Below are 72,089 nucleotides of genomic sequence, written 5' to 3' on the forward strand. Positions count from 1 at the left end.
TACTCATTTTTGTGATACGCGGGAGGAGTTGGGGCCTCCCTGCCCGGAGGTCCGCGGACGGCCCAGCCGACCCCGGCAGAATTTCCCCCCGACAAGTTGGAGGCACTGATGAGATCTGTTTAAGGTCTGCTTTTATTTTATTTTTCCGAGTGCTCCCGCTGCGAGGAGGCCCGGCGGCGCGGCCCCCTCTGCCGCTGCCCCCATCTGAGGACTACAGGACCATCGCGGAACTGCGAGAAGACCGGACAGCGCAATCCAGATATTGGCCTTCGGGAGCTGGTTGAGAAGTATCCCACCCGCGGTTGGCGAGTGTCCAGACGTGGTCCAGACGAGGGGAGGTGGCGAGCCGTTTGGAGGGGTGCACGCAGTCGAGCGGCCCCGCATCAAGAGAACTTGGTGAGTATGCCACACCCAACAAGCAATGTGAAATTGTGAGGGAGGGGGGAGGAATTAAATAAGGGAGGTGGGAGGTGTTGCACAGGTGCGCGGCGAAGGTTTGAAAATTTAGTGTTGGCTATGAAATGAATGGTAGCCGAACGAGTGCGAGAGCAGTCGGCTACGCTACGCGAAAGAGGGGGGCGGAGCACGAAAACATCATGTGCGGCCGCTCGTAGACACTGATTGGCCTAGGTCGCGACTACGTGTATGGGTGTGTGCATGTGCGGTTTCCTACGATTTGGTAATTACTGATAAATGAGTAGATGAGGATCCCTATTGATCGAGCAAGAAACTCGATAGGTAGATGACGTTTCCCTGAAGGCGGTAGCTAGTTGGTTGCCCAATACGGAAGATAATTGGCTGGTTAAGCCCTCCTGTCGAGGGGCGTATCACACGCGAGGCGACGCAGTGTGCGCAGTACGATTATATATTGTTGATTACCTTGTTCCAGGCATGACAGGAAGACAGCTGTGGGGTTAACGGGGGTAGAGTGTAAGTGTATTAAGAACTGACTAATAGTTTGAAGAGATCAGTGACGTCACCAGTAGGGCTTTCATAGGATATCCCGAGCACAAGGCATCTCTCTTTCGGAGGGTGGTGGGGAAGAGAGTTGTGGTAAGGGAGTGGAAACGGAGATAAACGGTAATGAGTCGATCGGGGAAAAGGCGAAAGGGGGGGCGTGGCTGCGCACGGAGAACGCCGGCCACGGCAAGTATAGGAGAGGGAGGAGGAGCAAATGAAAATAGGACGACTGTATAAGAACGTCACAAGGGGTACGCAGCCGTAGGGGGCTACGTGCGCCTCGGCCGCAGGGGGCCGTAAGGGTGTTCTGTAAAGGAAGACAAGGAAGAAAAGAATATGCAAATGTAAATACTATATTTTAATAATTTTCCTTAGCAGACTATCGCAAGTCCCCAAACTCACGGGGCCAGGTAAAGGTAAAAGGTTGTGTATTGTAGGTGTTAGTAAAATAACAGCTACCAAACAGGGGAAGGATAGCAAGTGGAGCGCTGCTATGTCACACGGAGCAGGATCGGGAGGGTGGGGGAACACCCTCACTACCCCACTACAGCACATATGCAAAACACTGTCACCCCATCGGGAGAAATTGATCAAGTATAGCATTGAATGGACACAGGGGACGGACAACAAAATGACAACACCATGGCCGCCTAATGGTAGCTTCGATCCATATACCCAACATTCACTATTAAACCATCTGCATAATACATACAAGGGGAAGAAATTGACAAACCATGTGGAGATGTTTAACTTATGGCGGATGTTCCAGGGGTCCCGACCAGGACCAAATGGAATGTTCACTGTGGGGGAAACACCGGAAGAAAAAGAGATTAAGGAGGAAGGAGAGAGTGGGGAGAAAGAGAGTGAAGGCCCAAAGAACACGGGGAACGGACAAGAGGGAGGAGAAAAGAATAACAACCCAAAAGAAAATGAACTAAAAAAGGAACAGAGCGATGATATAACCCTAGCAAAGGTAGTGAAAACAGAGGGGGGAGGGTTGTACCCTTTAAGAGAACTGGGAGAAATTGGAAGAGAGCAATTAAGGGCGGCTGAGGGGTACTCGAACCCAACATACAGCCCGCCACCATATGCAGTGACGGGTGTCCACAAGGGAGGGGAGCGGACTAGTACGACGGGATCAGCCTATAGGAAGATGCCAGAGGGGGAGGGGAGGACTGGAGAAGAGCAAACTGAGGAAATAGGACATGACGAGTGGGTAGCTGCACAGATACTATTAAAATTACGAGGTACATTAACAGGAGAAGAGAGGGAGGTAGTGAGGAAGATGGATGAGGATAATACCAGGGAGAGTGAAATAAGGGGAGAAGAGCTGATAAGACGAAAGGAAGAGGTTTTGGAGGAACGGCTAGCAGAGCTAAGGGATGAGCAGAATTAACTAATCAAACAGCTCGAGAGGGAGGAAAGAGAGAGAGCAAGGGAAAGGAAAGAAGGTAGGAACGAGTTGGAAAGAATAAGGGAACGAAATGAGGAGCAAAGAAGAGATGCCGAAAGGGTAAAAGCAGCAGCAGAAAGGGTATCAAGAGCAGTACTACGAGAGAGGAAAAAGGAAGAAGAAGAGAAAGAAAAAGAAATGACAATGTGGAAGAAGAGATTACTATCAGAAACGACCAGGAAATACGAAGAAGGGAGGGTGATAGAGAGTATATTAGAACGGGAGAGGGTGAGACGGGAAAGGAAGGAAGAGGAGGAAAGGGTATTGGGAAAGATGAGTAGTGAAGTAATGGAGGAATTAAAAAGGAAAAGGGAGGAAATTGGTAGAGAGATGGAGGAGAGAAATGAAGGGGAAAGAGAAGATAGGAGAGGAGAGATTGAAGAAAGGAGGTATGTATATAGAGATACAGAAGTAGCAACAACATCAGCACAAAGGGGAGCGGGTGGTAAAGGAGAAAGAGGAGACACAGACCTAATAGACTTAAAAACAGTAACGATCAAGGGGAGAAAGACAGAGTGGGGGCAGCCACATACAGATGACTTTTGTAGTGAGGAAGAAGAAGGAATGGAGAAGGAAGGAAGAAACAGTGACAGGGAAAGCCTAGATAAACTATACACCACTCGGACCAATACAGACTCACCATGGATATGTATGAGAAAGGATGAACTAGAGAAAAGTGAGGAGGAAGAGGGAGGAATAGCGAAAAGACAGATACATGAAGCCACACCCTCACCATCCTACCCTCAGTCAACCACCCCACGCTCACTACGTACAACTAAACTCGCGCCTTTCACAAACGAAATGACACCTTATGTAGGTAGGCTTAGAGACCTCCCTAGACATAGGCAGGAAGGACGAATACACACGCCCACATTAAATACAGGAGATGATGAAAGAAGGGGAAAAGATGGAGAAGAAAGAGTTACGAGCAGGGGAACTATGGACGGAATAGACGATATAAGAGAGAGGGAAGAAGAGGAGGGGTGTGGGGACTCAATTTTATGGAACCCAAGGGAGATAACGAGACACAACTTAATGCCACTTCTGGAGAGGGGAGGGGTGAGACCACAATACGTCCCTTGGAAGCATGTAGACAAAGAAAATGTAAAGTGCAGGCTCCCATCATTAAGTGGAGGTGCAGGTAAATGGATATATGAAATGGAAAAACACACCGCAGGACAGAAACTGGCAGTGGGGGATGTAAAGGGCCTTCTAATATCCATATTAGAGGATGCAGCGGATGACATTTGGAAAAGAGCGGGATTCACTGGGGTAACAATAACCAACATATCACACGATGGGGCACCATTCGCAAACTGCAGACATGCATTATGGCAGGCACTAAGGGTACAGTACCCAGACACATCAGACATAGGAGCAATTACCTCACGCAAGATGCGTGAGAACGAAGATCCTGTTGATTATATCCAGGAAATTCAAGAGAAGTGGCGCATGGAAACTAGAGAACAATGGGACAAAACACCAGCAATATTCTACCACATACTGGTACAAGGACTCCCAGAAGGAGTTCAGAAACAACTGAAGAAAGTGGTGGGAATGGAAGCAAAAGCAATACAACTGACAATAGTACATCATTGTAGGACATGGCAAGGTAAAATGAAACAAAAGGAAGAGGACAGGAAAACGGAAGAGGCTAAACTTGTACAGAAAAAACTTACTAAATACACAATGGAAGGGGCACTAATAACTACACCTGCAACAATGACCCAAAGCCCCACACAAGTAGTGGCTGCACAAGACCCCTCCCAAATACAACCCTCCCAGACTATAACACAACAGATGCCGCCACTCCAACCATACACGACAAACTTGGGAGGAGGATACTCAACGCCAGGAGCTGGGTATTATAATTACAAAAGGGGAAGAGGAGGAATAATGAGAGGGAGAGGATACGGATATAGCACACAACAACAGGTGGGAGGACTTAGAAATTCCTACCCCACCGGTCAACCAGTATACCAGGACAACACAGGAAGTTTTCCATGGCAGAGTAGGGAACCACCAGTGTGTTGGATTTGTGGATTAGTAGGGCACATGTCACGCACGTGTAGAGTAAGACCAGGAACATCATCATGGAACGAGCAGGGACAACTAAGGCCCACACAGGAACAGCAGGGGATACAGCAACAGCAGACGTTGCAACAGGGAAATGACCAGCAACAACTAGTAACACAACAGCCACAGGCATTTTCACTGCCACAACAACAGGTAACGACAATACAACAACCCCAAGCACAACAAACACAACTGGGTAGGGTGACAGTACTAGGACACAACCCTTACACAGGAAACGGTCAATCGTTGTACCCTCAATAGGACAGCCCACAGACGGCCTTGGTGTGTCCCATCCTGTCAGTAACCCCTAATAGTTCGGAGGAACCACGCATAGAGGTAACGATAGGTGACAAAAAGTTATCATTCCATGTTGATACCGGGGCGACCCGGTCTTGCATAAGGGAAGGTAAGTTTAAGATGTCAGGCGAAGCCATGAACACCCAAGGATTCTCTGGGGCTAGGGGGTTGGTTCCCTTTACTGATAACGTTCCCTTATCAATAGGGGATTATGACATGTCAGTGCCACTTTTATATTCTAGGGCCTCACCAGTAAATATACTGGGGAGAGACATCATGAACAGGTTGAATATGATGATTTCCTTTACGGAAAACGGCATAATTTGCTCTACTCCAGGGATCAACATGCTCACAGCACGACAAATCATGCAAGCATACTGCGGACAGACAGCGATTAGGGCTGAGCCAATTGATGGTGAAATATTCCAGTACGGGACAGACATGGCATTTGCCTGGATGCCAGGGATAGAAGGAAAGATCTGGAGGAGGCCAGCAACCTATTTGTTCATACCAGAAACACCAGCCAATGAACCAGAAGGAAAGGTGATTTCAGTGGACATAGAGAGCATTATAGCAACAGCTGATTACATTGCAGTGCATGCCCAAGACAGCGAAGGAAGAGCATGGAGAGCAGTAATAGCACTAGCAGAGGGATATAGGCTCACCCAGGTGTCAGACGAGGAGCTCTTCTCAGAAGAAAAGGAGGAAGGTGAAATGGTGTTTATGATGAGTGTGGAGATATGGCTAAGAGTGGCGTATAAACAAGTGGCACAAAAAATTGCAATGGCACTTGAGGCACCCGCATCCACCCCAGTTCCCTTCTTTGAGGAGGATATGGCAAAGGTACCCACGTCACTATGGACTACTAGCCCCTATGACGTGGGTTGTATAAAAAGTATAGGAGGTGTAAGGATAAAATTGAAAAAAGGTGCAATACTCCCCAGAGTAAAACAGTACCCACTATCAAAAGAGGCAGATGAGGGCATATATGAAACCATAACGGCCCTCATAAATAATGGCATAATGGTACCATCAGAATCACCATGTAACACAGCTGTATACCCAGTGCGCAAGGCTAAAGGGGGGTCTTGGCGCTTCATACAGGACCTCAGGCCCTTGAACAACATAGTGGAAGCAGAGTACCCCATAGCAGCAAACCCGGCCACAATATTGTGTGGCATTCCAGCAGAAGCATCACGATTTACAGTGATCGACCTTAAAATGCTTTTTTCTCAATACCATTGCACCCAGACTCACAAGATTTGACAAGCTTCACATACAGAAACACAAAGTGGAAACACACTAGATTGCCACAAGGATACTGCGAGTCACCCTCAATATTCAACAGAGTAATACAGATGGATTTGGGTAACATTGAAGTAGAAAGCACAGTGTTGCAGTATGTAGACGACATAATAATTTGCAGCACAAACGAAAAAAGATGCAGAGAGGACTCATTAAAGATGCTGACAATATTGGCTGAAAAAGGTTACAAGGTAGACATGGAAAAGTTACAGTACTGTCAGGAACAGGTACTTTACATTGGTCAGCTCATATCCCAACATGGAAGAAAGATTGCACCACAAAGAGCACAGGCCATTTCAAAAACGCCATTGCCACAAACAGTGAGGGAATTGCAGCAGTACCTAGGTCTGTGCAACTACTGTAGAGCATGGGTATTTGATTACAGCTCATACATAGGACCCCTGCTTGAGGGGTTAAAAGAAGGTAACAAAGGGGAGAAACAGTTGGGGTGGACAACGGAAATGAAAGAGGCTTTTGATGAACTGAAAGATGCGATATCAACTGCTCCAGTACTGGCCACCCCAGATTATGAGTGACGATTTTTCATATGTTCACATTGCGACTCAGCAGTAATGAAAGCAGTGTTGGCTCAAAAAACCAGTTTGGGCTACAAACCAGTAGCGTTTTACAGCGGCCACTTAGATCCTGTAATGTTGGGTCATTTCCCTTGCAAACAAGGTCTCGCCGCAGCTGCTTTTGCGGTAGAAAAAGCGTCAGCAATCACCATGGGGTGCCCAACCACACTATTTGTGGAACATGCACTATTCGCAATATTGAATAAACCCAAGTCCACCCTAACCACGCAGAGGGCATCAGGTTATGAGATCATCTTATCTAGAGCTGAACTATCAATTGTTAGATGTAGCACGGTCAACCCTGCAAGGTTTTTAGCAGAAGTAATGAGGAAGGAGATTATGCACACGATTGTACGCAAACCACTGAAATGTACTCATGTGCTAGAAAAGTTGAAGAAAACGCGCTAGAGGGAGGTGAGCTCCTGATCATTGATGGGTCATCAACAATTGACCAAAAAGATGGGATAAGGAGGACTGGGGCAGCGGTGGTGAAAATGATGGAGGTACCGGTGTGTGTGGCAATGAAATGTGTGCAGCTACCACAGCATTACTCTGCTCAAGCTGCAGAGCTAATTGCTCTGATCTTGGCGTTGAAGGAAAGCTTTAATAAACGAGTGACCATATATTCTGACAGCGCATATGCTACGTCCACTGTTCACTCAGGGCTGTCAAAATGGAGAAGAAGAGGGTTTAGAAGAGCTGACGGCACTCCAGTGCAACATGCTCTTTTATTGGCTGAACTCATTGAAGTAATAAACAACCCCCAGGAATTAGCCTTGGTCAAGTGTACCGCACACACCAATGGAGAAGATCATGTCTCAAGAGGGAATGCAGCGGCAGACGCACATGCGAAGTATGCTGCATACTTTGGTGAGATATGGAACCCCCCAGAGTCAGACAGAGGGAGAGGGAGGGGAATGGCTAAGGAGATGTTGATAAGAGAAGGGTACACCCATCTCCCAGCCACACAGATAATGGAGCTACAAGCGGCTGCTCCAATGGCAGAAAAAGAAATATGGGTAAAAAGAGGATGCACAATGTCACCAACTGACGCACTATTGCGCCAGGGTAACACTGGAAAAATTGTAATACCACTGGCACTATTGAATACCGCCCTGAGCCAGCTACACCACCCAGCCCATACAGGCAAGGAAGTAATTGCAGCACGAATTAGGGAAGACTGGTTTTGCCCCGAGTTAAATTCTCATGTGTCAAATTTTATAAGTAACTGTCTCACATGTCAACAGTTTATGGCCGGTCACACTCTGAATGTGATAAAAGGTACTATACCCCAGCCAGAGGGACCCTTCCGACATCTCCATATTGACCATGTCAATATGATCAACGTATGTCAAGGAAACAGGTATATGATTGTAGTAGTATGCCCATTTTCGAGGTGGATTGAAGCAGGGCCATGTTCACACCCAGATGCATTCAGAGCAGCTAAATTCCTAGTGAGGGAGGTCTTCCCCAGGTGGGGGGTGTGCGAGGTACTGCGGTCAGATAATGGCCCACATTTCGCAAACAAAATGTTCCAGCACATCACGTCCTTATTGAGCATCAAGCATAAATTTGCATGTGCATACCACCCACAGGCCAACGGTATATGCGAACGCCTGAACGGCCTACTAAAAGAGGCAATTGCAAAAATACAGCAAACAACAAAAAAGTGTTGGTTGTATTGCCTTCCGCTAGCCCTATTTGAGCTAAGAAATAGACCAGGTTCCGACCACCACCTCACCCCTCACGAGGTGGTTACCGGACGTCAAATGCGCCTTCCTCTGACACCAACATCAAGAGCATTCACCGACCACGATAGTACTGCCACTGTTTTTGGTGATGAAATGTACCAATATGTGTCTTCTTTGATTACTAGTGTAATGTTTGTGTCTCAACAGCTCGAGCGCACACGGGGCGGGTCTAACAGTGATCAACAAGAAGACGCGGATAAAGATTTGGAAAAGGAAAGACTGTGTAAAATTGCTAAAGGTGACCACGTGCTACTCCGCAATTTCAACAGGAAGTGGAACAGCCCACATTTCACTGGCCCCCATCTGGTAGAGGAGATATCAACGAGAGCAGTAAAGCTACAGGACAAACGTGCCTGGAATAACCTACATGACGTAAAGATCTACAAACTCCAGACCCGCCCCAGCGCCACCGACAGGGCCATCGGAAGAACAACAACAGCGTCACCAAAGGAGGAAGAGACTTCTGCCATTGCTGACGACTTAAGTGTCCCCATACCCTGTCAACCCCCACCACCAGATCCCCCAGAGACAACTATTGGACGCACCCACCCCATGGGAACACGATCAAAGAGTAAAGAGACTTCCGCCAGCTAAGCCCAAAACACCCTGCCCATTTACCCCCTACCCACTGTAGTAACAACCGAACTGAAGGACATTGTTTTGCACATATACACACGTAAACACTTGAATGTTCTCTTTTTCTTTTCTCTCGCACATGCAGGTACTGTGTATTATTGTACTGTTAAGAAAGTAGTTAACTAACAAATTCACTGCCTAGGAGTAGATGGTACCCTCAGATGATAACTACCCAGAAGAATTGTCACACCAATTTGTATATGAAGTAAGAAGGCCAACGTACCTGAACAAAAGGAGGGTACGTGTCTACTACACAGCATTCCTCTTGGCCATAGAATATTCAATGCCCCACCTCCACCCATACTTGCCTGCCCTAAGAGATAGATCACTTAGAGTGGCATGGGAACAGCTCTTCGCCTGGGCACTGAATGACTATCTGATAGGGAGGGCTTAAAAAACAACCACTAACCTTAATAACAAGCATATTTAGAATTTTCAGGCGGGCAACTTTAACGTCGCAAGAATAAGCTGCCGGACTGCAGCAAGGTAAGAGCAAAATGCCGGTGAAATTAGCCTTTGCAATAAAATTGATAGGGATTTTGATGATCACCGGGTTCTTGGCTGCCTCTGTATAGCAGTACAGCCATGCTATGAATATTGTTGCTGTACCCAAACCTAATATACCCCCACCCCCAGCTGCAACAGGTGTTACGTCAGGTGGTATTAGTATAATCCCACACAAAGAAAATAGAGTTAAACGCAGCACATACTCAGATAATAAAAGTATTGACAACTACATACAAGATTCAGCGCACATCTCAAACAACATGTGGTATCAACACATGACCCACATAGGTAAGCAGACAACAGAAGACAGCTGCTACGTTTGCTCATTAATTCCATATGCCATGAGCGCGTCTCGAACATTTGTTGCCACAGAAATAGATGAAAAAACAGCACGATGCATAATATACCTGGCACTGTTCCAAACGAAAGGAAGATTTCAAGGGACAGTGGTGCAACTGGTGTGGAAAACACGAGACACATATCCATATGAAAACAACTTCCTCAAGACTTATTTAAGTTACCACAAGAAAAGTTTACATACTGAAGCCTTCAGATACATGACAAGTGGTCCTGAAAAAGGAGAAACAAAGAAGGTAACACTACAGTACCTACCATGTGATTGGTATGCCACTGAAGTTGCTGGTAAAACAGGATGTTGGGAGAGGGCACTGGTGACGATAACAGGGAAGGTGTACTTGAACAACAAATGGGAGATAGGAGTGGTTGGTAGCAACATGATAACAAAAGAAACTATTTCAACTATCGATGGACACAACCACAGATGTTGGACGACTTGGATCAAGTACGTACCCATGCTCACGTGGATAGAGAAGGATGAAGACCCAATAATAATACTGCCACTAACTGCGCCTAAGGTATGCTACCAACATAAAGGAGAAGTGGACGTAGGGTATAACACCAACTGTGCAAGCGTGATGGAGTTACCTGAGGGGGGAGCAGGAACAGCAGTGATAATGGACCATTACTGGGCCTATGGAGACAAAGCATACCACACACTGCCCCCTCTGTGGAATGGTATATGCACAATAGTGCACGTTAATGTACCGTCACTAGTGGTACCCCAGAAACACGTGAATATGGCCAATTTCCCCAAAATGGATGAAGGGAACGAGAGGAAGAAGAGGTCTGTACAACCTCAGAAGGGGCCAGAGAACAAAACCAACAGCAATAATACTGTCCTGAATAGAAAGAAAAGACAAGGAGAACCTCTGACAGGAAATTATCTATGGGGTAGATCAGAAACAGCACTCACCTCAATTCCGCCAGAACACAGACTGTTTAGCAGAGCAGCAATGTTCTTCTCCTCAATAATACATCCGGGATTACAGGCTTACGCAAATGCAAAATGGCTCCAGATAACTAGTTGGGAACTAATGATGACCATCAATTCTACAGTGAATGGATTTAACGCCATAAAAGAGGAACTGCGCGCAGTCAGAATGGTGGCACTTCAGAACAGATATGTACTGGACCTCCTCACAGCAATGGAAGGAGGGGTTTGCGCAAAGATAGGACAATCATGCTGTACATTCATCCCTGCCAATGATGCTGACAACGGTACACTGACAGAAGCAGTTTCACAACTGGCCCAGATGCATTCTAAAATGATGGATGAAAGTAAAGGTGTAACAAAGGATGGAAGCTGGTTTTCAATATTATGGTTATGGATGCCATCATGGCTGTCAGATGGACTGAAGATTATAGTTGTATGTACTATTTTGGCTGGAGCTACACTGATCATAATAAGATTTTGGAAAGCCCGGAAGGCACGCACCACAGACGAAATGATTGAAATGGCCGGTATGCACCCCTTGATGCCAGCAGATGACGGCCAACACACAGGCATAATAATACAAGAGAGAGAGAAGTTGCGCAACCAAATCACCACCAACCACCTGGACCCACCATCTGTGAAGCTCGAAAACCCAAGAAACCCAAGGAGCTACATAGGGAAATGGGTGTACTGCACTCCTGGAGGAACCTGTGCATACATGTATTGGTCATTTGAAGACCATGTCAACCACTATGGACATTTGGGAGGAATAACTAAAATATGGAGAGTGAGAGGAGATAAAGAAAATGATATGTTTGTGGTCGACAAGTCGCCAGAGGGGGGACTGAAGTGGGAGAATGGAACAACAGGCTCCCGCCAATCCCCTCTCGCACTTGGCCTAGAGGATCACGGCCTAGGCACCCGCCACGAGATGAGTTTTCCCATCTACCAGACGACCAAATACCTTGGTACAGGAACCTACGGATGTGCCCACCTACCTGCCCTACCTGCCCAGCAGCTCGCCCTACCCAGGCCGACACCTGCAACATGGATCAACTCGACTAAACCAACACATCGTTAGAGATGCCATGACGACCTAGCCAACGGTCACACCTGTACGACCATGCACACTGGACACTCCTACACCAACCTACACGAAGAATATACTCAACGCTATGATGTAGGTGACGAACACATCCACGGACGTGCATATTTATTATTTTTCACATAGGCTTTTAAGATGCAGAAACGCAAGACGCACAATGAACTTATCTAAATGGCTTGCTTACGCTTCACATAAACCCTATAACCTAAAGCACCTGTGCACTCAACGGCTCCATTTATGCACCTGATTCAAGTAGGCCGCAAGCAAGAGCTTCCATGAACATTAAAATGAACAAGAGTCCGGTTGCTGATCCTGCAGAATGAGCTCAGCGAAAGGCAGACAGCCAAGCCACAATGTTGCAATCTCGCACGCCGCACACCAACATCAAGGTCACACCTGCAAATTAAACAAGGCACACAGTGGGAAAAACAATATTAATTGTGCAGAATTCGGCCTCAAACACGGTACCGCCTCACGTGACCAAGCCAAACCTGAAAGGATGCCAAGGCTAGGAGAACGGAGGCGCCTGGATCCCTCGTTACAAGACACAGGCAGATACAAATAAAAGACTCAATGGACATCTGCGACAGTGGGAGTAGTCGGCCTTCCAGTCCATGAATAAATCCTCGCATTGTCTGCACGTACCCATAGTGAAACATTGTTGCAACCGACAGGTACACCGCGAGCTGGGAACGGCGATGGTCCCAGGCTGGGAGGCTCGCGAGTGCACTAATCAGAACATGGGGCTCTTATCACTGACGCCATTAACATTGACCAATCCTCAGGGGTCTTCATGTAACAATTCTCATGTATCTAATTCAGGGACAACCCAGGTATACCACCTGACTGACCCTCAGCCACTAATACCCTTCTCTATATGTATGCTATACTAACCCTACCACTCAAGTAACCAATCCAGAGTGGAGATAGGTTTTTTGGTAACTTTTCGAGGTGACGCAAGTAGCGCGTCATACCAAGGTAAAAAGGGCCTGCGAGCCCCACGATTATGTGTGTGTCAGGACGGACGCGTACGCTCCTTGACCCATCCCTGCCATTTGTATAATAAACAGCAGAACCACCTTGCTTCTTGCGTGCGCCTCATACTCATTTTTGTGATACGCGGGAGGAGTTGGGGCCTCCCTGCCCGGAGGTCCGCGGACGGCCCAGCCGACCCCGGCAGAATTTCCCCCCGACACGATTGAGAATGTCACTGCCTAAGTAAAAGGCGGCAGTGACGTCTTGCACGACTCAACAATTATGGACTATGCTCTTGTTGCCAATGGAGATTTTGAGCATACACATGCTTGGCAGGAGATGTTTGGAATTGGGTGCTTCCAGGTGCATTTCCCATGTATCTATCAGTTTGAATGTGGGAATGGCTGGATCTTTTGGGAGTTGGCGGAACATGGCTTCGCTGATGAAGCTCTTACCGTTGTTCACACACACTAGAGCGAGAACAGAGTCCTTCCCATCATTTAACTGAACAGGGATGAACAACTGCTCTCCAATTTGCTGAATATCAGCCAGGCTCTGAGCTGATTTCACATCTTTCTGGACTATAGGAGTGGGAGTGTCTGAATGTGAATCGGTAAAGAATTTCAGAGTGTTTCCTTCCAGTGTGGAATACCACCTTAAACTGGAAGGAAGGTTGATTTTCAGAGATAGAGAGTACCCCCCCATCACCAGTCTGTTGTCCTACTGCTATTACTGTCACGTCTGGAATTTAGTTGTTCTGGAAGTGAAATTCTACTCGGTCAGATTTTTGTCAACCATGTGGCAGGTGCCGTTTAAACTAACATGGTTGACACTCTGTTTTAATTTCATTGGTCGGCTAGTCTGGGTCCAGAGGACCTTGTTCACGCAATCTATTAGGGGTGACAACCTTCTCAGGAGGTCATTCCCTAGTAAACAAGGGGTGCCCTCTGGAGCCACTACTATGACTGGGTGTTTCACCTTGTGTCGCCCAATTTTGATGTCCAAATCTGCAGTCCCCTCGACGGGAATTTCCTTCCCGTCAAAGTTCTGGAGTTGTCCAGGAAGAGAGGTGAGAGGAATACGATAATTCTCTCCCCTTCCTAAATTCAGTTCATCAAAGGCCCTTCTGGACAGAAGGGTAGCTTGAGATCCAGTGTCCACCAGCGTTGAAATTGTACCCTGCCCCTGTACTTGTACCGGGGCATAATATCTAACCTCCTTCTCCTCAAGGGGGCACAGATAATGCACATTTGTGGACAACTGGTGGGCCAATTTTCTGGTTTTGGACATTGCAAGAGAAGAGATTTGGGCAGAATTCTGTGGAGAGCCGAGGGAATCTAAAAGAAAAAGTTGGCAACTGGAGATCAGAGCCATTGTGGGTTCCCCTGGTTCCGGTTCTGGGCCGCCCTCCCTTTTTGGAGGCAGTCACCAGGATGGGTTTGACCCATGGGATTTTGGTATTGTTGGTTCTGGGATAGAATGATGGGTGGCGACAGCTCAATCCCCACATCTACCCAGTCTGTTGATTCGGTTTTATTCTGGGATGGAATGATGGGCCGCGACAGCTCAATCCCCACATCTACCCAGTCTATATTGGACTCCCTTGGGACCCGTTTTTCCTTGGGAGGAGTTCCCCCATCTCTGAAGGAGAAGATCCTTTTCCCAGGATCTTCTGAGGATCCCTCTCCCTCAAATTGGAAGACCTGTACCTCCTCCACAAAGTGGGTCTGTTTGGGTCCTTTGTTTCTCCTACCCCCCCCCTGCTCCTTGGGAGGCAGTCTTTCAGGGGCAGGAGATTTTGTTTCCGGTTCCTGGTTTTCCAGGGGCTGTTTACGAGTTGGGAAGGAAGCTTCCTCCAAGGCTTTACACCCCCCTTCCCCTTGTGCCTCCTCCCTGGGAACCGGTGGGTTATCGGGGTGCTGCCCCGTCATTGTTGGGGAGCACCAGGCCCAGAGTTTGGGGCATTCTGCGGTGGCATGCTCATCTGAGGGATCTGTTGAGCCCTCAGTATGTGACCCAGATCCCGTGCCATATTTTGGACCTGCCGCTCAAGTTGTGAAACCCGCTCAGGCTGATACGGGGCTCTATTTTCTCCCCTGGGCTGATCCTGGGAAGGGTAGCTATCCCTTCTCTGGTAATACCCCGGATTGGGAAGATTTGGATACCCCTCCACCCTTGGCCTCCCCTCTCCTGGATTAGGTTGTATGGGCTCAGGGAATTGGGAAAAGAGGGATGGATGATTTTGGGGCTGGAAATTGGGTGGATACCTGGGAAAAAAGTTCTGCCGAGGATTTGGTGAATTTCTGCCCTCCTGGGGGAAGTTAGGAGGGAAGTTCCCTGGGTCAGGTGCTTGGCTGGATCCCCCCCCTTGTGCTGGAGGAGTCCACACATAACCCAGGATGGGTCGGTTTCCCTTGTAGCGGGGACTTACATGATCAGGGGAGCGGGGGACCCCATTTGTGGGACTACCTCCTCGACTCCCTGTCTGTGACTGGCCTGAGGGCCTTCTGGGCTGTGAATTATTTGGTGCAGGCAGGTTTTTAGGCCCCCCATCTCCAAATCTAAATAGGGGGCAACCTTTACCTCCCCCACCTTGCCAGCAGCAGGGGTGCTGTTGGTTTTGGGGTCTTTCTACGCATTACTTTTATTTTCTATGGGCTTCTGCACCTCATAGATCTGGGTAGCCTGTTCAATGACCCAGTCTAGTGACCTCTTCTCGTGAAAATCTCTCACTAGCTGGGTCATGATGTATTTGGGCAAGGCATGGAAAAAAGTATTGACAAATTCTCTGCTGTCCGTGCGCACCCTTCTGGTGGTCTGCGCAAAGGCACACTTCAATTCTTGCACAAATTCTTGTGGGGCCTGATCCTCCCCACATTGCAAATTGTAGGCTGCCTTGCGAGCCTCTTGAGGATTTCTATGAACGGAAAAATGTTTCAAGATGGCCGCCTTATATGCGGACCATCTTGAATGGTTTTGGTCCTCCAGCCCTGCAAAGAAACTGGAGTATTCTGGGGAGAATGTCCATTTGACATACTGGATGCAGCTACTGCTGTCCTTCAAATGGAAAGTCTCCATCATTTGCTCATAGAGCTCCAAGTGTTCCCAAACAGAATACTTGGCGTTATTATGATAAGGCGTGATGACACTCCTTATTGCCTTTATTTGTTTCAATGGGTCCTTAAGCAAGGCCCTTTTTGCCTTATTGGCCTTTTTGGTTCGGGTAACCCTGGTCCATTCATCCTCTCACTCCGAAGCACTGCTCCCAGAGGTGCCTGTCTAATCTTCCAGGTTTTCGCGGATTCTGCGAGCCTGGGAATGGCTGGCAGAATGTTGGCACCTGGTCTCCTGTGTCCTGTAACGCTCAGAGGAGTTTTCAGATCCCTCCTTGCTGCCAGGATTTGATGGGTACCCCCCCCCCACTGACCTAACTGGGCAGAGGTTTTCAGGATGCCCTTAATGGGCCTACTCTCCTGGGGTTCCCCACTAAATTGCACTGTGCTTGGGTGCCCATACCCGGATGCCCGCCCCTCCATTCCTGGGTGGTACTGGCCTATGAGCTCCATACTTTTGGCTGGATAGTAATCTGTCATCCCTGTGGCCCTGTGCTCATGTGCGCCAGGGGGCATGGGGGTGGCAGAGTCCAGGGACTGAGAGAGATGAAGGCCTCCGGTACTAGGGCTCCTGAGGTTATGCTCAGGCGTTTCCCTTTCCCAGCGAACTTCATCTCTGTCAGCCCCTGCTCCCTGTTGCAATGCAAGAGCCTGCGCTTTCAGTTCCTCAGTTACGGCCTTACTAGACTCTATCAGTCTCCCCTGCATGGCTACCTGTTGCTGGAGCCTATCATTGTGCTGGCAGAGAGCCTCATTTTCTCTATGTGCCTCCTGATTGGTCCTGGAGTACTGGGCCAGTCTCTGCTGCAGGAGGGTTACCTCCTGAGTCCCACCCCTACTGGCCTGCTCCTTTCTTGCCAGAGCCTCCTTCACTCTCCTGGTGTGATCTAGCAGGCCCTGATGCTCTTTTTGGGGGTCACCCAGCCCCTGGAGGGCCAAGTGATTTTCTTCAATTTTTCTTTTTAAATGGCAGACTTCCTGGCCTAAGGTGTCCCTTTTCTGACTAAGAGTCTGCATCTGTGCCGCCAGGTCGTCCTTTTGCCTTTGGAAGGCACCAGCTTTCTGGCGCTCCTGATCAAACTCTGCCTGGTTATCCAGGATTTTCAGAATCAATTTATTGCTTTCCTCTTTCTCTCTGTCTAATCGAATTTGCAGGGTGGCTACCTGCTCTGTGCATGCCCTGTTGAAGTCCAGTTGTTGCTCCAGCTTTTTCTGGCTCTGCAGTAGGGAGTCCAAACCTTCTTGGTACTCCTTCTGCAAGGCCAGAAATCTGGTATCCTGGTCAGCCTTTTCCTGTTGCAGCATATCCATATCCTCCTTTATTTTAGTGATGTACTGTCTGCTGTCATTTTGTGACTCCTGGCCCCTGAGCAGCCTCTCCTCAGAAGAGTCCAGATCAGATTGGGCCTTCTCTAACGCAATCTGTCGCCTATTTGCCAGATCTTGGCCTTCAGCACATTTATCCTGCATGGCTCCCATATATAGATACAAATATGCCGCTATCCTAACAATCTTATTGTGTTCATCTTTGGCTTTAGGGGCCATATATAATTCACTCAGGGCCACAGGTAATGGACCCTGATTTCTCCATATATCTGACCCTGTTTCAGTGACCTGTTGCGCGATTGCCTGCAACCAGACCGTTTGGTCCTGATGAGTCCACTCACCTCTCACAAATAGCTTATGTAAGAAGTGCTCTCTGGCTATTTTGATGTCTACCAGTGTCGTCATTCTGGAGATTTGAGTTCCTTCCTGACTTACCAAAGTTTGTATTTTATTTTGCAAAACAGACCTTCTCCTTAGAGCATCCCTTTGAGGAGTACTTTACAGCGTACCACAGCGTGGTGCTCCGACCGGATGTATGTATCCCGTCAGTTAGCACACTGTATTAAGCTGCACAAATGGTAAGTCTAATCCAGAATCCCCGGCTACGAGCCCCCACTGTGTAAGTGACTCCAATCAAGCAATCCCACTAAGTCAGTGCCTTGTCTGGGATGCCCAAGGGAAGCCCTTATTTATATATTTTTATGGCAAGTTATAATCTGGATGATGGACCCTTGTATAACACCCCTCTCTTAGAATCCCCCTGACCCCACTGAGCCAAGAAGTAGATTTGTTTTGCAAATGTAAAAGGTTTATTTTAAACATTATATATATATATATATATATATATATATATATATATATATATATATATATATATATATCACACTTCTATAAATAAATTGATAATGGATAGTACACTTGTGAATATGAGCAGTAATCAGCAAGAGGTAATCCTACAGTAGCACAGTTCTTGGTTACTTATGAATAGGAACAGAAGAATAAGGTGGGAAAGAATGCTTTATATGGTTCAAGGAAACGCAATGATGAATGAAATGCAGTACAGAAAATAACTTGATATGGCTTCAACAAACGACAATGCAATCACTTTTCCTTGACAATTCACTCCCCCCCTTTATGCAATATAAGGAGATGGAAAGAGGAGCACACAGTTCTCAGGAATGCAATCAAATACAATGCGAAATTCAGTCCCCCCCCCAGCAAGCTTAGAAGAAAACAGGTAGAAGTTTGAAACACAGGCCCAAAATGCTTTGAATGTGATGACAATGAAGTGAGAAATGTGCTAAAAATGCTTTTAATTCCCTCTAGAAGTTCAGGGTGGGTGATATCTAGTTTATATTAGTTCAGGCTCACTTTAGCAATGCTCTATGAGTAACTAGCAGGTTAAAACAAATTTTAGCAAAGGAAAGCAAGGAGCTGCTGATTTTTACATGTGGCTGAAATTGTGCAAAATGTCAAATCGCTGCAAATTTAATCGCGCGCGTCGAGCGTAATTACGGAGGCCCTATAAGGAGTAGCAAGTCTAGGTTCGTTGAAAAGCCTAGAATCTTAGCTTTAAGATGACAGTTAAAACTCACTCCTAGCACAAACGGTTCCAGAGATACGGCCGATTTAGTCAAGGTAGTTTTTCGGATTTTAAATTTAAAAGTTCAAAATGACAGGTGACAGTTTTCAGCTTTAAAAAGGACAGAATGACACACACGATTCCTATGAGGTAGTTCTAAATATGTTAAAATAGTTTTAATTAGATTATTTTAAACTAAGAGATTAGTCTGGCACAGTCCTAGAGTACTCACACTATCTTTTGGACAGGAATGGCTTCGTCACCGATCGGGTCAGGATTGGCTGGACTTCTGCTAGCGGTTCTTCACAGCGGTCTGGTCTCTGGTTCTGCTCTCAGCACTGCACAGGTCTGGTCTCTCTGGATCTCTGGTCTCTCTGGATCTCTGGTCTCTGGAGGTTGAAGGATTTGAAGTCTGGAGTCTCCCGGCAAAGCGTCCCGCAAGAAAGTGGAAAGTCAATGTCCTCCTGTCTTTCAGTGGTCCTTTTTATGTCTTTAGAAAGTGGGTGTGTGCGTTGGTCATAACTAAACCTGACCCTCTCACTTATCATTGGCCAATTCCTCCTCTCTCCCATGATTGGGGGAAGGAAATGGATTGTCATCATGATGAGGTCTGTTTATGGGTCAGAGGATCCTCCCCTGGTCAATTTGCCCACAAATCTATATATATCAAATACATATTTCCCAGATACACAAGTGGTTGACATTACATGTACATATTACAGATTAATTAAGACAGGTCTCTGTTCAAGCCCCATGTTCCTGCGAGCTGGGATTCAGAAATGACAACATTTTGCGCTTTTTGGTCGCTTTACCAATATCGGACATTTACCAAAAATTACACAAATGTGCGCAAGGAGTATGGACATGAATTGATGAAGTGTCAGATTTTTAACATGCAGACATTTGGAGTAAGACCCTATTTTCTGCTAGCAACCTCCCAGAATACACCACAGGGTCCTAACACCTCTTAAAACGTGCACAGAAAAATCACAAGAATAATGATATTATTTATATAATTTTGACCAGTCCGCACTATGAGTTATCTATCTTTTTAAAATTATGCCCTGGTCAAAAAGGGGTGTGGCTTCCCACATCACATGGTGGAATAACTGGTTTATCCACTTCCCCCAAGCTCAGCTTGCTAGCAGAGGCACTGCCCCTCCCAGTTTCTCCCAAGAGGAAGCCACTTTACGGCCCCCCCAATATAACATTTGCCTGAGTCCAGGTCAGGGCTTTGTTCAACTTCATGCAGTCCCCAGGTGCTCCTCCCCTAACCCAATCAGAGAGGTGTCATCTCCTTTTGGCAGGGGCAGCAGGATGCAGCTAGGCCTGGGAAGAGTTGCTGAGCAGGTTTCTCCTGTCGGGGGTAGTTGTCAGGCAGAATTCAGCTAAATGTCACTTTAGTTCCCAGTTTAACTCAAACTTACAATTTTTACACATGAAACTAGAATGCTGATTCTAAGTTCAAAACCATGACTTTTAACAGGTGCAACTATGTGACACTCAAAAGTAGGTCACTCATTTATTTCAAACATTTCGATTTTGGTGGTTTTAAATCCAATTTCATTTAAGCTGCTGACATCCACAGCTCAGCCAGTTTTGTTATAAACATTGTTTTGGGCTCTTCATCTTCCCAGATTTTGTATGCGCACAACACTTCATTCTGCCAGATGCCTGCTGGTGTTCAGTAAGATTTTTGAATATCCTGCAATGTTCGAAATAGGCACTTTGAGCTTGCATTCAGGAAAACAAAGATGATTTTAAGGCGCTTTTGGTCTAACAACACTGTTATTTTTCCTTTGACACCACCTTTAACCCCTGGCGCTTCCGGTCCATCATGCTGGCACTAGTGGGTGGCAGGTTAGACAACCATTTTGGTGTGCGCACAACCGTGCGGTTTTGCTGGTTCTGGGATGGAATGATGGGCTGCGACAGCTCATCCCCACATCCACCCAGTCTATTGATTTAGTTTTGTTCTGGGATAGAATGATGGGCGGCGACAGCTCATCCCCACATCTACCCCGTCTAATAATTCAACATGGGTCAAAACCCTTGACACCCTCACCATTAAGATAGCGCAGCAGTTGTAGCCCCCATTGCTGTAAAATGGGCGTGACTTACAGGACACAGTTTCAAACCCCAGAAAGGCCAACCCTGCCCTTCATCCATCCATGGTTGTGCATACCAACACCAGCTGCTGTTGGATGATATTGTATGTATATATATATATATATATATATATATATATATATATATATATATATATATATATATATATATATATATATTACTTGTAACGAACACAGCCGCAAGCAATATATGGTAACACACCATCATCACCTGCAGAAGGCTGACCTAGTACTGTGGGTGCATTTTGTCGCACGGGGGTGAGGATTCCCCTTGGCAAGTATAGACAAGGGCCTGGAGGCCTCTACAACACATAGACGGTTAAGGCAAGGCCACTTATGGGTGGCTCCTAACCAGGTTTGCGAGGGGTAATAATATCTTCAGTCATGCCAGCGCTCTGAGACTTTATAATAGCAGTGAAGCGCTTCTAAGTAAGTACCACAGTAAGGAAGGGCACTTAGGCACGATTACTAATACGGTTCTCACATAACAGGGACAGCCGATGGGCTCACAGCGGAAGTGGGACGGCAAGTAAAAGTACAACAGAAGGGTCCGCAGTGGCAACACCATTCACCCCCCGAATGAGGCCTGAGACCCCAGAGCTGGGTGTTATTTGGCAGCACCCTGCAGGAAGGGAAGGTATTGAGGGAACATACATACAGTAAGTAATGAGACTAGAAAGTGGAAGCACAGGGTGGAGAGATAGGAACGCCACAATTAACGGCCAATCAGCTTTGGGCGTAGGCGCACTCCAAGAAGAAGATTACTTCCCTACAGTTTCTGCCTTAAAGCTTTGGGTCACATGGTTGGACAAGTTGCTGTGTCGGCCGTTGGCCAAAGGCATGGCTAGGATGTGGGGTGACCAGAAGCATTACATAACTGGAAATCTTCCCTACAAGATTCCTTTAAAGCTATGGGTCACATGGTTGGACAAGTTGCTGTGTCAGCCCTTGGCCAAAGGCATTGCTAGGATACAGGGTGACCAGAAGCATTACCCTACTGGAAATCTTCCGCACAAGGGTGCCTTAAAACTATGGGTAACACTGTTGCAAAAGTTGCTATGTCAGCCCTTGGCCACCAAAGGCATGGCCATGTTACGGGTAGACCAGAAGCATACACCACTGGAAATGTTCCCCACAAGAGTGCCTTAAAGCTATGGGTCACACCGTTGGAAATGTTTGTGTGTTGGCCCTTGGCCAAAGGCATGACAGTGTTACATGTAGAGCAGAAGCACCACTCCATGAGAAATCCTTCACACATTGTTGCACTAAAACCAAGGGCCACACAGTTGGGGAAAATTATACAACACAGAAGATTAACGTCTGGAAAATGATATCAAAATCTAAAGCAAAACTCTGCGAAATCTGGGAGATCTTGGCATGGAGTTAAAAGCTGCTTTTTACTCAACGCATAATGACCAGGGTAAAAAATAATGGGTCAACAGAAATACGCACCTCAGCACAGGGTGCCAGCATAAGCGCTCTCCCTGTCAAGGAATTAGTATCCGCCCCCGAGGAGCTTGGCGGGAACTCGACAAGAAAGCCATAGCAACAGAAACAGCAAAACATTACACTGGGTAGTGGGTGACCCTACGAGTTGCATGTTTTACTAATATTATCATTTTAAATTGGCTTTTCCATGAGTACAATTTTAGAAAGGTTTTTATTACGTTGTGCTAGTTGTCACTGATTGAGTTTCGTTGGGTTTTGAGCTAGGTGACCTGGGTACGAAGCAGCTAATATTGGGCACCTGCACATCCAGGGCAGGCATCGCCAATGGTCGGAAGGAATCTGAAATCGTTATGCTTGCCTCGACAGCAATAGAAGTGGACCATTTCTAAGTTGAAGGATACTAACAATCAGGAGAGTTCCTAGGTCTGGAAAAGACCCGGGGCTACGCTGATGTCAGAACTGTTGGGACTGGGGGCTAGCTAGTCTTTGGGCTGTAGCTCCTGAGATTCTATCCGGGGCTACAACCAAAAGATCAGGGGCTATAGCCCCCATAGCTACCCCCAGCAACGCCCCTGCTAACAATTTCCATTCAGTAATTCTGCCTCTGAGAAAGAGGTAAGCCTCTGATAAAGCCGTAGTTGTGGCAAAGTAGAAACTGAACAAACGGGTAGAACGTTTTCTAATCAGCAGGGGCCCCAACCGTATCAGATGTAGCCAGATTGTTGCCAGACCCGTAACTCCTCCCTAAGGACAGGTTCGACCTATCAGTAAAAGGTATGGATGTTTTCCCATTCAGGAATCCTCATTCACATTCGCTGCAGAGGGAGGTAGGTAAGCTAAGATATTTTGGCGGGAACGTGGAAGGCCGGTAACCCATCCAGGTCTGGCGGCATGGGCCAGGAGGACAACACCTGCCCAAGTCAAAAAGGAAGATCATCCTGGAATCATTCTGGAGTCATCCGATGACTCCATTCTAGAGTCATCCATGGATAGTTCAGGAAGATCATCCGAAGTATTCCAACAGGCCAAAATATGTAATGAGATGATGACTCTAGAGTTATCACAGAAACTACTACAGGATGAGTTTGGATTACTTCCAGTGATGATCTTGGATTACTCCAGGATGACTCCATGACAACTTCAGGATGAGTTGGGATTACTCCAGGATGACTTCGGATTACTCTAGGATGACTCCATGACAACTTCAGGATTACTCCAGGATGACTTCATGACAACTTCAGGATGGGTGGGGATTACTTCAGGATGGTTGCATGAGAACTTTAGGATGGGTTTTGAATTGTGAATGATTCTTACAGACCACTCCATGATGAGTTTAAAAGATTTCAAGATGCTTCCAAAACATTTAGGAAAATGGATTTGATTACCCAAGGATGTATTCCTTGTGAGTAAGATTGGTGGCATTACTTTAGAATGACTCGTTAGACTTATGGATAGTTTACTGGAAATAAATCTAATGAATTTTGCAGCTGTCACTGTCCATCTTTGCTAGAGCACACAAATCTTGTTAACCAAGTTCACCGATTTAGTGCACAAAACTACAACCGCCCCCTCCCATGTCAAGAACCAACCTGTAAACTCCCTAATTTCAATTCTCACCTCTAGCCAACAGGGCCTCACACCCAAAATTACGAAGCACTGCATTGAAACACACACTTCCAGTGACCTAAACAGAATCTGTTAAAGGTCTACCTGCATGACAGACTGCCGCCAGTCACTTCACCCAATATCACTGAGAGCAGCCAACATTATTATGATAGTAAAATACTGCAGCTATACATTGTTGATATTTTATTATAGTATAGCTGTGGCTATAAGATGTCTTCAATCAAACATAGGCTCAGAAAGTGTTCAAAAATGTTTTATTTAACAAATGCAGTTTAACGGCATAGCTGTATTCTATAAGAATAAATCAGTTTGCAAAAATATAAACATATAATCATCGATCCTGCATTTCGAAAGGCGGTGTCTTCTTTAGGCCTCTCCTGGCATTGCAGATTTTGGTGGCAAGCTTCCTTCTCATCACCTGGCCGTCCATAGTAGGCCAACTGTTAGCCTTGCAGACAGATCTCAAAAATTCTACAAAAAAAAGAAAGGATATATGAATATAAATGGACATCAGAATAGGCATTGTTAAATTACTTATTGTAGAATAAATACAGGATTAACAAATGTTAAAATGTCAACCTACAAATGTGTCACTACATTTAAATGCATTTGTACACAACGGTTGAAACAGGCTTAAAAGATAGATTTGAACTGAAAATGAATCATGGTTTTCTGTGGCTACATTCAGAAGATTTATGGTCTTTAATGGTCAAAGGGGTTAATATGTCTTTGAGGAGATGTTGAGCCAGACACTGAGTCGGTGGGGATGGGAGACAGGACAATCATGCAGAAACAAGATTGACAGATTCATTGTGTAGATACAACAGTTTGACTTTTAAATTAGAAACTATCACACAGTTAGAAATAGAAAGCATAAGTGGATGTGGGGAAATAGTCTTTTAAACCCTTTGCTAATTAACATAACCAGAAGGTCCGGAAACACATGACCCCAGATATGCCAAAGCACACCTTGCTTACATGGGTGACCCAACGCCTCCTGCCTGAAAACCATGCATCACTGATTTGTTACATACTCGAATGGACTAACAAATGTACAACACCCCAAAGATAATACCCACTCCCTGCCTTTAATTACCCCTATTCTGCTTGGAAACCAGGAATGGCCAATGTGCAATGAATGTGAGGGGCAGGTTTTAAAATGTATTAGAAACAAATGGCTTATTAGTCTAGAATAGAATTTGTTCATGCAGTAGCGAATTGATACACCAACAGCTCTCGCTAACGGCCACCATCTATATATGGTGTCCATTCAATGCGGAAAAGGTACTCTCAAAATTAAGTAAGTTAACTACAGTTTTTAAATTGGGAACGGTTCTGTTATGAGGGAATATCACCTTCTGTTGTGTGGATGATCCAGTGTCCATTCCCAACGACTTCTCCACTGATTCTGGTAATGAATCGGTCCTGGTAAGCGCCGCCAGTGATGCCTGCAAATGATGTATTGCCAACTGATTGTGTCTTTGCGTGGCTTGTAACTGTTCTACAATTTAAAAAAAAACAAAAAACAAAATTTAAAGGCACCTACTTACTGGCCATAATCAGCAAGTCATCCTAAGCTCATCCCCAAATCATCGCCCCCCATTCGGAGACATTTGCTGATGACTTTAACAGCTTGATGACTTCTGATGATGTGGAAATGACTTCTAATGTAGTTCGATGATCATCGGATGACTCCAGGATGACCTCTAAAGTCATCCTTTTTGACATGGGTGGCCCATGTGCCCAAAAGTCCAACAGAGATGAGATTTTATGTTATGCATGAGTACACTTTATGAATAAAATTACAAACATGTTTTTACGTTTTACTGATGTATCATGCAATAGCATCCATGGCCTCTTATTTCCAACACGAACCTAAGTCTCAGCCATCATTAGTGCAAGCCCCACCTGGGGCAGTTTTGGTGTAATGCCTGTACAGTTGCCATCTGTGCTCCCCAGCCAATGACCAGTGTCGCGGAATGGTGAACCCAATGCAGCTGGAAGGCACGGCGCATAGGCTGGGGCAAAGGGGCACCACAGTGCATGTACAATAATCACGGGAAGCAAGGGGAAGGCAGTCATCTCCCTTCCCCCTCCTTCCTCCCACCACTGCCCACATAGTGCAGGCAGAGCGTATAGCAAACTAACACCTCCAGACAAGAAAAGAGTTGTTGCACAAGAGTGCCAGAAAGGAGGAGCTGCAACGGCAGAGCTGGGGTGACAGCAACTAACAACAGGACGGAAAGTAAGGAGGAAGGGAAAAACAAACGAAGAAAGAGATGCAAAGAGAATAACACATAGGTGTGGATGACCTTTGGCGCCAGCCGGCCGGCAGGGCCGCCCACGCCCACAGCCATGTTTTTCGAATATAAGGAGGGCCAACTGGAGCTGCTCTCCAGCCTGATCGCCACTACGAACGGAGCACAACAAAGGCATCCTGCGAACGCAGGAAACTGTTTTTCTCCACCCAATCCCACCCACCCCTAAGGAAGAAGGAAGCAAGATGCGTACAACGGGATAAGGGCAAGACAACAGGCGTTGTCTCACAGTCCTGGGAAAAAATGGTGGCACGGGCCAGGAGGACAACACCTGGCCCATGAGCCCAAATGTGCCACAGAAATGAGGCTTTATGTTATGCATGAGTACATTTTATGAATACAATGCCAGCACATGTTGAGGGAGCTTATGTGCAGGCTGATTGGCTATCTGCTGTGTGGCTGCTGCTAAACCAAGGCAGCTGTTGTCAATAGCAACATTCCTCTCAGGGCAGCAAAGTGATGCGCTGCTTCGTGCAGGATGCAGAGTTTCATACAACGTAGGCTGCATGGACAGGCCATTGGCTACCTGATGCGTGGTTGCTGCTCGATCAGCTACTATCGGTAGCCACATGTACCTCAGAGCACTGCTCCATGCACCATGCAAAAGTGTATATAAAGTAGCCAGTTTCTAACTTTCATGTTGAGTATACCCCTTGATTCATGCATGATTTCAGGTGCAGGCTGTTTCATGGGCTGCTCTGACGGCTACTCCTTTTGTAGTGGTGCTTTATACCTCCCTATACCTGATCTGCACCTGCTCTAATCAAGCGCTAATCGCAGGTGCTTCTGCGAGTAGTAAACATCGTTTCAGCGTAAATCATTATTCTTTTGGGCAGATATTTTGCCCATATGCACCCACAAGAGTATGGGCAGGAGACGCAGCCGGAAGCGCACATACCAGGAAGAGGTTGAAGGAAGAGAATGGCTTTGCAAAGGTAAGCGTGTGGGGAATCCGAAGGGATGAGGTGTGGGACAATAGGAAGTAAAGATATCCGGTCATCCCAGGGAGGGGTCACCTGAAACAAAGGATGGCATACAAATGTAGCCGTATTTTGGAGCAACCTCTACCAGGCGAGATATAGACATAGAACCTATTCTGCTTGTCTGTCTGTGGACAGGTAGTGACAATGCACAGATAGTCTGTGCAGTTCCACCTCCTGTGGTCAGAAGGATTTTCACATAGAGAATCTGTGAGGAATCACCCATATTGCCAGTGCATATCAGCAAGGGATGGAGCTGTAATACAAGTGGAAATGAGCTTCCTGCTTCACAAACTTGCATCAAAATGAGGTTGTTAGCGTGTCCAGGTTGAGCTTGTAAGAGTGTCCAGGTGGCCACCTACTCTTGAGGGAATGCCCGAAGGCTTCATCGAGGATGGGTACAATCCCACACTGCACCCATCCTTGCAGTGTAGGGCCCAGTGCTTTAAGTGGGGTAAGAAATTGAGTGGGGGCCCTCGTTTGGGAGCGTGGCTTTCATTGTGGGCGTGGCCTAAAAGTGCACAAATCATTGTAAGGTGCGCAAACAAATATATAAATGTATGTGAGCATTTATATGTTTGTATGCGTACCTTACTGTGGTGCGTGTACTTTTCAAGCCATATTTTATAAACATAGCAATGTTACATATTTCTATGTTAATAAAAGGTGGCTTGAAAAGTGCACAAACCATAGTAAGTTACGCACACTTGTGTGCTTACCTTACTATGGTTTGTGTACTTTTCAAGCCACCTTTTATAAACATAGATATCTGTAACATGTTTCTATGTTTCTAAAAGATGGCTTGACACGTAAACAATTCAAGGCATCTTTTATAAAGCGTTGATGACGGACAAAACAAACCGCAAGGTGGCTTTGTCCATCGACAAAGCTTTATAAAAAATGCCTTGAATTGTGCACGTTTCAAGCCGTCTTTTATAAACATAGAAATATTTCTACCTTTATAAAAGATGGCTTGAAACGTACACAGTTCAAGGCATCTTTTATAAAGCTTTGCCGACGGAGAAAGGCACCTCGGGCTCTGTGATCTATCTGCTCAGAGCACATAGATCACTGAGCCCGAGGCGTCTTTCACCCTCTGCGAACCCGCGGGCTCCGTGATTTAATCTGCATATTAGATCACGAAGCCCGCGGGGGTCAGTGACCTGGGGAGGGAAAACAAAGGGACAGTAACTTCCTCTGATGACCCTGATGAGGGGTCATCAGAGGGAGTTACACTAACTGACAGAAGTGCTGCCAGCCTCAGTGTCCCTGTGGCTGGCTGGCACTTCTGTCAGCTTGGCTGACATAATGACGGGCGCATCTCCAGTCGCGGCTGCGCCGCTGTGGGATAATGCATCCCGCCAATGTTGTGTGGGAGGGGGGCCCCGGGTGGGCCCCGGCTCAGCCCCACTTTCTGGAGACTGCCGGGGCCCGGCCCCGGCCCACTTAAAGCACTGGTAGGGCCTCACGTACACCATGAAATGCGAGGAGCGGGATGCACATGTACAAACGGCTTCAGCTTGGCTCCCACCACACTGACAGCATTTGCACATCTGTATAACAGCCTTGATTTTGAAGTCTTTAGGTCACACCCATGGCAAGGATAGTGCAGACAGGCAGCCAGGAGGGAATAAATCTCTCTTTGTGGGTGCGGGTTGCTCAAGGCTCTATATATCGGCCCCCTCCCCCCCAAGCCGAACCAAAGAGCACACAGTGGGTGATCTCATAAAGTATAAAACCTATCATTCAGTTTATACTATAGCCATGCACATGCTTTTGTAAAATGAGCATGCATTCATCCCAAGTAGAGTCCCTCATTTGCATGTGGGGATATATCACCCTACCAAGGAAGGAGCAGCCGCATTATAACATGCACTCAGCTAGGGCTAGGTAAAAATAGCGAAATTCCGTTCTGCCAGGCGAGGAAGTGAAATCTGTAAGATTTCTATCCGTTTCACTGCAATGTACTGTTCTGCCACACATGTGTATCGAAAAGAGCGGCACAAAGTTTCTTCTGCTGTCTCGCAACCAACACTAGCCACATGAGCTTTCTCATGCCACAGCGCAAACCTAGGACAGATCAAAAAGAGCGGCACAAAGTTTCTTCTGCTGTCTCGCAACCAACACTAGCCACATGAGCTTTCTCATGCCACAGCGCAAACCTAGGACAGATCAAAAAGAGCGGCACAAAGTTTCTTGCACCGCTGTGCGAGCCTAGCACAAAAATCGAAATGAGCAGCACAACGTTTCTTGTGCCACTGCGTGAAACTAGCACGAATTAGAAAAGCAGCATGAAATTTCTCATGCCTCTGTGCAAACCTATTCCAAAGCGAACAAAAAGGTGCACAAACGCTCTCATGCCACTGATCGAACCTACAATATTTTGAAAAAAACGTGCAAAGTTTCTCATGCTGCAATGCGTAGCTGGTAGGGATCTAAAATAAGCCTGCGCAAATTTTATCATGTCGCTGCCCAACACTAGCACGGATTGTGGAAAACCACCGAGCATTTCTCGTTGGGCTGCACAAAACTACCGCAGATTGAAAAGGAAACATGCATGTTATTTTTACACAATTCCGCAATGCGCTGAAAAGAAAAATTGTTATCATCAAATTGTTACATTTTCTTTAAAATTTCGCAATTCCTTCCACAAACTCGACGTACTGCATTCCTTTGCTATACCTAGCCTGCCTAGTTGGGAGGCCACTGTTGGGTGCCAAAAGAAGGGAGAGGGAGGGTGGAACTTTGGGCGGGGGGCTGCAAGAAAGTGAAAGAGCCCTGCAGTCCCCGCCTTATAACTGCTCCCCTGGAGCCCAAAGCCAGATGTGGCTGGGACAGGGGACTCCCCTCCTGCCCACAGGGGAGGGGAGGTGCTAGATATGGGGGTGGGGTGGTGGGCAGAGGGGCAGCATGAAACGTAATAAAATAGTACAGATCAAAAAAAGACCTGCATGAAGGTTCTCATGACGTGATACCCAGCATAGATTGGAAAAAGTCCTGCGCAAAGTTTCTTGTGATGCTACACAAATCTAAAAAAAAAACACACAACATCTCTCAGGGGACTGCACAAAACCTGCACGGTTCGGGAAAACCCACACCAAGTTTCTGATGTCAGTGCATGAAACTAACCCAGATCAGAAAAATAGACTTGTGCAAAGTTTCTTGTTGCGCTACATGAAACTAACATATGAACGAAACACCACGCTGCGCTCCGTGTGAACCCAAACAAAACTGGCCGAAGTATCAGTGGTGGTGGAACCTCATGCCTATTTCGGGGAACGGGTGGAATCGGCTTCCAGTGCAGATTCTGAACTTTTCACTTCACGGGTGAAAATGTCACTCACCTTAACTCACAGCAAAAGCAGGTTCTCATTATTTCAGAAAGGACATTTTGTCAAAATGTGACAGAGAAGATCTGCCCCTTCAGAGTAAACGGCACCATGTGCCATTTGGGAACAGATACACGTTGGGCATTTTGCTCATCAAGACGATGCCATCAAAAAATCAAAACCATTTCAAAAACATGAAGTTGATTTGGTTCAAAATAAATGTAAAATCATTAACTTTATCCTGAATCTCACTATAAAGATTAATATCAGAAACATAATCTTCTACAAAACTTGGATGGCACAATAAAATGCATTTAAACTTGAAGTAATTAAATAAATACCCACTTTGTTTGTTTTACTAATGAAGCTTTTTAACCAAAGCTGCCGAGTGTATACAACACAGGAATAGAAACGGTGCCTGTAGCTAAGAAAGTACGTATTGTGTTTGAAAGAATATATAAAAAAGTCCATATTTTCAGAATCCAAAGAATATCACTGGTTGCCATGGAGAATACAGCATCGGTTGCCCAGGATATTCCATGAACAAACACTTTCACTAAGGTGTCTGTTGAGCTGCTGCTGCAAGAAAGATGAAAAGGAAACACAATGTCTCAGAGAAAGCACTCTTGCGTTGTAGCCTGATTGAAGAAGCAATTTGCATTTAAATTTCTATCAGGGAAAGGACAAGATCACACGCTGTTCTTTCTTTTTCTGAGTATTTTCCATCTGCCTCCTATCGCTAATTGTTTGAACGAAGGTCAGAAAGGAAATTGAAGGGTTATGGACACTGCAGCTGAATGATTGTGTGTTTACAGTAGCTCCTAGCAACATTACTCATTTAATTTGCTGAATTCATCTATTATATTATCCCTTTGCTAATCAGTCGAGGGTGACAGCATGACTTTTAACAATCTGGTTACCCTCTGATTTGTTTTAATTGCTTCTTTCACTGCCATTGCTCCTGATGTGTCATGTACAAAATAACTATTTGGTAAAGCACAAACCTTGACCAAAGGGATCCCATGAGTACTGTACAGTGATTATACAAATAAAATTCAAGATAAATACCTTTAATACAAACATTGTTAAAAATACCAAAAAAGAAGATGTTACAAGGCCAGGCAAGAAACAAATGAGCTAGGAGCAGGTAACAATGTATTAATCAATTACTTATCAAAAGAAGTATTGGAATCATTAATGAAATGTTTAATATAGAGGAATTAATCTAATCAATACTGGAAATAAATTCCAAAATCGAGGTTCTGCCACCACAAAGACCTTCGTCGATGTCTGAAAGTTACTATCCCTGGGAATCTGACGAATGTGCTGTTCCCGGCTCTGTAAAGCCCTTGCCCTACCCAGCTGTTGCAATTTTGCAACCAGAAAAATTGGGTTGACACACATTAAATGAGAAGAGCTTGAGAACTCGAGCTTGAGAATGCTACAATCGAGCGGGATAAAGGCTTGATCAGCTGCTGTCCATTGGACTGACATTACGTTGGGGCCATCCCCACTATTTAAACTGAATAGCAAAGAAGTGTTGGGAAGAACTCTTAGGTATACTAGAGGGACACTGGAAGTCCTCGGACTCTCGGAAGGCCCAACACCCTCTCCAGCATAAATGGAGGACTCAGTCAATGGCAAGTTCAAACTGCGGTTTATTACAGACAAGACCAACAGGGATCAGCACATGAACAGGATACATCCATGCATATCTTGTTCGTCCTCGGCTCATAGGCCGGTTTTACACTGCAATTGGGTCAGAATGACGTCACAACTTGGGCCCATATTCAGGAAACCTATCGGCCCTTCTAATTGGGTTTTGAGTAGTCTACTACCTATAGGGGACACTATACATGTTATTCTACTAGCCCTTGCATGTCAAGTGGCTGGCCTGGTCCATCCCCAAGTCACTAGCTATAACAATGTTGTAATGTGGGGACCTCACCATTGGTTCCCCATCTCTCTTCAGTCCCCCCTCTGATCAACCTGTTCACCACATCCTTATATGACAGTCCTATGGCTCTGGGCTGCCATATCTTTGTAATTCCGCCGAAGTGTCCATAGTAGTTTGTGTGGTCGTTGAGAGACCAGTGCATGTAACAGCACACTCCTTCTTGGTTGCACCAAACCCACTTCCATTCATAGTACTTCGGAGCGTGCAGATTGTCCAGCTTCATGGATTCAGTTGGGAATAGTTGAAACTGTGCGATTTTCTCTCTTCTCTGAGCTTGTCTCTCTCTGCAACAATTTTGTCCTTTGTTCCTCCCATGTTCACATCCATCAGGATCTGCATTATAATAGCCTCTTCTGCTATTTTCTTGTATCTTGCCATGCAGATTTCGATCCCACACATGGATCCTGCTCCCAACACAAAAGCTCCTGCTATCACGTTCAGTCTGTCTGAAAGCCATGATGGCATCCATGACCAAATGAATGCTAGTCAGCTCTTGTCCTTTCCTGTTCCTTGTGCTCCATCTTCCATTTTGGCATGCATCTGTGCCAGTTGCGCCACTGCATCCGATAGAGTTCCGTTATCTTCGTTGTTGGTGGGTATGAATGTGCAACAGGAACTCCCTATCTTCACACAAACTCCTCCTTACATAGCCGTGAGGAGATCCAGAACATATCTATTCTGGAGCGTCACCATTCGTATTGCTCTAAGCTCTTGCTTTATTGCGTTGAACCCATTCACAGTAGAGTTAATCGTTACCATCAGCACCCAGCAACTGATCTGTAATGACTTGGCATTTGTGTACGTCAGTTCAGAAGGTATTATTGATGCAAAGAACATTTACGTCCTGCTGAACTGTCTGTGTTCCTCTGGGATCTCATGTAGTGCAATTTCAGATGCTTCTGAGAAATAATTCCCTCCCCTCTTCACTATGCTCAATCCTGCTCTCTTCTCCACCTTCTCTGCCTTGGCTGTTGGTGCCAACTTGACCAATCTCTTCCTGCTCTTATTGTTGTTCATTTCTGGGAATTCATCGGGCTTTACATCCTTCCTTGGCATGACCAATAAAGGCATATTGATGTGCACCAATGAGCTAACTCCATCCCCCAATCGGGTGGCAGCTTCTCGTATGCTTTCGATCAGCAAGCCCAATAGTGATCCATCAGTACTGCTGTTCTCGCCCTCATAGCTGCGAGTTGTTCAGTTGTTTTGCACCCAAAGTTCTCCCATCTTCCACTTCGCCATTGTTCTGATATCACAGTGCTGGTGTCTTCAGAGGGATTATCGGCATCGGGCCTGCTTCATATTCTACCCATGTCAGTAACTTTGCACTCACGTCCCATTCCTTCAGGCACTTGCAATTTTTTCTTCCTGCACTTTGTTCACTGAATATTGTGCTAATCTCAATACTTTGCTTCCCACCACTGCATCTTGCCATCCCTTGTTTGTGTACACTTGTCCATACACTAGTATCTGTGGTATTTACCAGCAACCAGGCTCTCCTACTATCTCCCTCACTCTTGTCCAGGGACATGGCAATTCCTTCAGTGTGATAGTCTGTGTTTCTCCCTTCTCAGGTCCATCAATTATGTACTGTATAGTGTTGGCTAGCTGTCAGTAGTTGTTCACCATGTCTAATGTCTTTATGTAGTTATCTCTGTATGGGAATGTTCCTTTGGACATCCATCTCAACGTTACTGACTTCCCTTGTAATCGTCCTCGTGTTTGCAGCATAGCGAGAGACATCAGACATTGTGCACTTGCTGTGGTTATTTCAGTTGCTATGAATGTTCTTGAGGCACTCGTTGCATATATTATTAACAAGCTGAAATAACAGCTCTCCCCAGTGGTTTCCTTAACTACTTTTGTCATGTGTTTGTACCATATGTTGTTAGACACTTGAGCAGTGTCGGTGAGATACATGTCTACTCCCTTCATGTCTGTGTCAACAATGTGCTTACCTCTCCTTACCTTATCAGCAGTGTTATCTCATCCTCCTGACATGGTCATTCCACCTGCCTGGGTCGGGGGAATGTTAGTAGAGGGTACAGCAGTAGCAGTAACAACAGCATATCATTGCCAGAATATGAATCCCATCAACCCACTGGGAATTAATAGACATGACATAACGATAATGTTCTTTATTGTTCCCTTCATTCCCACTTATGCTGCTTGACCCTTGCAGCCTAAAATGCGCAAAGAAGTGTGTTATTCTGTTAGTATTGTGAGTGCCCTTAAGCCCCGCTGACAAAATAATCACTGATGGTGAAGGCAAACACCTCCTCCCAGACCTTTCTTACTAATGGGTCTCTTAATGTGGCCAGCACTGGGGGATCACCGTACTCAAGTTGTGGGTATGTTTGGCCCAAGTACTCTTCAAAGACAAGGTAGTATACTCTAGGGGATCATGCTATGAATCGGTTGTCTTTCCGTACAGCGTGGAGAAACTGGTTAGAGAAAGTGTCTGGGTGACAGGTGGAAGGTAACATGGGTGAAGACAAACAGTACAATTCCCACGGCGTTCACGTAGGCCCTGCATGTGCGGAAATGGAAAAACACCAACAGCGAGTATATACTTAATCAAAATATTCACAAGTGATCCAATCACTGCTTCTGCTGCTTGGGAGCACGTAACCATCGGATGTCTGTGTCTCCCTAGCAGTGTATGTTCGGAACGGACTTGTAGCTCATCCAGGTGCTGAACTTTGGCCCTGTCGGTCACAGAGACTCTGTTGCCAGGTGAGGCCTCTGCTGTGTAGGGCTTGATGTCCTGCAGGTGGTTCCAGATGCCTTACCTACTAACTTGACAGCACAGTCAGCCACCTGCTCAACCATATGAGGGCCGGTAAACTTGGGCACGTTCCAATGCTGTATACAATTCCTTAAGGGGATGATGTCACCCACTTTCACAGTGTGTTTTAGTTCACAGTCTTATGGTGCGTCCTCGCAGTCAATCTCTTTGCTGTCTTCTGGGCCCCCTGGATTCGCTATATCTGGTGAGAGATAAAAGAAGTGCTAGCCACCAGAGAAGTAATGTACTCATACATTTCGTGTCCTAACACATCTGACCTACTCTCACAGTCCTTCAGTGCTCTTGTGGGAGGAGCCAGGGGAAGATGCATGCACTGCCCTGCCACCACATTTTGGGGTGTTAAATGGTGGTCAGACCCTGGCTTATTGCACAGTGCAAACAGTGTAAGGGGCAAACAGTGCAACCAATTGTTCTTGGTGATTTGCTGTATCTTGGCTATACACTCCTTTAGGAGTCCATTCAGGCATTCACACTCCCCATTTGCTTGTGGGTGGTATGCACAGGCACATTTATGCTGAATGCCTAGCAGGGTTGTGGTGTGCTGAAACATTTCATTGGAAAAATGAGGGCCGTTGTCAGACCACTTGACCTCACACGTGCCCCATCTCAGGAAAACCTCCCTAACCAAGAACTTGGCCGCTCTAAGGGCATCAGCATGTGAACAGGGACATGTCTCAAACCACCTGGCGAATGGGCAGACAACCACTATCATGTAGCGGTATCCTTTTCAGACGTGGATTATATCAATATAATCCACATGTAAATGCAGAAATGGGCATACTGGTTTTGGTATGGCTCCTCTCACAACTCTTAAAGTATGGCCTGCTGTATACTGCTGACAGGTCAAGCAGTTACTCAGAAACTAAGCCACATGTTTCTCCAATGCGTGGATAGTGCAATTGTGCTAATGCAGTTTCAATAATGCTGGTGGCATGACCACTTTCCCTGTGTTGTTCTGTTGCCATAAGGCGTCTGTTGGAGACATTGAGCAACTTCTCCTCACACATAGCTCTTTCTCCTCCTTGGGTGCAGCTCCCTGCAGCTCCACATTTTGCATCTTTGGTAATACATTGTACCCCTCTTTCAGTAGCATGTTTCTTGCCACTGCCTGGGCCTTTTGTCTCTCTCTCTCAGTTCCCACAATTCCCCAAAATTCGCTGTGCATTTTGCCTCGAAATCTTCTCCTTCATTTCCTCTTGAAATATGGTCTTCCCCTTTAGTGCAAACTTGGCACTTCACTATTACTACCTTTGTTGGATAAGCAATTACCTTGATCAGTGTGTCCAATAATAGCGGATGCTGCACTGGGGTCCCAACTGCTCTCCTGAACCCTCTCCTGAGCCATTGTGCTAGCCCTGAGTATACTGTTGACATCACATAGGAGGAGTCAGAATAGATCATCACATCCTTCTCTATGCTGCTTTCCAGTGCTAATATGAGAGCCACTAATTCTGCTGCTTGTGCTGAATAATGCAATGGTAGACACACACTTGCAACCACCTCACTTGTCCCATCCTCCTTCAGTCTTACCACTGCAGTCCCAATATGTCTGACCTCATCAGTTTGATCAATTGTCGAAGAACCATCAATATAGAGCAGGTCTCCCCCGTCAAGAATGTCACTGAGTTAACAATCTTGAATCCTACTATCTCCAAGCTTACATTTGATAGTATCACCTCATACCCTAATGCTCTCTGTGTGGTCAGTGTGCTCTTTGGCTTTAACAGTATCGCAAAAAGGTTGTGCTCCACGTAAAGAGTGGTGGTGCACCCCATTGTTACTGTTGCTGACATGTTCACCACAAATGCCGCAGCTTCTAAAGCTTGTTCGCACGGATAGTGTCCTCTCATCACTGGGTCAATTTGTCCACTGTAGTAAGCAATTGGCTTGTGGCCCATGCCTGTCTTTTGTGTTAGTACTACCTTTATCACAGTACCATCAGTGTGTGACATTAGTACAAATAATTTTTTGTAGTCTGGGATCCCTAACACTGGGGCAGTGCTTATTGCTTCCTTCAGTTCCCCAAACGCCTCAGTCATCTCTGTGGTCCATGTCAGTGTCTTTGTTCCCTTATGTGCCTCTTTCAGTGCGCACAATAGTGGCCTTGTGTATGTGCTATAGTCGAAGACCCATGCTCTGCAGTGGTTGCATAACCTCAAGAACTGTTGCCTTTCCCTCACTGTCATCAGCTGAGGTGTTTTGCATATTGTACCTGCTCTCTGTGGGGTGATCTGTCGGCCATTCTTGGATATCGTCTGTCCAATGTATAGTACCTCCTTCTGACAATATTGTAACTTGGCCTTGTCCACCTTGTACTCTTTGTCAGCTAACACAGTCAGCATGTGCAATGAGTCCCTCCTGCACTGGTCTTCTGTCTCACTGCAGATCATAATGTCATCTACATACTGTAAAACTGGGGTGATATAGGGTAAAAGGTTCGACAAATTCACTGGTGCGCTATGGTCTCCCCCTTAAATAGTTAGTAAGGATTAGCCTGCTGCGTTTACACTTCCATAGAGCTTCCCTAAACAATGCTCAAGTCTGGTAATAATGGTTCTGTTGGTTCAGAAGTAAGGTAACTCACGCATGCCCAGAGAGAGATAACACTACTAGAAAACTAATGTTATAGTCACACATATACTAAAGTTGATTTTCAACAGATATTTAATCTGGTTGTTGAGCAGCCAACACGTGTTTCGACCATTCAGATCATTCTCAAGGCTGTGCAAAGCAAATGTATTACATATAATGTAGGTGCCCACTAAAGAAAAAGATCAATCACGGAAACATATGTGGCATTGAACAAAAACAATATCATAAAAAACATAATGGAAAAAACATAATGCAACAAACATATTAATTTCATATGATGGAGAATTAAAAATCAAGAGAGAATGAAATGTCATGTACCAGTTTAGGGATTCAGGGTAATGTGGAAGATGGACAAAACAAATGTAGGGCACAAATAGAGTAGATATTCAGTTTGGGTTCAAGATAAAGTAGCTACAAAACATTAGGCAATTAGTTAAATGTTGCACCTCACTTCCCCAAGGTCTGCCATGAAAAAGATGATAGTGATATCACAAGTTAATAGAAGAAAAATATGTGAATTGCCCATATTGGCTGAAATGGTAAGTTGGTGAGGTTGTTAATCTCATGGTCAACAAACACCACACAATGGGTGTATTAGCTTAACCCATCATGTTGTGACTTGAGTGGCAAGGCTGATAAGTATTGAGTGAAAAGAATATAATTAGGTAAAGAATTATGGTGCTAAATTGATCTTTGAAACAGAATTGTGATTCTCCTGGCAAACATGCACCACCCATTAGATGAGCAAGCTTACCCTATAATCCTGTGACTTGAATATGATGTCAGATGGGAAATCAATAGTAACATTAGTTAGATGTTGTCAGGTTAGTCTACGTCTTAAAATGTAGTTTAAAAGCCAGGAAGATATGATAGCATACCGAAAATGACCTTTACTCAAGATCTCTTGCTTCTTGCGGTTTCTGCATTGCTGCGTTTTGCTAGTGGCAAAAATAATAAAGGCAATGACAGTATGTATATGTGTCTGTCTTCTAAGTATAGAACTGTACGCTCATGTTCTTCATGTATTCGAGTGTGGGTTTATGTCCTGGAGTGCGGTTGGCATGTGTGCTTCATGTCTAGCGCTGCTAAGTCGTGGTGTCTCTAGCAATGTCAGTAACATGGCTTCTTGGTGCTTTAATCGAGACTATCAATTGAGGTGTCTTTGGTTATAGCCCGGGGCTCCTCGTCCACGGTGGGGTGCGTTTGTACTGCACCTGTTCTGTAGGGCTGGTTAAGTGCATATAGGTTGCTGTGGAGATATCTCTCGACATACTTGTCAACCAATGGTCCTTTTGGAATTTGTCCAAAATAGAATGGGTGATTGCGGTGTGTCCTGGCTTTCTTCCGCATCATGAATGACCCTGGCCTATGCGGTTCTGTCATGCTGAGAGCTGTTCTACATCCAGAAGGAGAACTCAGCGAGTGAGGGGACCGCATTGAAGCCTGTAAGGCTGAACTTGGGCTACAGAAGACTGCAGCAAAGCACATCTGCAAAGTTGAAGAGACAAGCACTGGGATGCCTGTTAAAAGTGACTTATGAGTCAGTTGGGAACCCGCGCAGTAAACTGGAAGCAGTGTCAAGGTGGTGGAGCTACCTGTAGTGGGGGGACCGTCGGGTCCGACAACAGTGCAGAGGCCAGCTTCTGCAATGTACAGCAGAGCTGCTTAGTTGAATGTGTGGAGAGTGCAGGAGACTGTGGTGGTGGCGTGACCTGTCATGGGTGGAACGAAGGGTCCGGTAACTGCCCTGAGACCACTAGCAGAAACAGGCCGTGGAGAGAAGCAGGCCACAGACGTAGCATGGAAGAAGAAGTTGAAGTAGAGAGAGTGGGCCCGCAACCCCTGGCGAAACCAGTGAAGAGTTCCCCGGGAGAAGGTAACAGAAACAGGTATAAGTCCAGGAGGGCATCGAGAAAATGCAAGACTGTAAGACGTGAAGAGGCCAATGAAGTAGTGAATCAGTTTGTAGCACAATTCCCTGGCCAGTGTGATGCTGGAGAATCTAGAGATACTCAGGGAGCATGTTTGTCATCCCAGTTGGGGCAGAGTAACCAATATAATAAAAGTCGAATGCGAAAAAACGTTTGTAAAGGAACTACAAGTTTTGCAGAAAACTATAAGGAACATTGGGGAACCAACTAGGAGAAGGGAGTCCTTTCCGTAGACCCATGAGGACAAGTAGAACTGTTTTGTTTTGTTTGTGCGTCACAACAAGCCCAGAACTTCATGGAACTTTTACTTTTGTACTTTTGGGACACTTTATATCCAGGAGAAGGGAGTCATTCTCCTGGGTCACAAGCAGAACCAGAATTGTATTATTGTTTATTGTAGTGACAGGAATAGCGTAGGGGCCTTTTTGACTGGAATGGTGCCTTTTAATTTGGACTTACACAGACTTCTTGATGAGCACCCAAGTTTCATTGGTTTAGGTAGGCCCATCCCATTAGAGTTAAGAACAGATAGGTTTATCTTTCTTTTGAATTAAAGTTTATAGAAATCATCATGGCACCACTTTTTCAGTCTCTTCATTCCTTGTCGCCTCACTGTATGCAGTATTCTTAACTATCCACTGCATACACTTTACATACTCTGATGCACTTGTATTCTTGCGCATGCAACACAATATTTGCTAAAGATTATTTGGGGGGGGTCTCTGAGTTTCTTTCCTTATTATGGGAAAATGTGATGTTGCCATAAATTCAGTAATTGAATGTTCTTATTAATTTTAGTTATTGGTAATAATGGTACGAGGAACAGCAATGTGCATGGCCTCAGGCCATGTTTTACGAATATAAGGATCTGCTCCCCAGCCTGATCCACACGCCAAACGGAGCACAACAAAGTGATCCCGCAAATTCTTCACCCAATCCCACCCACCCCTAAAAAAGAAGGAAGCAAGAATCATACAACGGGAAAAGGGCAAGATAATGCACATTGGGCCTCATTACGACCCAGGCGGTAAGTTACCGCCTGGGCCGTGACTTTACCACCATGGTGTAAACTACGTTTACGCCATGGTGGTTGGCGGACTTACCGCCCCATTCCGACCTTGGCGGGGCAGTAAGTCCCCAATCCCCATTTACCCTTCCCCATTCCCATTTTTGCCCCATAGGGCATAATGGGAGTGGGGAAGGCGTTAATTACGTCACCGTAAATTACGGTGGCGTAATTAACTCCATGGTCCCTTAGCGCCATGGATTTTAACACCTGCTAAAAGCAGGTGTTAAGTCCGCCATGGCGCTAAGGGACCTCGTACTCAGGCGGTAAGGGTCGGCGCTGTTTACGCCGCCGTAAAACCCTTACCGCCTGGGTCGTAATGAGGCCCATTGTCTCACAGTCAACAAAAGAGTGGGAATAAAAAACATATACTATGAACAACGATATGCATAAGGAAATGGTGGGACATGGAATTCATTCAGAATCCATTCACATATTGGTTGCACCCCGATTGTACCCCAAGAACACAGGGAGCACATTTCTAATGTGGTTTATCATCCTTTCACAGGTGTATGTTGTAAGGACCGGCTAACAAAATGTTGAGATCCCCTGGAAGGGTTTGGGCTTGTTGGTGGGTTTGTGAACATGCTTGAAGTTCCATTTAACTTACGCCCATATTACTTCAGTCATACTTAGGTCTGGACATTCCAGAGGGAATTCAGACCGAAGTGAGCCTGTGCACCGCCATAAAGGCTGATTCAGAGGAGTGCTTGGCGTCTTTGCCCAGCAAAATGTGTAATTTTTTGGTGACCTCCCTGTAATGCCACCTGGCATACAGCAACTGTGCTGCGTAGTAATATGCTCTTAAAAGAAGACCGTGTTCTTAATGTCTTCAAGATAAATCAAGGGCTGTGGACATTGTTGGAGAAGTCATCCTAACCATGTACTTTTACTGGATACTTTAGGGTGGGCTTCCTCCAAATGCGTCCTCTCTACTTGTAGGCCATCCTATAGACGCATTCTAGGGTGATGCTGGTCTCATCTATGAAAACAACATCCTGAAAGCCTTACCCTGTATCCTTCCTGAGGTTTACATGGTCCACTCACTTTTATTTATTGGCATCATGGCGTATAGGGCATCGCCTGAGGAGTCAGAATGGGTCATGGTTGCCTTGTTCTGGTTATCACCAAAACATAAGTCAATGGGGATGGAAGCTCAAGGTGTCAGAATAAGAAATGCATATAATAAAATAAATTAACAGTGTCCATGTTACATCCATAACATGACCTGAGTGAAAGGGAACAATATTCAGTCTGAATAAGACACGGTTATAGTTACAGGAAGGAGCAGTGCCCTGGTTACCACCCAAACACAATGTGCAGAGGGAAGAGAGAGGACTAAGGATTTAGAATAAGGGCTGGTTAGACACAGAACCGTTTCTGACCTTGAATATGACTCGGCACACAACACCTCTCCAGGTACATAAACACGGGGATATCCAGAAAGGTCCAGTAACTGGCCTTGCTGTCCTCCACTTCCAGCACAAAGCACAACGAGTATGGTAAAAACATCATTGCTGGCAATGAGTCTGTGCTCTTGTAACTGGATTGAATCAACTACTACACTTGTACTCTCATAGTCTTCTCAGAGCAGCACTCTATTATTGTGCACATACATCTAAAGCAAGGTTCTGCAACTTGCCACTCTCTAGATGTATTGGACTGCAACTCCCATATCCCCTCACCACTGACTTTTCTGGCTAAGGTTGATGGGGGTTTAGTGCAAAACAGATGGAGAGCCAAAGATGTCAGACCCCTTGTCTAAAGTGAAGCCCAAGTAAAAGGGTATTTTACCGAAGCAACATAGGTGGGCAAGTTGCAATGAATATGCTAGACTCGTACTGTGGCAGGAATCATTAAGTAAGTGGTTTGGATTGCACTGAATGCATGTGCATTACTGCACATGAGATGAACATCAGTTAAAACAAACATACAAAGCTGTGACGGGCCGCCTGAACTCAACATATTCATCACACCACTGCATTGCAGACTATACCACCTCATTCACTTAGCACACATCTCACGCATCCTGATACTTCAGTTTCCTGTTTGCAGGTGTGCTGTCTGCCCGGTGTGGTAGTAGTTGACTGCCCCACTTAGTGAGATCCAGGGGTGCATAGCCACCGCTGGATTTCCCAGACACACCCTAACCCATGCTCTTAAGCCTCTTGAGCTTGGTACTCATATTTTACCCAATCCATATGGAAATGGAACTAAAGAGTGATGTGCCAGTTGAAATGACACAAGCTGAGTAAATAAGAAATCAATTGAAATATGCACCCGGAGGCACACCTTCAGAAGACTGCCCACTTTGGTGGGGTGTGGGTGATTTGCAGGTGTAGTGGGCATTGAAGCTCAGGAGTCAAGTGAGATCTCAACACAAGGGACAGACAGGTGCCATCACTGTGTCCATCAAGTGCTTTCAATGACATGCTATTGGTGGCCTAGGGGAAGGGTTAACTACATAACACAACACTGCAGGAAAGCATCCGAATATGGACAGTCCAGCGGTCCAGGCGTACAATGGTATGAGCTTGAAAATCAGATCTGATCAGTTGGTGCCGGTTTGGCAGAGGGGCAATTAAACATGGTACAGCGAGAAGGCATCGTGCCATAATACAGTGTAAGATCGAAATTGCCTTATTACCTCAGACACTAAAGTCCTGCACTACTCATTCGCCATTTGCAGAAATTGCACTGGGCAGAGGCAATAGTACTTTGGTGGCTCAACCTTTGGCTATCGTAAAGAGCTTATTGGAGCCAGGAAGGCCTTCAAGCACTTTGGTCCCCTTCAGCATAGTTGGTGTGCAATGCACGTGGGGGAAGCATGCACCACCAAACAACCGGTTAAATGTGGCTACAGTTCTGATAGATGCAAAATTCAGGGAAACCGAGATCACATGTCAGCCATCCATCAACCTTTAACGGCTCATCCATTGGTGAATCACACCATGTGCAAATATAACTGACAGCACAGATTCAGGGGAACATACAAAACAATCCAGATATACAGGAACATAAAAATGAGGCATGGCTGAGTGTGCTATTGCATTTCCATGAACCATGATCTACATTTTGAAAGGCCATGAGAACATTAATCAGGCAGCAATTGTGTCATATTAAAGTATTCCTCAACTACACTGCCATCAAGCATATGTGTATAGGCACATTACAATTTAGCAATAAATAAAATACATACATTAATACATAAATAAATACATAAATAAACTATAGTCGCACTGAACCACGGGAAAAGGCCAAAAGCTAAAAAAGCATTAAATCACTGTTGTATATTGGAGTAATTACTAGTGGGACTGTTTGCCAGCAAGCAACGACGAGCCATTGCAGGAATATCAATAGTTAAAACAATAATTGAATGCACTGTAGTGTTGGAGAAAGACCAGCAGGAGGGGTGAGGGACAGAGAAACTGGTGGTTGTAGATGGAAATAGCAAGTTTAGGGAAACTTCAGAAGGGTAGAGTGAGCACTCTGGAAATGGATGTGGAAAGGTTGAATACAAATAAGGAATGGGGGGAATATATTTCAGCATGCGAAGACGAGATGTACATTTTAACTGGTGGATGGTGGTAGCTGTGGAGGCTGTCGGTGCCCCAATGCACAGACCCTTTAAGAGATGTAAATAAGCAAAACAGTTCAATGGAATGTTTTCAGATCATTCCTATGTCTCTGATCGGCCATTAAGGTTGAGGCAGCCACACATCAAGCATTAGCCTGCGCTCACCCCATTTGCCTTTCACAGGCATGGCCACTTGTGAAGAACAAAGACTAAGGAAGGAGATACAATGTAATTTTAAGATGCTACAGGAACATTTGGGATGTAGCAATAGAAATGTTTTATTTTTTAATTTTTATTTTGTTTTTAGTGCATACGCACCTTTACAAAAAACAAGAAAACTTTGTTTTTTCTTACAAATTGGTTACATAATATTAATATTCACATCAAAAGAAGAGGTAAAATGCACAACCTAAGAGAAAGAAAAGAACATGACATAATCACTTAAAAATATGTAAACATACAACACAGATAAAATCAGCATGGCATTTCGTGCTTACAACAGGGAAATCTTTTTTGTTTCTCCTTTATACAATCCTATGACCCCTTTTAAACTAATAACAAGTATGTTTCAATTCTGTAACCTGTAATCTTTTCTTGGGACTTTAGACTTTAAACAATAAGAGCAGACTCAATAATTTTAAGAAAACGTACAGTTGCAAGAATAATGGAATTACAACTTCCCCACATGCAGCGTGCCCACACAAGATTCCTTCCTGTAATCGTGTTAGCATGATGAAAATCTTTTATGATGTTTAGTCGCTCTGATTCAAAGTACGTACAAAACAGAAACAGGTGTTTTAAGGTTTCTTCTGCCTGCTCATTATTGCAGAATCGGCAAGTGAGGGTATCATAAGAGTTTAATTGTGACGACCAATACATTGTTCTAAATTTAGTATATAGTAAAAGATCAATTCGAAATCGCATATCTATGGGGTAATTCATATAATTCAGCGCACAAGTGGTGCACGCGGCTGGCGCACAGTGTGCGCGTGCGACTTTCTGCGCCAGCCGCGTGCGCTAAAATCCATTTCTGCCCACAGCGTATTCATGGATTTTAACAGCCGTGGCGTAGAGTGGCGCATCGACCCTGCAGCAGCGCCAGTTACTCCCCCAAACACTCCCCGTGCGCCATGTACAGCGTACAAATCCCATACATGGCGCACAGGCTCAGAACCTCGAAAACACCTGTAAAACTCCCCGCGCACCCCTCCGAATACATGTAGCCCGCTCCGCGGGTAGTCTCACACGCGATTGTCCCTGTACGAGCGGGGTACGTGTATTACTGGGGTTCGCGGGAAGTTTCACACGCAATATGCCCTGTGTGAGTGGGGTACGTGTATTACTGGGGTTCACGGGAAGTGTCACACGCGATTGTCCCTGTGCGAGCGGGGTACGTGTATTACTGGGGTTCGCGGGAAGTTTCACACGCGATTGGCCCTGTGCGAGCGGGGTACGTGTATTACTGGGGTACGCGGGAAGTTTCACACGTGATTGGCCCTGTGCGAGCGGGGTAAGTGTATTACTGGGGTTCGCGGGAAGTGTCTCACGCGATTGGCCCTGTGCGAGCGGGGTACGTGTATTTCTGGGGTGCGTGTGAAGTTTCACACGCGATTTTGCTGTCAGAGCTGGGTACGTGTATTTCGGGGGTGCGCGTGAAGTTTCACACGCGATTTTGCTGTCAGAGCGGGGTATGTGTATCCAGTGTGGTGCGCGGGGAGTCCTACACGTGAATTGGCAGTGTGGGTCCTCCCAGGTGTCCCCTCTACCCCTCCACGGCCCCTGCAGGCAGCCCAAACCACAGGGGACTACCTTGCACCCCTGGTCATGTCCCGGAGGCTGCCCATCCACCATGGGATGCCCCCCAGCCAAGCCACATGTCACCTTGCAATATGATCACCAACTCATGTCCCCCTGCACCCCCACCCCGCAGCAGTGAGGGGCACCTGCCAGCAGGCCCCCACTCATGTCCCCAACACCCCCACCCCCCAGCAGTGAGGGGCACCTGCCAGCAGGCCCCCACTCATGTCCCACTCATGTCCCCCAGCACCCCCACCCCCAGCAGTGATGGGCACCTGCCCCCACTCATGTCCCCCTGCACCCCCACCCCCCAGCAGTGAGGGGCACCTGCCAGCTGGCCCCCACTCATGTTCCCCAGCACCCCCTACCCCCAGCAGTGATGGGCACCTGCTGCAGGCCCCCACTCATGTCCCACTCATGTCCGCCTGCACCTCCGCCCCCCAGCAGTGATGGGCACCTGCCAGCAGGCCCCCACTCATGTACCACTCATGTCCCCCTGCACCCCCACCCCCCAGCAGTGAGGGGCACCTGCCAGCAGGCCACCACTCATGTTCCACTCATGTCTCCCTGCACCCCCACCCCCCAGCAGTGATGGGGACCTGCCAGCAGGCCCCCACTCATGTCCCACTCATGTCCCCCAGCACCCCCACCCCCAGCAGTGAGGGGCACCTGCCAGCAGGCCCCCACTCATGTACCGCAGCACCCCCACCCCCCAGCAGTGAGGGGCACCTGCCAGCAGGCCCCCATTCATGTCCCACTCATGTCCCCCTGCACTCCAGCAGTGAGGGGCACCTGCCAGCAGGCCCCCACTCATGTCCCACTCATGTCCCCCTGCACCCCCACCCCCCAGCAGTGAGGGGCAACTGCCAGCAGGCCTCCACTCATGTCCCACTCATGTCCCCTGCACCCCCACCCCCCAGCAGTGATGGGCACCTGCCAGCAGGCCCCCACTCATGTCCCCCAGCACCCCCACCCCCCAGCAGTGAGGGGCACCTACCAGCAGGCCCCCACTCATGTCCCACACATGTCCCCCAGCACCCCCACCCCCCAGCAGTGATGGGCACCTGCCAGCAGACCCCCACTCATGTCCCCCAGCACCCCACCCCCAGCAGTGATGGGCACCTGCCAGCAGGCCCCCACTCATGTCCCACTCATGTCCCCCAGCACCTCCACCCCCCAGCAGTGAGAGGCACCTGCCAGCAGGCCCCCACTCATGTCCCCCAGCAGCCCCACCCCCAGCAGTGATGGGCACCTGCCAGCAAGCCCCATTCATGTCCCCCAGCACCCCCACCTCCCAGCAGTGATGGGCACCTGCCAGCAGGCCCCCACTCATATTCCCCAGCACCCCCTACCCCCAGCAGTGATGGGGACCTGCTGCAGGCCCCCACTCATGTCCCACTCATGTCCGCCTGCACCCCCACCCCCCAGCAGTGATGGGCACCTGCCAGCAGGCCCCCACTCATGTACCACTCATGTCCCCCTGCACCCCCACCACCAGCAGTGAGGGGCACCTGCCAGCAGGCCACCACTCATGTTCTACTCATGTCCCCCTGCACCCCCACCCCCCTGCAGTGATGGGGACCTGCCAGCAGGCCCCCACTCATGTCCCACTCATGTCCCCCAGCACCCCCACCCCCAGCAGTGAGGGGCACCTGCCAGCAGGCCCCCACTCATGTCCCCCAGCACCCCACCCCCAGCAGTGATGGGAACCTGCCAGCAGGCCCCCACTCATGTCCCACTCATGTCCCCCAGCACCCCCACCCCCAGCAGTGATGGGCACCTGCCAGCAGGCCCCATTCATGTCCCCCAGCACCCCCACCCTCCAGCAGTGAGGGGCACCTGCCAGCAGGCCCCCACTCATGTCCCCCAGCACCCCACCCCCCAGCAGTGAGGGGCACCTGCCAGCAGGCCCCCAGTCACGTCCCCCAGCACCCCCACCCCCCAGCAGTAAGGGACACCAGCCAGCAGGCCCCCACTCATGTCCCACTCATGTCCCCCTGCACCCCCAGCCACCAGCAGTGATGGGCACCTGCCAGCAGGCCCCCACTCATGTCCCCCCACCCACTTACCTACCCAGCAGTGACATGCCCATCTCATGATACAAACCAAAAGTCAACTATGTACATCAACACATGTCCGTCACACATACACACACACAGGTTGCCATTGATTGAGTAAACCCACATGTCAACATGCATGAACCCAATGAGTGAATCCCACAAATTGAACAGTATTCTGCATTAATCTTCTCATCATGTCCATGTGACATGGATGTGTGACAGTACTCATTCACTGACATATCGCTTTAGTTGTCTAATTTACCATGGCTATGCTACATGACATCTGTGTGCTGGCATGTGTCATGTATGTGTATTGGACATGCTACTCACAAGCTGATGTGTGATGCCAGTGCTACACAACATGCTGCGAATGTGTTGCTTTTCCATCTTGGTGTCCTCATTGTCTGCCTTTTTGACTCCCCTTCAAACTCATTGACAGTGCATGCATGCCAGGGTTATAGTCATGTGCGACATGTGTAAACCATGTACAGGATCTCTGTCTTGTCAGGCCTATGTGTGTGCTATGGTGCTCATGCCTGTTTCCAATTCTTGTATTTCATGTTTTTGCAGGTGACGACGCACTTGATGCTGGTGAGGTTCAGGAGATGGTGCAGACCCAGGAGGATTCTCAGCCACGACCAAGCACCAGTGGGGGATGTGGTCTGGTGGTGGGTGAAAACACTTTGGTAGTGCAGACCATACTGTCGAGGGGTGTTTCTGGATGCAGCTCCCCAGACCTCTAGTCAGGTGCTGGGTCGGATGATGAGATTTATGTGCTGTCGCAGGGCAGTGCTTCTGGCAGGTATTCTGTTCTGTCCAACCCACCTGCACCAGGGGTAGAACCCTCTATGGGGATGTCAGTGTTGGTAGGTCCGTCTTTGGCGGTTACGAATGCAGGGTCACACTCCACAGCATCTGATCCTGTTCCTGGGCCAGCAGATCAGAGGGGGAATGCAGTCCTGCAGCCTCAGGCAGTGCCAGCACAGCAAGGTGCAGATCGCCTTGCCCCGAACAAGTGTGGTGCCCGCCGACGCGGTGGCCATACACCACCAGGCAATACTGTATCGGAAAACTCCATGTACGATATGGCAACCCAACAGGCAGCATCAGTAGAAATGATGGCTCAGGCAATGGAGAGGGTGGCCAATTCCATTATCCCCCCTGAAAGGCAGATGGAGCAACAACAGCAGGCAACAGACTCCATTTGCCAATCACACAGGGAAGACATGTTGGCGTCCAACAGGGACCGACGGGCGGCACTGGAGAATCTGCGCAAATCCATATCAATAGAGTTACAGGGCCACAGGGAAGCCCTGAGGGTAGAACTCCATAACCTCAGTCAGAGTCTGCTTGAACTTGAGGCTTCTCGAAATGTTAGGGCAGAACAGCAGCTGGAGCAGCTCACACGTTCGCTCTCAGCTGAGCTTCATACAATACGTGAGGAGATCCGGGCATCATGCGAGGCCATGCGTGCAGAAATGCAGGCAACCCGTGATGTGCTGCATGGGGATCTCCGCACTTTAATCCTCCAGAATCAGACCTTCCAGACCTGCATGCTTGCTTCCATGGAGGACCATACCAGGGCTTTGCGTGGCTGCCTCCCATAGTGCCACCACCTCCTGATGCAGCAGCAGAGGGTGAAGAGAGCGACAGCAGTTCTCCCACAATGGCATAGCCGTGCAGGCCATGAGCCCATGGAGGTATTTTTTTTTTCCGCAACATCCACGCAGGTGGGTGTTGGTGTGCACCCTGTCCTCGAACCTCCTGGGTGCCCACCCCCCGGCTCCCACATGGCCATTTTTTTTTTTTTTTAATTTTTTTACAGTGTGTTGCCTTGTTTGGCTCCCGTGGGCATTCACTGTATTCTGGCTGGGCACATGCAGGCTTGTCCTGAGTTTGGGTTAGATGCTTGGGTTCGTGACACACACACCCCTCATGCTTCCCGTTTCCATTGGCTTGCAAAGGGTGTCACCAAGTGACAGTAACTTACAAAGTGACATTGGGCTCCCATGAGCTGTGTGGGCAGTCTGTAGTCAATACTGTGTGGACATCCCTAGTGGGTATTGTTGTTGTATTGTACACTGCATGGTGTATTTATATGTGCTTGTGCATCCTTGTCTTCCTCCTAATTTGCAGGTTCCTTCCTCATGTCTTCAAAAAGCCGTCTCCTTTGCAGATGGAGTTCATGTTGTATGCAGTACACTGACACATTTGCGTGGCAGCAACATTCTACAGTTGGAAGGGGTCGATGTGCTGGCTTATTCAGGTTGTAAGACTACCACTACTTTGACTTAGTACTGTCATGTTTTTGCAATGTTTCATGGTGTGTTGCTGTATTGTGTTGGTGATAAGTATTTGTTCATGTGTGCTGTCTGTTATTGATTACTGGGAGCATATTGTCTTTGGGCAGTTTCCATTTGGGACAGTGCATTTTGTGACACTTGTGTCAGGTCTTGTGCATTGCTTTGTTTGCTTTCACATTGCATGACATGCCATGGTGTGTTGGGTGGCAGAGCTGTGGAGGGGTTGGGTGACATGGCGCTGTTTTCATGTTGTATTTTGCAAGGGGGTTATCAATTTAGCAGCATAGATGTATGTCTTATAATGACACAGCATTGGTGGTGTTTCGGTATGTAGGGATGCACAAAATGTAATACTTCCATGTGACCAATCTCAGGCTGGTATGGTTGTGACAGTTGACTGTCCCTTATGTCATCATCATTGATTGTCAGCTGGTATGTGCCAGGGCTGTGTGCACTCCACAGGGGTGTGATTTTAGGTGAAGTAATTAGCCACCAGCTGCGAACAGGCTGCCTCACCATGTGCCCTTTCCCCTCCCATGCGCAGCGGCTGTGCATATGGTTGGGGATGCGGGGGCACCACCATGTCCACCTGCAGGCCCCGGCCTGTTGCAACATTGTGCAGGACACATGCTGCCACTATGATCCTGCACACTACTGGGGGAGCGTATAGCAGCTGCCCACCAGAGAGGTCAAGGGAGCGAAAGCGTGACTTGAGCACTCCTAATGTGTGCTCCACTATGCCCCGGGTTGCAATATGGGCTGTGTTGTATCTTACCTTGGGTGGTGTGGTGGGGTTCCGAATTGGCGTCATCGTGTGGGTGCTCAGAAGGTAGGCACTGTACCCTGGGGAGGTGGTGATGGGTATCATTAGTGGGGTTGTGACATTACTCAGTATCTGACATGCATGCATGTGCAGTGGCATTTATACTCACCAAGCAGCCATGTATCACCATGCCGCCCAGCTTCTAGGTCCCGGTTTAGGGTTGACATTCTGTAAATGAAACTGTCATGGGTGGACCCTGGATAGTTGGCATATACTGAGGTGATGATTCCCTTGGCATCACATACTACCTGCACGTTGATGGAATGCCAGTGCTTGCGATTTCTATAGATGTGCTCGATGCCCTTAGGGGTACGTAGAGCCACATGGCTGCAATCAATGGCACCTAGCACTTTGGGGAATTGTGCCACCCCGTAGAAATCCTGGACGGCAGCCTGCCTTTGTGCAGGTGTTCTGGGTAGGTATATGTGCCTGCGGACTGATGGGCGTGCAGTCATGATGGCCAACACCTGGTACAGGCAGCTTGACTGTGTGGCCTGTGACACCCCCCCCCACTATAGCACTTGACGGCTGAAATGATCCAGTGGCCAAGAAATGCAGTACATTAAGCACCTTTTTCAGGGGGCTCAGTGCTTGGGAGCACAGGGTGGGTGATGTGAGGTCATCCTCCCACTCACTCACCAGGTCGAGTATTATGTGAGGTGGAAACCTGTACCTCCCATACACCTTGTCATCAGGCATCCCAAAAAGGCTGGTTCTGGGTGTAAAAATTCTGGGCCTGACTATCCTCCTCCTCCTCCAGCGGTATCCCACGACCACTGCTGCAAGGAACGGTATATTCATTTTAGCGCCTGAGCTTGTTTGTTGTTTGCGCGCACTTTTATGCTGCGCGGGTCCACATACGCCTGCTTCCTGCTGGCGTACGTGTTTCCGGATTAGCGCGTCTTTTTTGGTGCATGCATTAGCCCCGTTCGATTCCATGAATACGTGTTGTAGGCGCGCATGTGAGCATTCCGTGCATTTGCCTCCTGTACTTCCCCCGTGACGCCCACATTTTCACGCGTTGTTCCCCATTCCGCGTGTTACGCCCCGTGTTACGCCTACTTTAGTTGTGTGTGCTGCGCTATGTGCGCATTCGCTGTGCGCGTAGCGCACGCTGTTTGAAGACGTGTGCACCAGCCTGCGCCTTGCAGGATTTTAGCGCACATCCATGGATTTACACGCGCATGGACTTCCATGAATCGCTGTGCGCGGGTTTCGCTGCAATTTTTGCACTTGCGCTGCGATTCGCGCGCTTTAGCACGCTTGCGCGGAAATTTTCTGCGCACATTAATTCCATGAATCGGCCTGTAGTTTGCGGGAAGCTGCGCAAGGGCAAAGAGATAAATATTGCAGGCGAGGATATTGTTTGTGCCTAAAACTGCCACATTCAGAGAATGAGGAGTAACTCGAGATTAGGTCTGACGTCGCAGCCCAATCATTTAAGAAAATTATTTTTCTAGCAAGACGCCATTTCCATTGTATTTCTTCTAGCGAGATATTAATCTGAGCCAGTAATTTAAAAATACGATTCTGAAAGAATTCAATTGACCTTGGTTTGGATATCGTTAACATCATGGAGAAGTCCTCATAGATGGAATTCAAAGGTAAGAAAACGCATTTTTAGATATGTATTTAATAATCTCCAATTATAACGTGATGCTAGAGAGTTTAGTCCCAGTTCATGTCTTAATATAGTGTTGGGTAGATAGTTTGGTAAGCCCAACGTTGACGTCCAAATCCTCGCTTTCAATTTGTTTAAGAAGACATCAAGATCTACGAGACAGAGGTCCATCCCGTATAATATAATGGCTTCCACCTTTTTCAAGTGGTATTCATAAAGCGGGATCAATGAAAATGTAAAAAATATTTGAAGAATTATTTTCGTTTGTTAAATCAAGGGAATTACTTTTTCCGCAAGCGCTTTCTGCCAGAATATTGATGACAAATTATTTGCAAGGTTGTAGCCTAAATAAGTTAGGCAATTGACAAAATGGACTTCAGTTGAATCAATCGTCCATCAAAATTTCCGCAACTTCTTTTTAATTAGAAGATAGAATTATGATGGTAGATTTCATAGAATTTACAGTTAGATTGTTTATCTTGCAATATTGAGAGAAACATTCAAGTTTATTCTGAAGCCCTGCGTGAGTGCGGTCTAAGAGGAGTACATCATCAGCATATGCTAGCCATGAAAGATGTAGATCTCCTATGCGCACTGCAAAAGATTTATTGGGATTCCAAATACTTCCAATATCTGACAAGTAAAGATTAAATTGTACCGCTGCCAGATTACATCCCTGTTTAACTCCAATAAAGGTTGGGATTGCTTCAGTCAGGTATCCCTCTTTAGAAATTCTCACTTTAAAGTTTGTATTATGATGGAGTAAAGAGATGAGTGCGATCAGATATGGAGGGAACTTTTATTCCAACATCATTTGCCAAAGTCTGCCTCTGATTACACAATCAAAGGCAGAAAAGAGATCTAAAGAGGCAATAAAGATGGGACCATGAGTAGAAGACTGAGCTGCAGCTGTTAAATGTGCCAAAACCGTTGCATTAAGTTGTGTGCCCATAGATTTGCAGAATCCTATTTGGGCTTTATTGAGGATAGAGTTTTTGGTTATAAAAACGTCCACCTCGCCAAGTATCAACAACCCAACGACTTTAGCTGCAACATCAATGAGCGCAATAGGGCAGAAGTTCAAAGGATCATTAAGAGGGCCCTTTTTATGAAGTGGTATGATAATCGAAGTGGCCCATGAGACAGGTAGAGACTTAGCTTTAAAGATATTTCGATAGATCCTCAAGAAGATAATTGACCAAAATTGCGGATCATCTTTAATCACACATGGTGGTAGACCATCTGGCCCTGCACATTTAGATGACTTGAGTTTATTGATCGCCAAGACAATTGGCCTCATTACACGGTAGGCGGTAAAAAATGCGATTTACCGGCATGGCGCTATTAGCGTGTCCGCCCTCGCAGGAGACCCCTAATAGCGTTCCATTACGAGTAAGCGGAAACGCGCATAGGGCCATGCCGGTAAATGACCCTACCGCCATGGCGCAAAAGCACCTTTCCGGCTCCGACCAAAGTGCTGATAGCACCTCCGCCCTCATGCTGCATGCTATTAGCGGTCACCGTTATTAGCGGTCACTGCTATTATCGGTCACCGCAAAACACCAGAACCGGAAATAGCGTCATCGCACAGGAACGGGAAAGAGCCCGGCGGCCATCTTTAAAAACACAATCCAATGCCATCCCCTGCACTCAGGACCTGCAGCAACACCACAACTGGCAAAACCACTTCCCACAATAACAAACAATGCCCAAGGCCCTAAAGAAAGCCGATGTGCACCAGCGCAAAGAACGCTTTTCAAATGAGGAATCGAAAATGCTGGCAGACACCCTGGCTGCAAATGCAGACGTAGTGTTTGCAAGCGACATGCGGCGCCCTGCACTCCTGAGAAAAAAGGAGATCTGGGCTGAGGTGGCGCAGAAAGTCAGTGCGGTGGGCTCCACCCCCCGCACCGTAAAGGACGTGCGCAAGCGGTGGGATGATCTGCGCCTCCGTGTACGCAGCATATTATCGGCCAACAGGAATCTGGCCATGGGCACAGGAGGCGGAGGAGGATCCCCGATGAAGATGCAGGAGTGGGAGGAGACATGTGCCAGCACCATTGGCATTGAATCCATCGAGGGAGTGGGCCGAATGGAGTGCGGTGTGGCAACAACGTCAGACGGAGGTGAGTGTCCACGCAAAACACTGCAATGCAAAGCATGAGTTCCTCCCCCAAATGTGAAATGGGAATTAGCCAATGGATGGGGTCATTACACACACATGTACACAACACTGCATATATGCCGTGCACATCCCCACACAACCACATGCATGCAGCACCTCACACACGTGTCACCCTGACTCATGTCCAGATGACCCACCCATCTGGCCAACAACCTGCATGTCCAAACTAGATGTCCAAATCCAAAGAACTGCAGCAACAACAACATATGCATGATGCACGTTGACCCATCACTGATGCTATCCCTGTCTTGCTCCCCCACAGGGTCACATTCTGACAGTGAGGAGCTGGACTCTGCAACGCAGGCCCCACCACCCAAAAAGCAGGCCAAGGGAAAGGATGCAGGCACCAGGCCCAGTACATCGAGGGGCACTGGGAAATCTGGAGTGGCCCAGCGTTCACAAGCCACACACGCACCGACCACACCAAGGGTCGAAATGCCATCTGACACTGTGGTAGCACCCACACCACCCACCCCCACCACTCAGGAGCCAATAGCTCCGTCGGGGAAGCAGCAGCCAAGGCACCCATGAGTGATGGGGACGACCCATGTCCGACACCGGAAGGGCAGCATACACCCAGCACCCAGCTGTCCCCACACCACAGCCCATGCAACACATCCAATGGCAGCATCCATGAGGTGCATGCCAGAGATTCAATGGATGGGTCATTCAGTCCCGTGGCGAGCTCACCTGATGTCGGCCACATGCCGCAAGCTGCGCCGAGGAGTAACAGGGGCAGGGCCGCAGACGACAGCATGAGCCTGATACGACAGCGCCAGGAGGAGCTCAATGCCCTGGTTGCCCGGCAAGTGAGCGAGGCTGCCTCGACAGGGGAGGAGATCCGGGGGTTATCAAGGGACATGAAAGCTGCCTTGGACAGCAACACGACGCGCCTATGTGACGACATGGCCGCTGTGAGGCAGGTCCTAACGCGCATTGCTGAGATGATGGAGAGCATGCGTCACACACAGGGAGCAGATCAACCAGCCACCCCCTCGTCTACTAGCTCCGACCAAACAACCATCCTGCGCCGGTCCAGCCGGTCCTTGCGGCGGTCAGACTCACAACCCCCCAATGGTGGTAGTGGAGGAGGGAAGTAGGGCCAGCCTGTCACTGTTGACACTTGGAGACTAATGCAGCACTGATGTGCACACCATGTTTGGTGGAGTTGTGGGTGGAGGGTGTTTGGTGGAGTTGTGGGGGGAGGAGGGTGAGGGTGTTTGGTGGAGTTGTGGGGGGAGGGAGGTGAGGGTGTTTGGTGGAGTTGTGGGGGGAGGGGGGTGAGGTTGTTTGGTGGAGTTGTGGGGGGTGGGGGGTGAGGGTGTTTGGTGGAGTTGTGGGGGGAGGGGGGTGAGGGTGTTTGGGGTGGAGGGTACATGCACGTTTGAATGACATAATGCTCAATACACACGTAATGGCATGGATTATCACATGACTGGACATTGATTATTGTGTATGTGTGCTTTATTGTTGAAGGGTGCACTGTGTTAATGTCCTCCATACACCCCGTGCCCTGAGCTCCACATCAATTGCACCCTCCTAATCCATGTGCATCAGAAACAATGGTCTATCAGGTGCTGCCGCACAGCACGTCCCTCATGGGCATCGCCACCTGCATGACCTGCAGCCCACTCTCCTCCATCCTCATCCCCGTCATCATCCTCAGACGGTGGTTGCAGTTCAATGTCAGGGGGCATTGGCACATTCCGTCTGATACACATATTGTGCAGCATGACACATGCCGTGGTGATCTTGGCCACCTTCTCATGCCCGTACAGGAGTGCCCCGCCCGACCTGCTGAGGCACCGGAAGCGTTCCTTCAATAGGACGAATGTCTGCTCGATCACCACGCGGGTACGGGTGTGTGCATGATTGTAGTCCTCTTCGTGCCTGTTCTGTGGGTTCCGCACAGGGGTAAGGAGCCACCTCTTCAGGGGATAACCTGCATAACCTGCATGGGTGCAACAATGGGTATGTGTAAGTGTCTACATAAAGTGGAGCCTGCACATATCACACAAACAAACATAGCATTTTCAACGACATCCACTGATCCAAGCACGCATGACAATCAGGGTAACTGCAATGTGGGAAGGTGAGGTGGTCCTTGCAAGTGGACATGCACCATGCATGCATACGGCAGGGATTGCCATGTCCCGCCTGAGTTTAAGTAATTTGTGTTTCCTGGCCCTGGCAACGTTAGTGCCACACTGCTAGTACACTGCCATTCCTTAGTTGATGTCCCCATGCTGTTCAATGGCAATTCAGTGGTGGGGTACGGGTGTGGCTCACTACAATGGCTACAGGAGATCCATTTGTATGCACTCATGTGCGCGGACCATTTCTGATGTTGTTCAGCGTACATTTCAGATGTGATTTTTATATGCATGTTGCTGATTTGTGTAATGGGGGGAATGGTGTGTTGTGCGGTGTGCATGTTGTTTGGAATGGCCTGTTTGGCGTAATGGATTGATATGTTTGTCGTGGCACTCACTTCTAGCATGTGGTTTTGTGTCTGGTCCATTGTGGGCTGCCTCACTGTACAGTGATGCAAATATGTATGTCCATTCTTCTCCTGACACCAGTTCACGCCCAGTTGGAGTATGCATCTCCCCCCCCCAATCACGCCCAGTTGGAGTATGCATCTCCCCCCCAATCACGCCCAGTTGGAGTATGCATCCCCCCCCCCAATCACGCCCAGTTGGAGTATGCATCCCCCCCCAATCACGCCCAGTTGGAGTATGCATCTCCCCCCCCCAATCACGCCCAGTTGGAGTATGCATCTCCCCCCCCAATCACGCCCAGTTGGAGTATGCATCTCCCCCCCCCAATCACGCCCAGTTGGAGTATGCACCCCCCACAATCACGCCCAGTTGGAGTATGCATCTCCCCCCCCAATCACGCCCAGTTGGAGTATGCATCTCCCCCCCCAATCACGCCCAGTTGGAGTATGCATCTACCCCCCCACTCACAATCCACATCACACTGCCATGTGGTTGGCCTGCTACTCACCAAGTAGCCACGAACGTTGTCCAGCATGTCGCTCCATGTATCGTGGTATTGTCGAGTTCCGCAGGACCATTGCATCATGGGTTGAACCGGGATATCGGGCACAGCAATGTGTGATGATCTTGTTGGAGACACATACCATTTGGACGTTGATGGAGTGGTATTGCTTTCTGTTACGGTACACTACCTCATTGGCATGTGGGACCACCAGTTCAACATGGGTACAGTCGATGGCCCCGATGCAACTTGGGATGCCTGCCAGTGAACGGAAGCCAACTTTGGTGTTGGAGATCTCCTGGGCAGTCCGTGGCATGTATATGTGTTGACTTGTGTGCTTCAGGAGGGCATCGAGCACCTGGTTCAGTGTGCGTGAGAATACTGGTTGTGATATGCCATGCATCTGACCTACCGTATGCTGGTAGGTGCCTGTGGCCAAGAAGTGGAGCACAGTTACCACCTTCAGTAGAGGGGGGATGGCAGTACGGATGTCAATGATACTCACAATGTCGTTGTATATCATGTCTACAATGGTGGTGATGGTATGCCGGTCCAGACGGTACAGGGTGTGTATCCGCTCAGGGGTTTGGTTGACTGGACTGGCTCTGATCCTTGGAATTGGTGGCTGCTTCTGTGGTATCACTAGGTGCACTGGTAGTACTTGCTATGCCTGTCTTGCCCTCCTCCTCCTCCTCCTCCTGCGTCTCCTCTGTGCTGCCTGTTGTTGTAGCTGCTGCACTGCAATCATTCCTCTAGCCCATGTAATGCTGCTTGTATTGCATCCATCTTGGTGTGGGAATGGGTGTGGGAAGGGGTGTGGTGTGCTCTTTTGTGCTGCCAGTCTCCATTGCCTCCACCTGTGCTGATTTTGTCAACCTGTGGCAGGTAGGAACACTGCTGTGCTCTTTTAACGTGTGGTTCACGATGCCGGTATTAGCGCCTTGCCGGTAAGGGGTTTTTGGGTCTACTAGATGCCGGTATTGCCATGTCCGCATGGCTCGTGATGGCATGATATTAGCGCTATGCCGCTATTTCCGGACTGAGGGGGCGCGCGCTCACGGACTTGCCGCTAATAGTGCCACCGTACTTAGCGGTGCCGCTAATAGTGGTATGTCTGGGTCGTAATTGGGGAGGGGATTTACTGATACCGGTAATCCCTTACCGGTAACGGTAAATCCCTACCGCCTAACGTGTAATGAGGCCCAATGTCAACAGTAGACCAAGGACAAACAACAGGAATCGTAAGCAGTAAGTCTGTGATGTCAAAGTGAGAGAACCTAGTCAGAAGGGAGTATTTAGATTAAAAAATTGTGGGCCAAGTAGTACCATCAATTGCCGAATCTAATGAGTCATGAGCTAACCCATTTACAGAGCGTAAAATTTGCCAAATGTCTCTGATATTATAATTACAGATGTGACTAACCATTTTTTGGTTTAGCATTAGCGTCATATGAAAGCAAATTCTTTTAGTTTCATTTTTATACTTCTGTAATAGAGCTTTCTTTGCTGCACAGTATTCCACACTTTCAGAGGAAAAAACTCCTTTCTTTAGATGCCTTAGTTCTACGTTTTTTTGTATCTTTAAATTGGCTTGCACGACAGAGAAAGAAAATCGTGACACACTTGTAGACAGAAAGGTTTTAGAATGTGGAATCAAGGATTTAAGATGAGTTTGAATCATATTAAGATTCCATGAACGAATTCTTTCAGAGGTATAACTATCCTGGTCACATTCTGACCAAAGATCCCGGTTCACCAAAAATGTTAAACGTCTACAAGTTGAAGCATTCCAGTGAATTGATAGTAAAGTTCTATCAGTATGGACTAGAGCTAAAGTCGTTAAATTCTGAAAGGTTTCCACTGTGAATGAGGTAGTAGTGAATATCATCGCATGATCGCCAAAAGTGACAAGAAAAGAAGCAATAGGGAGAAGGAAGCCCGACAATTTTTTTGAGGTCACAATGAAGTCAATAGTTGATTTAGAGACTCCTCTCTTCCACGTGAAATAACTTTCCAAAGAGGTCGGGAAGATTACAGATAAATCCCATTCGGAAAGAAAACGGGACCATCTTCTACCATTAGAAAAGCAGTGTTTAAAATAACTAGACATGGCAGAAGACATACCTAGAGTAGTAGTAGCATAAAGAAAATAATTAAAATCCGCTCCCAAAATAATTTCTGCTTGAGGATTATTTAAAGTTAACTCAATGAGAGTGTTGTTTAAGGTAGTAATAGCAGATTCAATGGTGAAAACAGCAAGATTCCAATAAAGTGAAATGAGCACCACATGTTTTAAGTTACAAATAGAAGTAGCAATAGAAATACCAAACAGAGGGGACATAAATACTTTGAGAAAGTTATGCAGACAAAAGCTTTGGCTGAAACATGTCTGTGGCTGCTTGTGGTCTCATGCAGAAGGGATGTGACGGATCGTCAAGTGGATCACTAAGTTGTCTTTTTGTCTACTATTGTTTGAATGCAGTGACTGTTTTCGCGGTACCACAGTGCGACAGCGCATTGCACCCAACGAACTTCATTACGACCAGTACTCAGCGAGGAGTCTGTTTCCTCCCTCTACTCCACTGGGAGGAGTCACTGCCACCGGCAAGGTGCACAACACCATATAGACCCCAGAACAGCACAGAGCACGTGCGGATCGTTAAGTGGATCACTAAGTGGTCTTTTGGTCTTGTGGCTCGAGTGGCACAGAGAAGCTCGTACGGAGCGGATTGGCTTGACTCTAACATCTATCTACTTGTCCAAACGGTAAGCTCGGCACGGCATGATTAATCATTTTGACATTGTGCACATTACCTTGCAACACCCACAACATGCCTATACCCAAACTACAGAGTGGGAGACCACTGATTACAGAGAAGGGATTGGCAGCCCTTAAACAAAGGGACGTGGGGCACTTGCCAGACCCGTTGGAGGCAAGTGAAATGTTTACTGTGGAAAAACTCACCCAGAGCCAGGGGAGTGGTGGGGGACTTAATTTACAGCTACTAGAAACTATTTTCCCCCCTATTCTCACAGGTTGAGGGTAGACCACCTCTAAGCCCTGCATCACAAACCTTGGCTGCTACGAAGTTTCTAATGTAATAACAAACATTTGTTTAACTAATCCAACAACCATCGGGACTAACCATTGTTCAACCTTGATGATAGAGCTGGAAAAATCAAGCCTACACTCCCCCGTTTTTCCAACAAGGTCCTTTGTGAAGGAAGGGCCTGCCTTGGTTGAAGTGCCCACAACAGTGGAGTACACAGTACACCTTGGGCCGTAGATAGCCCCGACGACAGCCTCTAATGTGTCATGATAGTGGATGACTCTTTTGAAAGGCTGGCGAAAATGTAGAGGGGGTATCAAAAGAGGTTACAGGTCTTTTTTAATTTTTATTTATTTATTTATTTATTTACAAGTATATACCAAAACAGAATCATAGTACAGAAGGATAATGAAAAAACTCCAAAATCAAAAGAAGTCATTGAACATATTTCAGATCTTCTCATATAAAGAGAACTTACATTTCAATTTGTAGATCAATTATTCTGTTCTAGACAGACAGTGCATTTCCTGGACCCATTCCTCAAATGACGGAGGGATCCGACCTTTCCATCCTCGAATAATCAACCTTTTCGCAACAATGGTTGCTCTAAAAAAACATTTCTTAAGGGCGGAGCTGACATCAGCCAGCCCTGAACCATCCCCCGGGATCATTGTCTTTAAATCCAGGACAGACCCTTCACCCAAAATTCTATCACACACATCACAAATTTCAATCCAAAAATTCCTGACCCGCACACAGCTCCATAGCATGTGTTCCAGTGATCCAACTTCCTGAACACAACCCCAACAATCAGCATTGTCAGTCATGCCCCTTTTATGCAATGTTTCCGGACACCAATACACATGATTCAGAATCTTAATTTGTCGAGACCTTTCACTCAGATTCAGCGAACACAAGGAGACGTTTCCACACATATTCTGCCAGGCTTCAAGATGAATATCAGACCCAATTCTCTCACTCCATGCTCCCCTTAGATTATCATTACTTCGAAAATGTGACACAAAAAGCGTGTATAACCTACTCGCTAAACCACCTTCCTGTCCGTTAGAATCTGTCAGAAAAATATTCATGTCCAAAGAGTCAGACCAGTCCACATCACCCACAGACCTCCTGAGGCGTCTATAAGCTGAGTCTGACAAATCCTCAAAACTCCATCTCTCTCTCAGCTCAGCAGCTGTCAACCACTGATCATCATTCCCCAAATCAGAGACCCGTTTAATATCCATTAGGAACCATTCAGGCCAAAAAACCGTCTTGGAATTATCCCTAATCCTAGGATTCAGCCAGATAGAGGCATTCTTACACTTAAAGGCGACCCTACCTAGCAATGACAAGACTTCAATCCAAGAGTTACGCAACAAGGACGTAGTCAACATACTACCTCCTGGAATCTTTGTATTAGTGGTCTACAGGGCTTCCGGGCCCAGCGGCCCATAGGCATTCGACTCTGCCACCGCCCAGCTGTCCAATTCACCATTCAAAAATGGAACAAAATAATGAGCAGAAAAGGCCAAATGGTAGGCCTTTAAATTCGGAACCCCTAAACCACCTAAATGAATCGGAAGCTGTAATTTCCACAGACTAAGTCTAGGCGGTTTTCTGTCCCATAAAAATTCCTGAACAAGGCGGTGTAGATCTTTCCAATAACTACTCTTAATTTTCAAAGGAGTCAAATTCATTTTCAGGGCTTTGACTTTACCCCACAGTGAAAGATGAAGCAACGACCACCTTTCTAAATCCAATTTACAAACATGTTCTCATCAACCATAAGGGAGACAGGAAACGTCAGCCATACTCCCAAGTAGCGCAAGCGCCCATCACACCAAGTGAACCCCAGTCCCTCAACCAGAGTCTTATCACACCTGTTGGACAGAGGCAACTCTTCTGACTTCAAGCGGTTAACCTTGTATCCCGAACAATCATGAAAATTCGACAAAATCCTCATCAGACATGGCAGGGACTCTTCCAAAGTCTGTAGCACCAAAAAGAGGTCATCAGCATAAAGCCAAGCTTTTTGCACCACACCCCAACAATCAATACCACGTAAATTCGGTTAATTTTTGATGCAAACTGCAAGATGCTCCATCGCCAAAATGAAAAACAGAGGAGAAAAAGGACAACCCTGTCTCGTGCCCCGCTTCAAACATAAAGGTTACAGGTCTAACACTCTGGGGACAAGATCGTCTGTCTATTCATCGGAACTCTATCCAAGTCTTCCAATTGAGAACTTGGGAAACCCCATCATAGGACACCCCAAACCTATCCTAAACAACCAATGAACAGGGGCTTCTTTATGCCCAGTAATATGGAAATGAGAAGGAATTCTGAGGTGATACCACAAATAGATTCCTTGGGCCCAGTAACGATCTCAGTCCCTGCACACATAGTATTACAACATAAATGTCATTGCACAGGACAACATTAGGAAGTTGGGAAAGCTTCACTCTAACATTGCTCTACTACTGGAAGGACCAGAACCCTTACGCCACGCTCCCCCACTGCAAAAGATACAGTCATGATGCCTCGCTTCTGGGTGTGTGTGTGTGTTGTCAAGGATGTCTGGGAAGTGCCAGAAGGGCATTCCGTGGAACTATTTCCAACTTCAACATCATATCAATAAATATCATATATCATATCAACATATCATGCCCGTTCAATAGCACAGCACTCACTTTGACATCTGTGCAGAGCCTGCCGATGCAGGTTCGAATCCCAGCAGGGACAAACTCCGCCTTTCATCCTTCGAAGGTCGATAAATGAGCACCACACACTGTGGCTAATAATAAGCAGCGTAGCGCTATAAAAATGCTACATTATTATTAATATCATATCATAGTCCAGTCTCCACATTCCAGGCATCACCACCTAAGAAGAAGACAGCTACCAAACAAAGCAAGATAACAACATTTTTGGGTAACTCTATTTGATCTGACTCAGCTCATGGAGGAATCGGAAATGTGATATCAATGGTTCATGTTATCCTGCTGGAGCCCTCCCAAAATACACTGGCTCCAATTTCGAGGACACTGCAGGCACTGACACCTTGCATGGTGCCTTTTACTCCAGAAACAGAGCTACTGCCACTGACACCCAGGCCAAATCGGTTACCCGATCCAATTAGGGTAGATACATTCCAGGGGACCGTTATGGGATGGGACTTTGTGTCACAGGGAGGCACTCAACAGTCTATGAACAGAACACAAACGCTGAGGGGTTTTCATGAAATGCCAACATTAAGCGCCTTACAATCTGATTACATAGCTCGAGGGATCTTCCCAAAGTCACAGACCAACAGATCTGTCTGCCAATTCAAATCGAATCTAATTGCACAAATAGCGTAGAAGGATTGATACTTGCTGATGGTGGTGGGTTACAACCTTTTTGATCTTCATGATCAACATTATTAGCAGACTTTCTGACTCCAAAATACCCCACCCCCAAACTGGACGTGAATTCCTTGAGCTCTAACGCACTGCCAGGGTCCACTACTGTGGCCCTGGAAGACTGGTCTTGGCTGGAAGCTGCCATTCAAATGTTTTTAAAAGTTGGGCTGTCAAAAAATGTACTCTAGGATGGTGAGTGTAAATGTGTGTCTTGGAATGTGTGTGGGCTTACACATTTAACAAAGGGTCTACGAAGATGTGTTGAAGATGCTACCATTCTTCAACTCCAGGAGACGATGGCCATGAGCAGCTTCTCGCTGGAGGGCTTTCCCACTTACTGCAAGGAGGCAACCAGGGGCAGCAGAGGCCATCCTCAAGGGAGTTTTGCCATTGCAATTGACTCTGGGTGAAATGTCAGCACTATGAGGTTACAAATCCTTTGGATGCCCTTTTGGCAGTGATTACATCATTCAAGGACAGTCATGAAGACTTTCTTTTGGTCAATACATACTGGAATCCTGCAAATTACTTGCTGATGTTTTTTGGAGAGTCTGGATAGGTTGTTGGAGGGGTAGCTGGACAGGGCTAACACTGGTATGGTCATCTCAGGAGGGGATCTGAATGCTTGTTGTGTGGAGGGTAGTGGGACGGAAGAACAAGATGATGAAGTGCCACCTAGTGTATGGTTAAATCACCTGTATAACTGGGACATGAGAATTAGTTTGCCCCCAGAGGACTCAATGGGAAACTTCTACACCTGGTCCAGGGGAACTAAGAGTTTGTGGATGGATCACTTTTTCATATCCCCCCACCGCTTACCTCATTGCGAACCCTTTACTAGGGTCTTGCCTACAGGCAGCAACCATCTCCGTCTACTTCTTACGCTGCGTATACATTTTGAGTTTTTTCTGATTGAGTTAGCCACAGCATTTATCTAGCTGGGCAGGGGTTGCCTGATGGTAAAAAGGAATGCGGCAAATTGCAAAAACCTCCTGAACATTCTCAACGATATCACAAAGTCAGGGGAATACTTGACTGATATTTTTTCAGTGGAGTCATTCAACTCCACATTGCACACCTGTTGGCTCACCTTGTAATGAAGGGAAGATACAGCAGTGACAAAAAGCACAGATATCGGTATAATGGTATTATTGCCCTGGCTAAAAAACACAAAAGGCAGGGGGCCTCATTCCGAGTATGGCGGTAGGGGGTTAACGGCACCGGTAAGGATGCTGGTGCCATTAACCCCCTGCCGCCATATTCCGAGGTCCCTTAGCGGGTCCCATCAGGAGTGGCTGGTCTGACCAGCCGTTCTTAGCGGGACCCGTTAAGTGACCATGGAGCTAATAACGGGACCGCAATTTGCGGGCCTGTTATTAGCTCCTTCCCCATTCCCATTGAGCCCTATAGGGGCTCAAATGGGAATGGGGAATGGTTTTCTGAATGGGGACTTACCGGGTCATCCAAGGTTGGAATGACCCGGTAAATCCCCATTCAGAGACACCAGACCCGGATCCGGGTTTGGAGGCAGCGCACCATGGCTACCTCCAAACTCGTAATGACCCCCAGGATCTGAGCTGCTTAAGGCTTGCTTCTCTTCTGCCCTTAGAATATCCGGCAGCCAAGAGTAAAATACTAGCCCACTACAATACAATGGTTGGGCAATGTAGGCGAGAGGCTTATATTGCCTCAAATCAGGCAATAATTCAAACGTTGGCATGGAACAATCATGCCAATTTTTGGTCTATGGTTATGCAAAATACTAATGGCCAATCTACTCAGTTGGGTTGCAAGATACCAGAACATACTTGGTTGGCTTACCAGCAGAAGAAATTTGCTCAGCCTAGAGGGGTGGTTGAGTGTGCTCTTAACATGGGTGAGAAGTACTGGAGGGTTTGCCCTTGGGACGAAGGGGATATACAGTGGGCCATAGGGAGGGCAAAGGCTTCTCCAGCGTCTGGTCCTGATGGCATTCCGCCAATACTTTTTAAGCAGGATCCGGAGGTATGGGTGGGTCCCCTACTGACACTATGCAAGTGTATACATCGAACAGGTAGGATCCCTAACACCTGGCATCAGTCGATTGTAATACCTTTCTACAAAAAGGGTGACAAAACAGACCCGGAAAATTTCAGACCGATTGCCCTACTGCACACGTCCAGTAAAATCTTTTTCTCCTTATTGCTGAGAGACCTCTCCCAACAGATAAAGGCTCTGTTACTTCTTTCTAAACATCAGGTGGGCGTTCGACTTGGTATGTGGACCTCCCTCAATGGCACCATCATTTTGCATCTATCCGCAGCAGTAAACAGGGGGGTGGTGGGCCCTAACATGGCTTGCATAAATATGTCAAATGCTTTCAACACAGTAAGCCGAGAGACCTTGTGGAGGAAACTTTTGCAGTGGTATTTGCCTCTGAAGACTGTACCGATCTTGGCGCTGCTGCAGAGACTTGTCCTTAAGGATTAGGTTGACCAGGGAGGGGGCCACCTCAGCACCAGTTCTCACTTTTGTGGGGCTTAGACAGGGTGGCTCCTGCCCTCTTCAAGATTTATGTCTCACTTTTTGGGAGTCGGGAGACACAAACCCAGAAAAACTGGTAACACAAATACTCGACTGGCTTGCTTTTGCGGATGATATCATCCTTTCTGATAAGACTCTGATTGGTCTCCACAGAAAACAGGCCCTATTCCATGACTACACAGTTCCAAACAATCTAAAATGAATGGGCAAAAATCCAAGGTTGTTATTTTTTCCACCAAAATGCGTCCATGTGGAAGGTGGAAGACCAGCCCCTAGAAAGGGTCTCTTCTATGAGCTACCTAGAATATAGTCTTTAAAAAAAACGTCCAGGGGGGCTTGGAAGCCTCTTTCTAAAGGGGGATTCACCACTAAAATGAAGAGAATATATTCACAATTATGTTGTTACTATTTGGTACCACTGATTAGGTTCTATCTTCAAAATGTTGAACCTACAATCCTTTACGGCTTGGCATTGTCCCCTTTGACATGGGGGCGTCTCTCAATATACTTCAGGGCAGCTCTGAAATTCTGTTCTAAACACAGTAGGTAGACACAAGTTGGGACTCACTTCTCTGGCAGCAAGAGCATTGTGAAAGAAGTTGGCAGAATATGTATGCCAAGATCTTAAATCCACCTAAAAATTCCCTTTACCAATGTATGGCCGAGTTGTCTTCCCTTCAATTGGCATCGACAATGAGTCAGTACAAGGCCACCATATGTGAGATTTTGATCCTAATACGGTCTTCACCTGAGGAGCTGAAGGAAGCTCCCAGGGTGGCTAAGTGGAAACTGTTTTCAGCTGACTGGCCTGAACCCCTGGATTTTCTGGGAAATGTGTCTCTTTATAGGAAATATGCAAAATTCAGAAGGAAGCGAACTGACTCCTTGATGTATGTCTCTTTGTTTCCTTGCCCAAAATCCTGCGGTGTCTACTTGCGCTTCCGCTTGAATCAATTTTCTACCTTCGAACAGAGGTCCAAGTGGTACAAGCTTATAACTATCACTGGGCCTCATCATAAGGTTGACGCTACAAATCAGCCCGTACCGGCATGGCGGTAATAACATGTCCAGGTTGGCACCAACCCGCAAATAGTGGGAGATCAAGAGTGCGCGAGCATGCGCACCCTGCATGCCGGTAACGGCCATACCGGCATGCCGTTAGTGACCCTCAAAACCCCAGATAGCGGCATCTACCAATACGCACAGAACGCCTCCGGCCTCGGCAACCCCTAAATAGCACTACCGTTATGAACATAGTGCTAATAACGGGTCCGTTAATACCGGATGCGGAAGTAACATCATCGCACCGGAACGGGAAATGCCATGGCGGCCATCTTCAAAAACACAATCTATTGCCATCCTCCACCTACAGGACCTACACAACAACTCCTAGGCCACCACGGACAACATGTCGAAGGCCACCCGGAAAGGCATGCCCCGCCTGCACAAACCACATTTCACGGACGATGAGCTCAACATGTTAGCCGACAACCTAGTGTCAAATGCTGAAGTGGTGTTCTGCAATGACCTCAGGCGTCCAGCCCAGCTAAAGAAGAAGGCCATCTGGGAAGAAGTTGCCCAGAAAGTAAGTGCAGTCGGCACCACCGCACGCACAGTGCGCGATTGTAAAAAATGGTGGGACGAACTCAGGCTGAGAGTCCGGCACATATTGTTGGCCAATCGGAGCCAGGGGCTGGCAACAGGAGGAGGACCACACTCACCACTGAAATTGGCCATATGGGAGGAGACCTGCAGTTCCGTCATAGATGTGGAGTCAATCGAAGGAGTTGGTGGAGCAGAGTTTACCGTGCCAACATCGGCAGATGAAGGTGAGTGTCCCTACAAAAACACGATAACTAATCAAAATCATTGTCCCCAAAATGTGGCAGCAACGCCAGCCGATACATGCCCCATCATGCACACCTACACATATGCATATACACATGCCGGGTCCACCACTATCCCATCCCAATGCATGTTGCGCCCATCTACGAATGCACACCCGACACACATAATACGGGCAAGTGTCACCCAGGACGACAATCCCAACACACATCAAGGCCCAACAGCAGCCAACATGGTGTACATGTAAACACGACTACACTTTCAAAATGCACCCTCCAACATTGCATGTACACAGTCCCCTACAAAGCCAGGAATGCAACTGATCAGATGGCGTAACATGCCCAAAGACCAATGCATGCATAATGCAAGCGCCACAATCACTGATGACCTGCCACTCTCTGTCCCCCACAGGTACGGATGCAGACAGTGATGAAGCACATGGGAGTGCACAATGCACAACAGCATCCAAAAGGCCTAGGAGGCAAACTGATGGCACAGGACCATCAACCTCAAGTGGACCAAGGATGGGCCAAGCGGGAAGCGGGTCAACAACCGGTGCCAATACAGCCACACAGACAACCACACAGGACGAGCAGACACCTGCCCCTGCACCCCTGGTCAAACCATCCACACTGGCTGAGGACACAGCAGGCATGGAGGAAGGCACACAGTCTGCTGCTGCCAGTGCCATTGGGGAGATGGCTGCATCGGCAGATCATAGTGTTGATGAGGGAGCTGAGCCGGACAATGAGAGTGATGCAGGACTTGTCCACTCAGAGCCTGTAGTGCACACACCAAGCCCACAGGCTACCCCACAGGACACACCTCGGCGGGACTCATCCGACCAGGGCAGCTATAGAAAGTGGTCTCCGGCCATGCACAGCCCCATGATTCATGCTGTGCCACCACATCACCCACCGACTACAAACCACACTGCCATACGGGACCTTGAGGGACATCTCTCCAGGATGGAGGCCCGGCAGGAGGTGATGCAAGGCTATGTGCAGCAGTACCTTGCTGAAGGGGAGACAAAACGCCGTATCATCCAGGACAGCACTGCGGCCGTAATCCAGGCCATTAACTCAAGTGCACAGCAAGTGCGTGATGGCTTCAATGCCTTGGGTCAGATCCTCACCAGGATTGCTGACAGCATGGACCAACGGCAAACCCTTCCCCTGGGGTCACAACCACCTGGGTCATCCGCATCATCCACGCCAGCGAGCTCGAGGCAGACCAGCCCCATGCGCATGTCCCTGCGGAGTTCCCACCGCTCAGAGATCCAACCCCCACCTCCGAAGGGGGCTCAACAGTAGCAGGGCCACCCTGCAGAATCTCTTTGGGTTTACATCCAGACACATGTCGTGCCATAGTTGACTTTGGGTGTTAGGGGGTGGGTGGGTGTAGTGTGTAGTACTGGGGTGTTTGGGGGCATGGGATTAGGGGGGGTGGAGGGGTGGTGGGTGTAGTGTGTAGTACTGGGGTGTTTGGGGGAATGGGAGTAGGGTGGGGGGAGGTGGAGGGGTGGTGGGGCGTGGATTGTTGAATCATGTTGTACTAAATTCCTCAAGAATACACCAGTTGTGTAGCAAACATCACATGAGTGGACATTGCTGATTTTTTGTATGTCAATTTATTGCTTCATGAAGATTCGTGCACATGTGCCCACACACCCAGTGCCCACAGTTCACAACACATGGCACCCTCTGCATCAAAGTACATCAGAATGACTGGACACCATTTGGCGCACTGCGCGACCCTCACGTGTTTCGCGTCCTGGCCTATGTCCTACTTCTACTCCTTCCTCTCCTTCTACTTCACCAGGTGGTGGCAGCTCCACGTCAGGTGGCAGGGGTATGTTCCGCCGGATGCACATGTTATGCAGCATTGCACATGCCGTGATGATCTTGCCCACCTTCTCAGGCCCGTATGTGAGTGCCCCTCCCGACCTGCTGATGCAGCGAAACCGTGCCTTCAAAAGGCCAAACGTCTGCTCAATGACCACACATGTACGTATATGTGCATGATTGAAGTCCTCCCCGTGCCTGTTCTGCGGGTTCCTGACAGGAGTGAGTAGCCACGGCTTCAAAGGATATCCAGCATCACCTACATGGGAGCAGAAGGAGGTATGTGTGAGGATGAGGCTCAGTTGACAGGTGTGCTCAGCCTGTACATCATTCAAGTTCATATGCACAATCTCGTCATTGGCAGCCACATCCACATGACTGTCAGCCTTGTACAGTGCATGCCAGTCCATAGAGGGAGCCTTGTGTGACATACAAGACCTAGGGTCCTAGGCTTTTAAACCACCAGGCCACCCAATGTATGTCTTGGCTAGGGGCTTTTTGCATGCAAACGTGAGTGCTGTGTGTTGGCGGATGACTTAAAATCCATCTGCCCCCTTGGCCCAGAGGGTATTATGCATGTACCCCCCAATCCATCTGCCCCCATGGCCCATAGGGCATTCCCCTTGCATATGCATGTACCCCCCCCAATCCATCTGCCCCCATGGCCCAGAGGGCAGACTCACCCAACAGCCAGCCACTTCGTACAATGTCTCCTTCCATGTAGTGGGGTAGTGAGGAGTTCCGCAGCACCATGGCATCATGCGTGGATCCTGGGTATCTGGCACAGCAATGTGTTATTATCTGGCTGGCATCGCACACCATCTGCACATTGATGGAATGGTATAGCTTCCGATTGTGGTACACCGCCTCCACAGCATGTGGGACTACCAACTCTACATGGGTACAGTCGAGG

General features: G+C 47.4%; 1 long non-coding RNA gene and 1 pseudogene across 1 annotated transcript; one reads left to right on the forward strand and one right to left on the reverse strand.

The window, feature by feature from the left end:
• The first annotated feature begins 21,329 nt into the window (after positions 1 to 21,329).
• Positions 21,330 to 21,445, forward strand: LOC138496887 (U6atac minor spliceosomal RNA; annotated as a pseudogene).
• Positions 21,446 to 24,396: 2,951 nt separating this feature from the next.
• Positions 24,397 to 25,684, reverse strand: LOC138493257 (uncharacterized). The gene is made up of 2 exons (XR_011276333.1): positions 25,515 to 25,684; positions 24,397 to 24,630 (listed from the first exon to the last, which is right to left on the reverse strand). It is a non-coding gene; the product is annotated as an uncharacterized lncRNA (long non-coding RNA).
• Between the last annotated feature and the right edge of the window lie 46,405 nt (positions 25,685 to 72,089).

Source organism: Ambystoma mexicanum, chromosome 10 (genome assembly GCF_040938575.1).
Source record: "Ambystoma mexicanum isolate Mex_15411 chromosome 10, UKY_AmexF1_1, whole genome shotgun sequence".
Taxonomy (NCBI): domain Eukaryota; kingdom Metazoa; phylum Chordata; class Amphibia; order Caudata; family Ambystomatidae; genus Ambystoma; species Ambystoma mexicanum.